Source organism: Grus americana, chromosome 2 (assembly GCF_028858705.1).
Source record: "Grus americana isolate bGruAme1 chromosome 2, bGruAme1.mat, whole genome shotgun sequence".
Classification (NCBI taxonomy): domain Eukaryota; kingdom Metazoa; phylum Chordata; class Aves; order Gruiformes; family Gruidae; genus Grus; species Grus americana.
The window spans coordinates 152,023,638-152,094,820 of record NC_072853.1 but is presented as its reverse complement, the minus strand read 5'-3'; the positions used below and the strand labels follow the sequence as shown (position 1 = coordinate 152,094,820).

At 44.0% G+C, this 71,183-nt stretch overlaps 2 protein-coding genes across 4 annotated transcripts; one reads left to right on the top strand and one right to left on the bottom strand.

Moving 5' to 3' along the window:
- Positions 1–13,076: 13,076 nt before the first annotated feature.
- MTPAP (mitochondrial poly(A) polymerase) lies at positions 13,077–31,091 on the bottom strand. Its single transcript, XM_054814393.1, has 9 exons — positions 30,863–31,091; positions 28,334–28,506; positions 27,612–27,845; positions 26,610–26,834; positions 19,302–19,513; positions 17,111–17,337; positions 15,890–15,982; positions 15,712–15,785; positions 13,077–13,969 (listed from the first exon to the last, which is right to left on the bottom strand). The coding sequence occupies exons 1-9, from the start codon at positions 31,032–31,034 to the stop codon at positions 13,631–13,633; spliced, it is 1,749 nt and encodes a 582-aa protein (XP_054670368.1). The 5' UTR covers positions 31,035–31,091; the 3' UTR covers positions 13,077–13,630.
- A 57-nt stretch (positions 31,092–31,148) lies between these two features.
- Positions 31,149–51,588, top strand: MAP3K8 (mitogen-activated protein kinase kinase kinase 8). 3 transcript variants are annotated; one of them, XM_054814394.1, is made up of 10 exons: positions 31,149–31,408; positions 31,804–31,913; positions 36,326–36,450; positions 37,355–37,715; positions 40,433–40,597; positions 42,052–42,313; positions 44,637–44,743; positions 48,923–49,075; positions 49,695–49,941; positions 51,365–51,588. In XM_054814394.1, exons 2-10 carry the CDS (start codon positions 31,872–31,874, stop codon positions 51,496–51,498), a joined length of 1,596 nt encoding a protein of 531 aa, XP_054670369.1. In that variant the 5' UTR covers positions 31,149–31,408; positions 31,804–31,871; the 3' UTR covers positions 51,499–51,588. The 3 variants fall into 3 exon arrangements, with proteins under 3 accessions (XP_054670369.1, XP_054670371.1, XP_054670370.1); XM_054814396.1 differs by adding an exon at positions 32,314–32,508 and having other exon boundaries at positions 31,219–31,913; XM_054814395.1 differs by adding an exon at positions 32,314–33,428 and having other exon boundaries at positions 31,219–31,913.
- The last annotated feature ends 19,595 nt before the right edge of the window (positions 51,589–71,183 follow it).

Below are 71,183 nucleotides of genomic sequence, written 5' to 3'. Positions count from 1 at the left end.
AAACACCCTCCAGTAAAGCCCATCAACGCAGTCATTGCTTGGCTGGGAGCACACACCCCGTCGGGGAGATGTGCTTGGCTTCATCAGCCACTTGCACCTCAGCTGGTGCACTGCTGTGTACCCCGACAGCAGGACAACCTGCACCCCATGGCGCCACGTCTAACTTCATGGAGCTGCGATGAGGAGACTCGGCTGTGGTTCAGCTAAGCAGTAAATGTTTTTTGACAGGGAACAGCAGTGTGAAGTTTAGTCCACTGAAGTCATCCAAAATTACGATCTACAGCATCTCCCCACCCACCAAGTTGCTGCTCCTGGGAGCAGACCACCCAATCTGTCTCAGCGTATCGCAGGCTACTGCAAGGCCAAGTCCACATGTCGCCCCTACACACTATGGGACAGAGAGCTTTCCAACCCGTTACCTTTGCCATCACCAAGGACTGGTTATGGTTAAACTCTATGCAGACAAAAGGGGTTTTTTTCTGTTAATGCTGGGGATAAACTGAAAATCAAGACAGGAGGTGGTGTTTTGCTGTCTTCTGACTGTCAGGATCTGCCTTTCTCTCAGCTGTTGAACGTGCAGAAGAGGGACAACATTTGTCCAGGACGTGGACTCAATACCAGACATGTGTAAGTGATGCAGCAATCCCGCAATGAATAAGCTGGCAGGTGAGAGAGAAAGTAGACAGCAGGAATTATTTATCTCAATAAAGAACCCACCCAGGGCGTTTCCTACCTCAAGGAGAGAGGAGAGCAAAGCTCAGAGGTAGGTGTGAGGAGACCAGGCACCACACAGCCCAGACCCTGACTCGTGTGCTTTTTCCATCACGCAAAGCGTGAAGCAAAAGGCAGAGAAGCACAGGGGGTTGCAGGGCAGTGCCTGCCCTGGGCTGCTGCCAGGCACCCGATTTCCAAGGAGGCACCTTCTGCAGACGGCTTGGAGCAGGATGCTCTGCCCCCGACCGCAGAGGAAGCCACGGCTGCACCCGACCATTCGGCAGGTCCCTGCCTCCCTGCTGTACGCGTGCTGCAGTACGGAGTCACTCTCACGTGCTGACAGCTGCCGTCCGCCTGCCTTTGCTCACTAGTTGTGAAATACAAATGAAATTTCTTCAAGCTGTGTAAATGCCTTAAAAGGAAGAAAACAGAATTAGCACACTTTTCACGCTGTCCGTGTAGGAAGGGACTTCTCCATCCAGTGTTACACCAAGAGGAAACGTGCTTTGTGTCATACCCGTGACGGGGCTGAGCAGCACAGAAACACTCTTAAGGACGATGCAGAGGAGACGGGCAAAGGAGGGAATCAGGCCCTTTCCATGTTAACAGATTTATTCATTTCCTTGGGCCAGAATTTCCATTTCCGGCAAGAAATGGAGCACTTTAGCCCAGGGTTTCAGAGTTGGAGCTAAACCCAGGAGCTTCACAGCAGTCAGAGTTTCCTCCCTTATTGGAAAGTTTGGGGTGATTTTCTCTGCAAACAGACAGCAGAGCAGCCAGCTCCTCCATCCCTAGTGATTTGGGATATTTAAGGAATGCTGCTGCCCAGAGGATCCCTCGGGGAGGGGCAGCGGGGGATGACGCTGAGGTCTCTGTGAGACATGGCACATATACCCTAAAACTTCCTGAGAGAGCACAAGACATTTCAAAATTCCCCAACCAGAGCTGCAGCTTATTTGAGCATTGAAGCATAATTGGTCCCAGCTCCAAAGTCACGTTGGATGAGGACAGAGCTTTCCACGTTACCTCTTCTACAGCTAGAAAAGCGAAAGCTGCAAGGTCCACGCTATTGCACAAGAAGGACTCGCTTACGCAGGGGGATTTCCCAACGAGGAGTGCAGCTTGCCGAGCCCAACCCTGCAAGCAGCTCTCTGCGTCACGGGATGCTGTGTGGGCACGAGGCATGGTACAGCAATGGTGGGGGCGGTTGCCTTGGGAATAAAGCCCACGTCAGTCTTTTTTCTGATTAAAGCATAAAGGGAACATAAGTTATTAGAAACTTCTGATATTTACTGCTGACAGGCAGCAAGAGCTCATAAAAGCAAAAGGAAACCAAGCTTGTAGCTTCCTGTGCTCATTAAACAGACAGGAGCAGGGGAACGGCGGGTTTTGGGGTCACTTTTACGGACCTTCTTCCAAGGTTAATCGCTGCATGGACATGCAAATACGTGTGCCCACACAAGAGGGCAATGCAGGAGCAGGAACAAGGGGAGGGCAGCTCCCTCGGTAGCAGCTGCAGCTGAAACGGCGTGCAAAAACTCAGCTACAGGGTGTGTAAAACTCAGCTACGGGGTGTGCAAAACTCAGCGACAGGGTGTGCAAAGCTGCTGCCTTCGAGCCGCTGCAGCCAGAACTCGCTCAGGAAAGCGCTGCACAAGTTTCTTTCCCGATACACAGGAAAATCTAACAGTTCCCAGGATTTTCTTGTCTTAGCCTATGCCGAGCCGCCAGAGCCCGTATGTGTTTTGCTGTTGACAGTTTTCACTAGAGGTTGAAGTGGTGTAGCCACAGTCACTCCCTGGTATCGCTCGAATTGCATGGGGTTATACTACAGCAGAATTTAATCCAAGTATTTTTACTTTTAATGATTTAGGGTAAATTCCCCTACTCCACCTCCATTGATTATCTATGCCAAAAAAGGGAGATTGAATTTGCCTTCTGTCAGCGAGGTAAATACACTAAAAAAAGGCTTTCAGTCAACTTCCAGGACTATTGTGACAGCTGATCCACATTAATAGTTTAACAGCCTTGAGCTTGCTCTTGATTCAACATCTGACCTCACTAGGAAGGAAAACACTACACTCTCCCTGAGTTGTAACAGAGTGAGTTTGCAAATCTCAATACATTTTGCTCATTGTAAACAGGAGCTTGTTTCTGAAGACAGTACCAGTAGGAAAGGCTGTTGGAGCCCAACAAGAAACTTTCAGATAGATGTGCATAAAGTGCCTTAGAACTGTGAGGGAGGAACAAGAAAATTTTCACGAACAACCAGGAAATCCATCCTTGAACTTTGGGGGGGTTTGAGCATCTTGGCAGCTGCATCCTTAGTGCCAATGGAGAAAATCAAGGGGGACCCTTTTTCTCTTAATTTTTATAGGAATCAGACCAAACCCAACATTTTTTAAAAGCAGCTTTATTTAAATTAGTGTATTAAATAGATGCATATAAAAATAGCCTAATATAACAGTAATTATTACACTATCCAAATCTAAATATAGTCTTTAAGCCTGACATTCAAAGCAGGTGTGGTAAAGTCTTATCAAAAGATGTTTTTTCATCCTATCATGCTACTCCTTATTCTGGTGTTACAGATATTTATATGGGAAGATTAAAGAGTATCTCATGATCCGTACTCCTTTTTTTTCTACTTTTTTCAGCAACAAACAGTAGTGGCAGTATTAAACGAGTTATAATGTCTTGTTTAATTAAAAACATCATCGTTATTTGAACATTTGCAATAGTCAGCTATGCTTCTATCACAGCATCAACTGAGCTATTTGTTGGATCGGTTGGATCAAGTTTCCAGACGACTTCCCATTCTTCCAGATATACACTGGCTCATTTACAGAAACAAAGACTGGACTGGAAGGGATGACTGGCTCACCAGACCTACCGGCCATTCATCACAGCGTGATGCTTCAACAGAAGACATGCTCCGTTTCTTCTTCCCAGCATAAACTGCTGTGTAATTGATTTTTCAGTAATTTTTCAAAGATGACAAAGACATTTGGGATTCAACATTGGGGCCCTTTGAAAACTCAAGTTGTGTTTACATACAGATGCTTCTCTGTGTAAGAACGTGGTGTTCTGCTCTGCGTTTGCATGCATTTCACGTTAAGAGTGCAGCAGCGGAAATCAAAATCCCCTTCCTTTATTATTCTTTATGCCTTTATTCATAATCAAGAATAATCAAGATCCTCAGCTAGTGACTTCTGTTGAACGCCATTAAGTTACAGATACATACACAAACACTAGCTAGGACATCAGACCCTACTAAAAGAGAAACCTGACCTTTAGGCAGATAGACAGAATTTCCCTGGCTTTTTTTAAATTAAGCCTCACCAGCAGTAAAAAAATAGATTAAATCAAATTCTCATGATCAGGCTGAAATAAAAAAAAATCAGAATTACCACCCAATTTCCTTCTGAATTGTGTTGCAACTTAAAGTCATATCGATATTTCAAATTTATTATCGCCTGACTTGGTATCTTTCCTGTATGAGACAGATTTTCATAATATAATTAACTGAACTCCAGAGAAAAGTATTGCTATAAATGGTTAAGACTGAAAGAGGGATGAGAACAGTCTCATTAAAGTCCACATTGTGCTAATAAACATGCCAAGTATGATCATTAGACAACATCATGTCCAGCCATCAGGATTTATTTCCTTCTTTCCAGAGGAAAAAAAAGGGTACATGATCTGATCTTGGAACACTGCCTCCAACTGCTTCAAAAATCTATTCAGCTCTCAAGATATGTGACAAAGAGAGTAAATTTTGCCTTGAATGTGCGTGGTGTGGGACCTGAAAAAGTGTGAGTTTAGCTGTAATATTTGCCATAGCATATATTCAATCGATGCTGTAAGGCTTTGCACATTTCTCCCACTGGTCTGAGAAGAAGCTGACAGTTTCAAGGAGATACATCGTTTGGGAAGGAGTTATTCTCCCCAAAACAGGAAGGCACAATATATGCCTCAGCTTCTCCTAGCTATAGAGCAGAATTAACTGTAGTGCTGCTGTTTATGTAGATAATGGTAACGGAGGACCAGAGGGACAAACCTGGAAACTAGAGACCGAGGTGCTTTATGGGCACAGGCAGAGACCGGCCATACTCCAAAGAGTGCATGATGCCATCCAAACCTACCAAATAAAGCAGTCCCGGGTCTCTCCCTTGGAGCACTCACATAGGGAAAGAGATAAAAGCTTGGTTCTTCATCTTCAATAACCAGAGGCTTTCCTGGAAGGAAGAGACATCAGGGGAGAGCTGGTAGACTCCCACAAGAAGACATGTCATCGTGATATGCAATGGGGTGTCCAATAAAATGTTGTAAGGCATTACACAAAATTGTGTCCCCAACAACTTCATCTGCCAATTTGCAAAGTCCGTGTTGACTGAATAAGCAAAACCCAAACTAACAAGTGAACAAGTTCTGCAGCACTATTACAGACACTAAAAGGCACGGGGCTGCGAGAAAAGTCCTGAGCTACCCAAGTTACCTGCCAATTTCCCCAGACTCTTAAGTACATTAAATATCTACATGAACATAAACTGCTGTCAGGAACTCATGCTGGAACAGCATGACTGAGTATTTCTAAGGGCCTTCTCCTTGACACAGACCCAGACATTAATTGCAGAGCTTGGGTAAAGGTAAATGAGCTGTTTAATCTGAAAAATTAAACCTCCTCCTATACAGACAGCGTCCAGCTATGCCAACTAGACAGCAAGTATTTGACAGCAAACTGTTTATAGGCTACCTCTGCCAGGGGAACAATTTAAGTAGTATCAGAATAGGGTTTTTCCTGTCATGCCTCCCATTCCCAGACTTCTTTGTAAAGTCTGCAAACAGAGATGCCAACATACCCCATTCTGACCTACATAGTAAACAATTGGACTTGTGTTCCTGCTGCGTTATCACCGAAATGAATCATTGTCGCGTCTCCTCAACGGCCTGGCAAGAGGAGAGTTTTCTGTTGGGAAGTGTCAGTTGAATCCCGCACCTACTGCTCTCATGACACCAACTGCATATTTTGTGTTTATCGCAGAAAAGAAAAACACCCAGCAGAAAAAGGCTCAGCTTTAAATTTTGCTCTTTGCCAGGACAAACATGGGAGCAAGTAAAGCACAACTCTGAAAGCTCTAGCTTATTAAACTCCAGGGGAAAAAAAAAATTGTTTCATCAATCTTTTTTGAAAAACAGAATAAAGATGCTAGATAAAAATGTCCGTCCCCCCTCAACAACATAAATTGCACAAATCTGAGCAATAGAAATGGCCGTGCTGTAACATCACTGCCCACTCTTTCTGTATCTGAGAAGAATTTTAGGGTTGTGCCCTGTTGTTACTGGAGTCAGGAGGAAAAAAACTTGCCGGGAATGGGACATGGGGATAACAAACCGCTCTTTGCCTTCTCAGGCTTCCCAAGTCCCGGGGTCGGCTTGGCAATGAAAGGTCCCCACTGAATCAGAAAGATTAACTTCAGGGGAAGGCATCCCTACTGGGAGCAAGCAGCTGGCAGTAGTTAATATTTATAGTCTGCTGCTGCAATGGTGGGTGGGGGCCTAAAAAAGTGCAGGAGATTTGGACTAGGTGTCTTTGAATCAAGTCTGCATTAACCTATGTGATCTGAAGCTTCTCTCTTATCAGCATTTGGAGCATAAAATCCTATCACTTATGCCTAACTGCCACATACTTGTAACCCTATACATGTGGAATAAAATTAAAACAAGACAAACTGAGACGCCTGCATTCTCCCTTTATAATTTATACGGATAAAAGGCAAGTTTTTTTCCCAGGGCAGGGTTCAGGAACTTTAGATATCCTGCTAGAAAAAATTTGTTCTCTCCCCATTAAGCGCTATCTTTCAGAGTTTGTCAGACATCCAAAATATTATTTCTGCTCTCTTCATTAGAAACCATGTTTTGTAAGCATCAGAGACGTACTCTTCACAGACCACCATTTACTTAAACAAATTCTTAATCATAAAGTGATGTTGGAATGCAAGAAATGCTACATCTCCAACCATGACTCAACAGCAGTTGGTTTGACCTTTGTTTTGTTTGGAAAAACCCCAATGATAAAAACCTCTGTTGGGTGAACTTAAGCTGGCTGACAATCAGGTTGGCTTTCTCAGGGTTTTGTTTTCTTGCTTTTTTTGGTGAGCTCTATAGATATAGTTCCCTTGGTGCTGAGAGGTTCAGAGATCAACAGTTCAAAACCGTTGCTCTATGAAACGCATCCTCGTTTCAGTCTGTAACAAACCTGTGCCCACATCTGAGGAAGGAAAGTGCCAGGTATTTTATTCTTTATCTCATCAAAGACTTCAGCAGCACAATGGAACAGCAACTTACTGAACAAATACAGAGGAGATCTTTTATTTTATTATTTATCATCTCCTAGAAGAAATTTAAAAACAATTGCTGGAAAACATTCCAAAGATTGAAAATATTGTCTACAGTAAAAAGGTGAACTAAAATCATACAGCCTGTGGGAAAAGTGGGAAAGTCTGTTGCTATCTGTAAGCATTTGCATTTTTAGGATAAGTGAAAATGATAATATTCCACATTCCCAAGCCAACTGCAATGCAAACCCTCTTAAACATGGATTTTAGTGCAGAACTGTAATAGCTAAGTCTTTAGCATCTCAACAAAACAGATCATGGTAATTTCAAATGAGACCTTACTTTGCAAGCTCAGATATCAAGCAATTATAGCAAATCCTCTTTTGATAGGTGTCCAAAGATAATTTTCAAAAGGAAGAAGTATGAATCACCTAAAGATCCACAGGACAATTCTCTATATTGTATTTCTGGAGTCACAAAATCTCTGAATCTTATTTCGTGATGGAGTCAGTAATGCTTCTTTTTTATTTACTGCAGTGGCTAAATACTCACCCTCCCATGTACTGGATATTGTAATTTCCATTCAGTATGCTCTCTGAAATCCCATCCTTTTATAAAAGGTAGTGCGCCACGGGGAGGACTACAGAAAATAAAGGGAGGAAAATTGGTTCAAAGAGACAAGGCAGAGTTCCTTGTTGTTGCTGGATTGTTGCATGTATTACTTTTCACTATATAATTATTTTTCATAATTAATCTAATAGTAGTTACCATTTATCTAGTTACTTGAAATATTAAGCCTTCTATGTATTCCCCCAGTTCTATCTCTCATCCTGAAATCTCCAGCAAGGGCTCCTAGAGAAGGACTTCAGAAAATCAAACTTTACATGTAAAGATTCAGAAAGAAATTAAATAATACTGCTTTTCAACCTAACAATCCAACTTCTACTATACATACCTTTTCTCTGCAGGAAAGCAGAGTTTTGCCTGTGTGCAACATAGGAAAAAGCGATACAGAATTTTGGGAATTGCTCCATCCCGTGGAGTCAGCAACACCAATGGGATGTTATGCCTCAGTAATTCGTGGGCCTTTTACCTCCCCCGTCGGGCCGTGAGGATACCTAAAAGACATATTCTGGGAGTTGTTCCACGCAAGATGCCTGTACAGGGCTGCACTGTTTACATTGACTACAAATCTGTATGCACAAGGGAGCTCAGCATGGGAACAAAAACCTATCTCTGAAGTCTTCCTGTGAAACAAATTGAACATAGTTTCCCCATAACAACAGGGGAAAACAGAAATAATTTTGAAGGGTAAAGCATCTCTGAAAAAAATTGCAGGGAACTACTGCTTTCTAACACTGCCGAACGTCTTAAGTCTCTTAAATGAACAGACTTCTTAAAAATACATGCTCAATATAGGCGAGGCCCATCAAGTCCAGCTAATTGATCCCTTTACAAGCTATGGAAAAGGTGGTATGGAGACTCAATCTACACATGAAATTAAGCAGCTGAAAAAAGTTGCATTGCAATGGGAGAGTCATGTTTTAAAAACCACCCATTTCTTGAATGCTGCTGTATTCACTATTGCTCCACAAAATACTACAGGCCAAATGAAATACTATTTTTTACAGATCAGATGAGATATGATGAAAAGACGATGGGGAGGGGGAAAAGAAGCAGGAAGGTCCTGCAAAAGAAAGTAAAACAATGGTCTACTTAAAGAAAGGACGAGAAACAGGTCTGCAAAAGCAGCAGATCAAGACTTTGAACTAAGAGGATTTATGGAGGAAGAGATTTTATCTCCAGGCACAGGTTGGCCTTGTATAAATCCTAACCCTTGTTTTAAACAAACTGACCCCAAATTACCCAGGACATTTAGAAGAATTTTGTACTAGAAGAGAACCTTGCGATAAGTAAGACAAAGCATTTGTAAGAGAGAGCTTTCCAGTGAACAGGATGATTTCATTTTGAAAAACTTCCTAATTGTTGATTCATCAGATCTCCAAAGCACCCCAGGCTGGAAATTCTAAACTTGCCTCAGCTGAACTTGGCATGGACCTTTAACTAGTTTGTTGGCAAAATTATTTAAATAAAGGTTCTTTGTCTATCTTTCCTTTTTCCAAAGGTACAAAATTGTGTCAAGTAAAAACACAGCCCATACCCCCCCGAGAGTATAAACTAAATTGAACTTAGAAATAAATTTGCAAGAACGAAGACGTGCTGTTGCAAGAACACGTTTCCTCAATGACCACAGACCCAGCACGAGCACGAAGTACAGCTACGTCGCTGCTGAGAGCCAGGCTGCTCTGGACCCAGAAGTAACAGAGGATCAGCCAAATGCAAGCTGACAAGGTCTGCTGGGCAGCAAAGTCCTCTTCCACACCTACACAAGTGTCTCTGCATGGTTTTATGTTATGGGACCTCAAGAACAATAAAATAGGATGTGCAGATACCCACCTCAAATGTAGAGATAGAAACTTGTGGGGAACAAGCAGGAGGAACTAGAACTTCTCATGCTGTTACTACAGCCCTGTTGGAATAACAGATATGGTGGGAAAGCTCACATGTGGTGGGAGCACTGTGATGGATGGATACAAGCTCCTCAGGAAAGACAGGGAAGGAAGAAGGGAAAGATTGGGAGGGGGCCCTTTACATGAAGGAGCAGCCTAAACATTTGTGATGGATGTCAGTCTGATTGAGTCTGGGTCAGGATCAGAAAAGAAGCCAGTAAGAGTGACAAGGACGTGGCAGTGTAATACAGACCAGCTAGCCCATCAGGGTGATAAGGACAGTCAGACACTGGAACAGGCTGTCCAGAGAGGCTGTGCAGTCTCCATCCTTGGAGATTTTCAAGGCCTGACTAGATAAAGCCCCGAGGAACCTGGTCTAATCTCACAGCTGATCTTCCTTGAGCAGAAGGTGTGACTAGGTCCAGAGGTCTCTCCCAACCTGAATTATACTGTGAACTGGAGTCCAAGGGACAGAATCCCAGGCTGGAACTGTAGTTTTGAAATTGAGGCAGAGGAATACAGTATCTGCTACCAGTGAAGAAGTTTCAATTTTGTGACTGTGTCTTAGCCACAAGTATCACACAATAGGTGCTCACCCAGCAGCCAACTGGAGACCAAGGCCACAGATTCCCAGGAAGCTACAGAGAAATGATGGAACCGTGGCAGTTGCAGCAGAACCAATTCCTGCAACTCTTCTGAGCATCAAAGATCTAGGGGAAAAACAAACAAAACCAAAAGCAAACAAAAAACCAACCAGCCAAAAAAAATGAACAAAAAACAAACCCCCAAAACAAACCCAAACCTGGCAACAAAAGTTAACTTGAAGTTAATGTCCCAAAGAGCATTTTCTCAGGGCAAGGAACTTTTAAATGTTTTCAGTTTCCCTAACGAGTTAAGAGACAGGGAATGTGAGACTGCACTAAAAAGTATTCCCAACGAGGGGAAGGGGCAGGGGGGCAAAAATGTGTTTAATTCACTGATGTTCCTTACATGGGTCCTCCCCAACAATCCTACCCTACAATATAGCATATCAGTGCCAAGTTTGAGAAGTAACTAAAACTTGCTGCCTCACTCTTGCCAAGACATTGCTTACATGTTTTTGGATGATATGAACAAGCTCTTGAGTCCAGACTGTCACCACAGTCCTTTCTTGACAAATATCCAACCCTTGTTTTTACTGACAGAACCATGGTTCTAACCATCTTGTTTCTAACCATCTTCAATGTGATAAGGCTGCTGCACTCAGGAAATTATAATCACACCATCTCTTTTGATTTGCTAAATACACCCCCTCAAATCTTGGTCCTCCTCTTCTCTGTCTGGTTCTCTTCCCGCAGGTGGCTTCAGTACCACCAGTGTCACGCAGCTCTTCTCCCAGACACAGCTAGCTCATGCTCCAGGGAAGCTTACGGTCGGTTCTGCACCCACAATGAGCAGCCTCCTCTATGAAAGCTGCCAGTCAGGCTTATTTATGTCATCAACGATAGCTGCTCCTCCAAGTCTCCAGGCTCTGCTCAGCAGCTAGCCTCCAGCTCCCTGGACTTGCAGACACCTGAAACAGTCACCTGTGCATTTCCATTGCTACAACACTGCTTTGGGCTTTTCTTTTTTTCTTTTCTCTTTTCTTTTCCTTTTCTTTTTTCTTTTCCTTTTCTGAAATTGGCCTGCAGCCATGACAAGGGTTCAGAACTACTCCCAAAAGGGACAGGCAGTCTAAACAGAAAAGTGATGCTGAAAGGCACTGCGTGTACAGTAGCCATGCTCTGCCCTGCCTTTTAAGGAACACTAGGTGGCTTGAACGCCTATACACATTTACAAACAAAGCATGTGCTTCAGTGTGGCTCAACTCTATACCCAAATTACAAAGTTTATTGGTATTTGACTGCAAGTGTCCTGTGTCTGTGTGTCAAAATTCTTTTAAAATCTTTCCTAGCTATGTCAGAGAGAACCGCTGTGACTATAATGCAAGTAGGTATACACTGTCACAGTTCTGTTGTATGCTTCTGTCCCTGATAAGCCATTTTCTTATTACTGCACTGCAGTATTATCCATTCTGTTTAGCTGGAAAAAAGAAAACTCACAAGTACTTGAGTACCTCCCTAATCTTCAAAAAGCTTCGAAGTCTATTGCTGGGGAAACAGCAGAAAATGTACCTCTAGGTTCTGTAATGGTTAAGGTAGCAAGAGACTCCTTCCAGCATCCATGCCAAGCTTGCTGTCCAAGGCTTTGGGTTAGCACCAATAACAAGTTACAATAAACTTCACAACAGCCTCTAAAAAAGTTGACACACTAGCACCAGGATTTAAGTATAAACTAAGTTTGAAATTCAAGGCTCAATCTTGAAGACATTAATTTAATAATTTATTCCTATGACCAAGATAACGACTATGTGAGTAATGATTTGAGAAAACATTTATGAATCAGAAATGGAAATACATGAATATTGTTTTAAATGCTAAATAAACTAATATGGAATTGATCTGTAAGAGGATCTTTCTGCCACTCAAGGTCTAACCCTTTAGTCTGCCAACCGCCGGAAAATATTTTTCCTTGCCCAGTTTTTACAAGTACTTTGGAAGTATGCATTACTGCTCACAGTATTTCCAACAAATAATTCCTCAGGGGAAAGAGAAAACACACTCTTTAACTGTTCATTAACTGTTTAGACTCCACCATTAGAAGGAAAGTCTACATACAATCATATAGCACTGCAACATTAAAGAATCTGAAAATACTGAAAATGAAACAGTAATCATCATCACTGTTGCATCTGTATGATAATCTCTGAGTTACAGTAATTTCTTGTATGGCATTTCTGTTAAGAATAAAGACAACAGTCCGTAGAGTTGTAATCACCATCGTCCTTTAGTTGTAATGCACGAGTGGCTTTCAAACTGGACAGGTAGAATACTCACAAATGTACCTGGAAAATCTATCTGACATTTGCCTGCTCTCCATTTCCCTTTCTGACTTCCTTCCCTCCTCTCTTCCTCTGAAAACACTCTCTTATGTGGCAGGTGGACAGAGATCAATGCTTTAAGTCAACAAGAACCATTGACTTGCTGGCCCAACTGATCTGGAAGGGGGACAGTCACTGTTCTGCTGAATATCTGAAAAGCAGGGCAAGACTGAGAACAGGACTCCAGCACGACATATGATTCCCTATGCATCTCTGCAAGGAACAGATCCCTCTGCGAGGGATAGTGAGAGGAAGGCTTTGGTGTTGCCTAGTAGGCAGCAACTTTGAGGAGAGTGATGAGGCAAGAAGGGCATGCAAAAGCCCCTGCCTGAACCTGAAATACAGGTTTGAAGTTAAGTTGAAGGCAAAATGAGAAACATGAGTGTATGTATATACAAGTGTGGGTGGGAACCAGTCCTATGGGTACAGAAAACAAAGAGTTGACTGAAGAAATTTGAGATCAGGTAGTAAACACAAGAGCAAAACCACTTCTCCAACACAAAACAGCTGCGCTACCCTTGGAGAGCATGCTTTATGAAACTACGAACCTTAGTATCTAATTCCATTCTCTTTATTTTGTCTTGGCACTATCTACATGAATGGAAAACATTTGCAAAAATAGATACATGCACTTTGGTTTTACTGGCTTCCACAACATAACTGGAATTGGAAGCAATGGTTCTAACATTCATCTGCTTTTAAACTGTGGTTTCACTGAAAGGTTGTTGTTTCTTGAGCTTTTACTTAGCATATCATTGGTATGTTAGCCAACAGAATTCCCAAAGGCTTTTTCCCATGCCGCTCCTGTCAGTTTGTTTTGGGGTTTTTTGGGGGTTTTTTTGTTGTTTTTTTTTAAGAGTGCCCAACTGAAGGCTACTTCCAAAATGTATTGGTAAAACTTGTATTTGAATGCTCTTCATTCAAAAAACAGATGGAAAAGTGAAGAGTAAGGAGGAGAAAAATGTACAGAAAGAAAAGCATCACGATGGAAAACAGAGGTCATTTAACTCTCCGTTTCACCATAAGTATTAAAAGTAATGTTCTTCGGACTGTGTGTCCCATTCAATTCCTAAAACAGAATATCAGCTACTATGTTTCTGTGCTGAAAGTCACTTTCCTGCTGCTTTTTGTAGACTGGTTGCATTATTCAACTTTAAAGAGTCCAAGAGGCTTCTGATTGTTTCACTTCCTAGTCCTTTCATCCTATTCTTCATCTTGCTGGGATTACTTTTTCCAAATGGTATCAGTAGTGCTGCCAGTCCCCAAGGCTCTTTATTGATCACTTGCTGAGTTTTATCTTCCTTCTGTAAAATCCAGGCACTTTCTCTGGCCATAGCTACAAATTTCTCCAGCTGTGGCTGATTAACATTCTTGCTGATATTAAGGTCTTGTTCAAAAGGATTCCAGATATAAAGAGGAGACGACTCAGGTTTATTTATTTCCCTTCCCTGCAGTGTAAAGAAGAAAACAAAGTTACACATATGCATTATAGGCTGAGCAAATGACAAATCACTTGAGTTATTACATTAGCATCAAGAGTAAAAGTATTTTGACCTAGTAGAGAACTTTTTGGGGAAAAAAAAAAGTCATTATTAATCAAGTTAATTTTCCTGTTGACTGTATGACTCCTGTTCTCTGAGTCCTCTTAGTGGTGGTTTTCCTTGCCACATTCAGCTCAGATTTCCTTCAAGGCAAAGACGACACAACTACAGCCTAGCCTGTCTTTTCGGCCATTCTCCCATTTGCTTTTCCACAAATCTCACTCATTGCAACCTCCTACTCCTATCTCCATTTGTGTATGGGCAGCATGAGTGTGTCATATTAACCTGCACAGCCCGGTCTGATAAACTACTACAAGCACTTACGCTGTTCAAACCACTCCTCTCACAGTGCTCATTAAAAGCTAGTATAACAAAACAAGATTACTTACTTGGCTGAAATTCCTCCCAGTTCAGTCTTTTAAATACAAACTATTCAGGTCATGGTCCACTTTTGGGCACTTGGTATAGCACAATGCAAGTTGTTGACAACTATGTAGTTTGCTATTTAAATGCACTTCCATCTCAGTGCTTATCAGTGCTCCTTAGATGACCTGCTCTGTATTACAGAACCTCTGCAAGCCTTCCACCACAAGCTCTAGCAGGAACCAGATAATGCTAGTCCAGGAAGCATCCGCGTACATGCTACATACATACTCTTGCTAGCTTCTGAGTAGCTAAACAGAAAAACATCAGCAGCACAGACATTTCCCCTAACTAGCTCAGGCTCCAACATGTGTATGTTTTTGCTTGCCTTTTTTAAGGTTTAATGGCAAACAAAAGTTCTCCAGCTTAATGAATCAGTTTCTAGGATCAACCTGCAGCAGCAAAAAGAGCTCTCATGCCAGTAATCCATAGTCCCCAAGCAGGAAAAAGAACACAGACAAGTGTCCACACAGCAACATGGCACTGAAACCCCCATTCTGTAAGCAGCCCAGCAGGAACAAGTGTGAGTGAAGGTAGTTACATTTATATATATATTTCTATTATACTTGCATGCACACACACACGTATCAATAAATAGCATGACTTAAACATACGAAGTAAACCAAAGTGGTAGTGCAGACCTCTTGGCAAGCACAGAAATGATGTTATCCGTCATGCTTACTGAGTTGTAAGTATGCTTACTGTAGGCTGATGCAAACTGCAGTAGGAAAGTCAAATGCCAAAAGCAAATTTCAGAACTCAGTTATAAGTTTTAATGCAGACGTTCTTTGGGTCTGGGCTCCCAGCTGTAAATGCAGAGCCTGTTGGCGTACAGCATTTGTCATAGACTTTTGCTATGACATACATCATGACATTTTAAAAGTTTTCTTCTCACAGAAGCAAAATATCTTCTACTTTTTCAAACCACCACTTTTATTACAGGGTTGTCAGGAAAAATCACACAGGCTTAAGCATCAGAGATTGTGCCTTCCACCATCTCCAGGTAATGACACTGTAATGTTCTTAATGGTGCTGTAAGTGATTATGATCTGAGAGGAAAACTCCTTTCCTTCACAAAAAGGACTCAGTTTCTGGATACAACCAATTTAAATGTACTTTGTATACACAATTAAAAATGACAAAAAATGTTGCTTAGCATATGTAGTTTGTCAAAAGGCAGACAGAGAAATTCAACTGATAATGATGAGACATTAAAATACATTTACCTTTCGAAGATTTATGGAATTCTTTCTGAAATCAAAGTTTCCAAAATATTCAAAGAAGTCACCCAACAATACATCTAAGGGAAAGAAAACAATAGCCATCAGTAACATTAAGGAAAAGCTTATTTTCAGTAGGATCATAAAAATAAATAAATAAATAAGCCGATGAAGATTTACCTACCAAGTGTTTCTGTATTTTTCGTAGGTTTAATCTTGCTTAAATCACTAACAAATGAACAATCATATCCTCCAATTACATGCTTGTCTTTTTCATCTGTAACAAAAATCACAGGCATTATTTTGAAGTAATAAACAATAAAACGCCATTGTATTTAATAAAATTCAGGTAACAGACATGACTGAATTCAATGAATGCCATCATATTAAGTAAATCAAATCAGGAGTTCCAAAATGAACTTTCAGGTTAATATTCAACTTCAGTGGTTAAAGATGTAAAAGAAAAAAGTCTATGGATAGGCAAAGGAAAAGAAGCACGAGTATATTGCATCTTTTCAAAAGCCTACAGGAAAAACATATATGACGTCTTTCTATCTCTGAAGTTACTTCTTTTAAGTAACAAACCTGGTATCTCTGCATGCAGAGCTTTATTATATCCTAGACAGCACAAATCTCTGAGGTTAATACCTATAAGAGCATTTCAAAAAAATCAGACCCAAAGCATCTACCGTCTTTTTCTGAAAAACTTAAGAGCATTAGGAATATTCTTGTAAAAATTCAGGACAGGTGTTGTGGTTTATGTTTAAAAATTCCATAGAATTCTGATGGAAATGCTTAAATTGATTTTAAAGCAACTGAACACAGACCTTTTTCTCCACTCAAAGCTTCCAAGGAAGCATGTCGATAAGCAGAAGGCATGAGTGAGGAATCAAGAACTTGGGGTGTCATTCTCTGTGCTTTCATTAGATTTACTGAAGATAACACACCCTAAAAGCTATGTATAAAACAGCCAGAACAGCTTGTTTGAGAAGATATAAGAATTATTTGCAGATGGCCTGAACAGTCTCAAGGATATTACAAATTGTGAGGGAAAATATAGCCTTTCTTTTAAACATTTGGTTTCTATAAAACAATATGCATCATATCAATCTGCACAAAATCCTTAAGAACTGCAGAGACATTTGAGACCTTACAAGTCTTCTAAAAAGACTTTTAATTATCTCTAAGTAGAATTTAGTATTGTATTGAAAATGTATTTATTTTGCCTTTAAAAATGCATTATTTTCATACACAAAAATACAAACTTGCATATTCCCACAAACCTAGTCATACATAATATGCATTAGGATTGGAGAGCATAAAGAAATTGCTTGGGTTTACTTATCACTTTAGAGAAAACAAATGTGAAAGTCACTTCAATAAACACCCAAAGAGCTGTCCTCACCTGCCAGTTCTTTAAGTTGGTCTAGTGTTGGAATGATAGGTGGTGACCTCTTTTGCAGAAAAAACATGACCATCATGGTCAGAGAGAAGTTTGTAATCCAGGTACCAGGAACACTATTTGTAAGTCCATGAATGCGGGCCCAACATCGTACACTGAACACTAGTGCTCTTACACGGGAATCAAGACAGCCATAGATATACAAGAGTTCTGAACTTTTTATAGCAATGCTGAAGGAGAAATGAAAAGTAAAAGACATGTAAATAATGACAGAATTGTGAAACATCAGATGCAGCGTTGGTTGTTCAGCCCTAGAGCATTAGTTATAAGGGAAGAGGGTATCCATAAAAAGAAACATTTAACTTTTATGCATCTAAAAAAATAGAAGAGAATGCCTGAAATTGTCCAGGATTAAATACCTGGTAGTTTTCAATAGTAAGAAGGATACAGTTATGGGTAAATAATAATACTGCATTTGCTCTGTTTCCTGTTTCCTCCTTCCACATCACAGTGGGAGGAAAAAAACAACAAAAAACCCAAACGAAAACCCCACCATCATTCAGGAGTGAAACTATGCAGAATCAAGGCAAAAAATACAATTTAGCCACAATTGCCTTTGAGGCACATTAGATAATATCTCTATCCTAATATATAATAAAATACAACTAGAACTTCTTTCACAACTTTAAACTAAAAAGTAATAAAATAATGGACTGAAAAATATATGCAGTGCAGAGACACGATGAAATCTGCAAAACAAGGTAATTTAGTAATTTTCAAATGACTTACGTGTGGGCCTGCTGAAAAAAACTAACCTGGAAGGATAAAGGTTTTCAGATGGATCATTTTTTGATCTGATTCATCACATGCTCATACAAACATTCTTGTGGCGTACAAATAAGAGGGCAAGAAAAAGCAAGGGAAAAAAAAAAATGGAAGCATGGTGTGAGAACAAAACCTACTTTGGGGTCAGTTTTAGTCTGAAGTGCTTGTTAAACTACAGTTGCAGGAGTTTTTACTCCCAATCTTGCACTATATTCTTCTAAAAATCCACCATGGTGTTTTGGGGAAGTTTACCACATCAAGGTTTTGTAACACCTGGACTTCTGAACTTTCAACTGTGAAGTGCTTCCTTGTGTTTGTTATTACTCCAAATCATAACAAGGCAACACACACAGTCCCAACCAGCCCAACCATCAGCAGAGAATTACAAGGAAGTTTGCACAGAGCTGCATGCTGACTTTCACTGTGGCTGCATATACAAAAGTAATTTTATTGTAAGACATTTGCTCAGTACTGCCTTAAGAGCTCCTGCATATTCCAAACCAGAACTTTGAGTAATTCAGAAAATTCAGTTGAGGATCTGATTGTATCTGATGCTGACAAATCACAAAATTTGCATTGAAAGTCATATCAAAAGTATTCTGAAAGATTATCACTCATATTTTACTATTCCCTAACAACAATGAAAAGGGGTAGTAACTCATTTTCAATTACGTACTGTTATGCCAGGGCTATGGATGCATACTGGATTGAGGTGAGTGTTTCCTAATAAAATTAGTGACAGCAAAACAAATTACATGCTTTACTATCAACCAAATGAGAGCAAGTTGGAAGAGGAAAAATAAATGCGAAGAGAGGTATTTCTAAGAAGCCTGCTCCCTCTATCGGGCACTGCTGTGAAAGGTCCTAAATGACAACAACATTTTAGACTCAGTTTTCGGATGCAGTGAGTTAATTTAGCATTCAAGATACCTTGCCAGCAAACAGGTGTATGCAGGCCCTTAAGGATTAAAAAAGGACACCAAAATAACTAGAAGCCAAATCACTGAAAATTAACACAAAGGAGCTGCTTAATCTGAAAAGCAATCAAAAGAAGGCTGTTCATATACCCATATACATGAAGGGAAGCAATGACTAACGAACACTGCCTTCTTTCAATTCCTTATAAGCCAACCTTATTGTATAGAGTGGTTTTCAAGTCTTCAGTTTCAGCTAGCAAGTATTTCCTATGCTGGAGAAAGAGATTTTAAGCACATTAAAACCTAAGCTCTAGAAGTCAAAAATATCCTTTTTACTTTCAGAGCCAACATTCACATTTGTTAAGAACACAGAAAGGAGTAGACTAAACATAAGGTTTTCAGAACATAAGTACATTAGTATTCTTCCTAAACGTTTTAAAACCGGGTCTCACCTGTTGCTCACTGACAGATCACACTGGAATCCTGTCGGTTGATGGGAAAATTTCACCAGTGGGCAGCGAGCATTGAGTATCTTTTGTATGCCCACACATCCAGGACCAAAATTATCAAGGCAATCACCAATCACAGAAAGAATTTTCTGAGTTGCTAGTCTTTCAGATGGTAATCTTTTCATTTGATACTCCATTTCAAAGGGACCTTTTTTCTAACACAAAATTTTAAAAGTAAACTGTTAGTTCTGGAACCAAGGATACATTTAATACTACTTCTGAAAGACTACACCAATTTGCAAAGGAGTCTGTACAATGAGATACTGAAAGACAAGAATTATTCAAAGCAGCCCACAGAATTTTAAAAAGGTAAAAACATATTTCTTTCTCTTCTATATTCTTTTTCAGTGATTCAGTTTTTCCAGGTTAATAGCGATCAACTTACTGTAAAGTTACTTGTTCAGATGAGGGTATAATACTACTACATCTCACTGTTGCCTAAAACAAGTAATTCTGGAAATCCCAAGAGAGCATATATGCTCTGACTGAAAAGAGGAACATACAATTAAATTAAAAAGAGGTGCAAAACACAACTAAATCACCGTTAATTTCAAACTACAATAATTCCATTTCGAATCCTCAAAGAACAATGCATTATTAGTGAATCAAGCAGCAATGTAAAGGAAATTGTCATATTTGTAGTTTATACCTCAATAAATTAACTTCATACCTATGAAATCTCTGCTCTTTTTATAGTCTCTGTTTTTAAGCCTCAGCTAATTTTGCTTGTTAATCCAATACTTGATACTGACTTATCCTTCCCCTTGGAACTTGTCATGGGTGAATGCATACTATACAAACAGCATTATGCAGTGAACTAACCAGTCCTCCAAGACACAGAGGCGGTTACTTTTGTTGTCACCAGGTTAGTGCCAATAAAACATGCACTCACAGACAGACAAACTAATTCAGAAGTTACAGACCTTGCAACCTTTCCCACAAACTCAATTTAGGTGCTGAATTTCTGAGTCACTCTGGCAATCACCGAGGTGACGGTTCCTGCTCTCCTCTTGCCAATAGTTCTCTAGCCAGCACATGTGTTTGAACATACCAAGACAGAGGTCCCTAATCCCATTTGGCTGCATAGCTGCATGCTACAGCAGGGCTGGTTCAAAGTGAAAGAAGCCTGGAACTACCAACACTGAGGCAGGTAAGAGAAAAAGATGGGGACTCGGCCAACATGTAGGTGTGCTTGTGTTCAGACCTTTATGTTTGTGACAAAAATCACAATGTGCCTTCCAAGACAGCGGCTCAATATCTTTCAAAAGATGGATGCAGACTTTTTGTAGTAATAAAACAGACACTCTTAATAATTGATAAGACCTTCATATATACCTTTGGTGCCATCTGGGGGGGATGAAGTACTGATACACTTGCCCTAACTTGTAGTTGTCCCCTGTTCTCGCTATGTTGCTCAAAACAGCAAATGTAGATAAACTAAACTATTGCTCTAGGGAAAACTGATAAAGTATGCTCAGCAGGAAGCATAACTCTTTTAACACAAAAACTGTTACTCTAAAAATATCACAGAACTCTGTTTTAAGTCATTCACTAATGTCCCAAACTACCCACCTGTTAAAAAACGCCAATTCTGTGTTCAAACACTATATTGATAACCCACTCTTGGTAAAGAATGCTCTCACTTTTGGTGCTTTTTTAATTCACAATCAGTAATCAGTTTGCCATAAGACTCAAAAAATGGTATTTAATGTAAATAGGTGCTGAAATGCCTGGTCCTCCTCCATGGTTGGTACCTCCTGAAACGCTGCAATAGTGCAGAGATCAGAAGATACCCTTTCCACTGCTGCTATATCATCTTACAACTAAAGCTAACATATTTTTGTACATATTTTCACATTGATGCAGCAGATATGCCCACATTTTAGCACTCCAAAATTTCAACAAAACCAACAAGATCATAATCTTTAGTGCATAAAGACTGTGCTTGCACACAAGGCAAAAGCCTCACTGCACCACACAGAGTATAAGTGACGAGTGGTGTCCCTCAGGGGTCCGTACTGGGACCAGTACTGTTTAATATCTTCATCAAAGACATAGACAGTGGGATCGAGTGCACCCTCAGCAAATTTGCAGATGACCCCATGCTGAGTGGTGCGGTTGACACGTCTGAGGGACGGCATGCCATTCAGAAGGACCTGGACAAGCTCGAGAATTGGGCCCATGTGAACCTCATGAGGTTCAACAAGGCCAAATGTAAGGACCTGCACATGGGTTGGGGTAACCCCTGGTATCAATACAGACTGGGGGATGAAGGAATTGAGAGCAGCCCTGCGGAGAAGGACTTAGGGGTGGTGGTGAATGAAAAGCTCGAAATGACCTGGCAATGTGTGCTTGTGGCCCAGGAAGCCAACCACATCCTGGGCTGCATCAAAAGAGGTGTGACCAGCAGGTCAAGGGAGGTGATTCTGCCCCTCTACTCTGCTCTGTTGAGACCCCACCTGGAGTACTGTGTCCAGCTCTGGGGGCCCCAGTACAGGAGAGACATGGAGCTGTTGCAGTGGGTCCAGAGGAGGGCCACAAAAATGATCAGAGGGATGGGACACCTCTCCTATGAGGAAAGGCTGAGAGAGTTGGGCTTGTTCAGCCCAGAGAAGAGAAGGCTCTGGGGAGACCTTATTGTGGCCTTTCAATACTTAAAAGGGGCTTATAAGAAAGACGGGGACAAACTTTTTAGCAGGGCTTGTAGGGATAGGACGAGGTGTAATGGTTTTAAACTAAAAGAGGGTAGATTCAGACTAGATATAAGGAAGAATTTTTTTACAATGAGATGCTGGAACAGGTGGCCCAGAGAGGTGGTAGATGCCCCATCCCTGGAAACATTCAAGGTCAGGTTGGACAGGGCTCTGAGCAACCTGATCTAGTTGAAGATATCCCTGCTTATTGCAGGGGGGTTGGACTACATGATCTTTAAAGGTCTCTTGCAACCCAAATTATTCTATGGTTCTGTGATTCTGTCAGTGTGCCACACAGCCTAGTAACCTGTCATGTAACTTAAGACACAGGCTCAGATAGTATGGCTGCTGGCTTTTGCTGCAGCATCCCGATAGTACTAAGTTGGTCAACCATCCACAAGTAATCACAACTGCTAGTAACCCCGTCCATCATTAAATAACTCTAAAGTTCACAACAGAACTTCTATTTCTACAGGATGAAGATGAGAGGATTTAGGTGAATACTAAAGGAAACAGCTAGTTACAAAACATGCTTTGAAAATAGACATTTATACTTGAAAGATTTTTCCCTCAAAATTTAAGAGGCAACTTTACTGTTTAAATGTAAAGGGTTCCTAGATTTTAACACTTCGCACACACAAACAATGATTCTACTCTTCACCTGACATATTTGCTTTCATTGTTTGATCACTGCAATAATAATGTATGTATGTTTGAAGGGATATTTATTTAAAAGTAAAGTACATGTCAATATACAAATTGCACAGAAAAGCTGACCGAATTTTCAATCCTCAAAAGCTTAAGCCCACTGTAAATTTTTTTAATTTTTTTTTTTAAGGAAAACAAAGCTATTTTCCCCAAATTATCAGTCACCATACAAATAAAAAGTTTTCAAAATGCCAGAATCACTTAATTACCCATTCAGAATCCATGAAGAATTCCAACTTCTCCACAGGGCATTTCTGATCTAACTTTCATAGAATCATGGAATTGTTTAGGTTGGAAAAGACCTTTAAGATACACAAGTCCAACCATTAACCCAATGCTGCCAAGTCCACCACTAAACCATGTCCCTAAGCACCACATCTACACGTCTTTTCAATACCTCCAAGGATGGTCACTCAACCACTTCCCTGGGCAGCCTGTTCCAGTGCTTGACAACCCTTCCAGTGAAGAAATTTTTCCTAATATCCAATCTAAACCTCCACTGGTGCAACTTGAGGCTGTTTCCTCCTGTCCTATCACTTGTCACTTGGGAGAAAAGACCAACACCCACCTGGCTACAACCTCCTTTCAGGTAGGTGTAGAGAGTGATAAGGTCTCCCCTCAGCCTCCTCTTCTCCAGACTAAACAACCCCAGTTCCCTCAGCCACTCCTCATCAGACTTGTGCTCCAGACCCTTCACCAGTTTCGTTGCCCTTCTCTGGACATGCTCCAGCACCTCAATGTCCTTCTTGTAGTGAGGGGCCCAAAACTGAACACAGTACTCGAGGTGCAGCCTCACCAGTGCCAAGTACAGGGGGATGATCACTTCCCTAGTCCTGCTGGCCACACCATTTCTGATACAAGCCAGGATGCTGGTGCTCTTCTTGGCCACCTGGGCACACTGCTGGCTCACATTCAGCTGGCTGTCAACCAACACCGCCAGGTCCTTTTCCACCAGGCAGCTTTCCAGCCACCCTTCCCCAAGCCTGTAGTATTGCCTGGGGTTGTTGTGACCCAAGTGCAGGACCCGGCACTGACCCTTGTTGAACCTCATACAGTTGCCTCGGCCCATCGATCCAGCCTGCACAGATCCCTCTGTAGAGCCTTCCTGCCCTCAATCAGATCAACACTCCTGCACAACTTGGTGTCATCCGCAAATTTACTGAGGGTGCACTCGATCCCCTCATCCAGATCGTTGATGAGGATACTACACAGAACTGGCCCCAGCACTGAGCCCTGGGGAACACCACTTGTGACCAGCCACCAAATGGATTTAACTCCATTCACCACATCTCTTTGGGCCCGGCCATCTAGCCAGGTTTTTACCCAGTGAAGCGTTCGCCCGTCCAAGCCATGGGCAGCCAGTTTCTCCAGGACAATGCTGTGGGAAATGGTGTCAAAGGCTTTACTAAAGTCCAGGAAACAACATCCACAGCCTTTCCCTCATCCACTAAGCAGGTCACCTTGTCATAGAAGGAGATTAGGTTAGCCAAGCAGGACCTGCCTTTCATAAACCCATGTTGACTGGGCCTGATCACCTGGTTGACCTGTACGTGCTGTGTAATGGCACTCAAGATGATCTGCTCCATAACCTTCCCCGGCACCGAGGTCAGACTGACAGGCCTGTAGTTCCCTGGATCCTCCTTCCGACCCTTCTTATGGATGGGAGTCACATTTGCTAACCTCCAGTCAACCAGGACCTCCCCGGTTAGCCAGCACTGCTGATAAATGATGGAAAGTAGCTTGGTGAGCACTTCCACCAGCTCCCTCAGTACCCTTGGGTAGATCTCATCCCGCCCCATAGACTTGTGTGTGTCTAAGTGGTGTAGCAGGTTGCTAACCATTTCCCCTTGGATTATGGGGGCTTCATGCTGCTCCCTGTCCCTGTCTTCCAGCTCAGGGGGCTGGGTACCCAGAGAACAACTGGTCTTACTATTAAAGACTTAGGCACAGAAGGCCTCAGCCTTTTCCTCATCCTTTGTCACTATGCTTCCCCCCGCATCCAATAAAGGATGGAGATTCTCCTTAGCTTTCCTTTTGTTGCTGATGTATTTATATAAACATTTTTTATCGTCTTTTACAGCAGTAGCCAGATTAAGTTCTAGTTGGGCTTTGGCCCTTCTAATTTTCTCCCTTCATAACCTTATGACATCTTTGTAGTCCTCTTGAGTTGCCTGCCTCTTCTTCCAAAGGTCATAAACTCTCCTTTTTTTCCTGAGTTCCAGCCAAAGGTCTCTGCTCAGCTAGGCGACTCTTCTTCCCTGCCAGCTTGCCTTTCAGCACATGGGGATGGCCTCCTCCTGCGCCTTTCAGATTTCCGTCTTGAAGAATGCCCAGTCTTCCTGGACTCCTTTGCCCCTCAGGACTGCCCCCCAAGGGACTCTGTCAACCAGTCTCCTAATCAGGCCAAAGTCTGCCCTCCAGAAGTCCAAGGCAGCAGTTTTGCTGACTTCCCTTCTTACTTCTCTGAGAAGAAGCTCCTCACACCAGCTGTGTCAGGAAGTTCTCCTCCACACACTGCAGGAACCTTCCCTTCTTCCTATCCTGATTCTCAACTCTCTCTTTAATATTTCATTCTGCAATCCAAAAGGATATTTACACTGTCCACAGTCAAAAGACAGCACCAAGGGGAAAGAGCCTAGCTTTGTCTAGTCCTTTCTGTGCCTACACACACAAGGACTGACACAACGCATTCTAAATAACCATTACGATTTGATGCTGCCCAAATCCCAATGCTAAACATGTGAACTTGGTTATATAATGCAGATTTCCAAATTGCAGTATGGGTTGAGACATGATTAGGATGAAATTTAAATGAGCATTGAAAAAGGCAATGCTGCTGACTGAATATTGCTTACTGGAAGTCTTGTAACCCTCCAACTTCTCAAGGTATTGATGCAAATTCTGTACTTTGGTCAGCAAATTCAAGTGAGTGTATTTCAATTTCAAGCCTCTACACTTGCTTAGTAATCACCACTTGTCCTGGTGCTTACTGTATTATCAATGAGGCATTCAAATAATTATGAAGTATCTTAAGGAAAGTCTGACAAGTGAAATATCTGCATTATTGATCTGGCTCAGTTTCTGTTTTGCTCCTGGGACCTGGTCCCCAAAACAACTACAGTTCATATATACCAGCTTATTCTCAGGTTCCTTTCAGGAGTAAGCCAACTAATTCCCCTCACAATGAAAAATCAGGTGCTGTTAACATGGTAATTTTCCCTGGACAGACAACATAAACATTAACATGTGTGCCACCTGCAATTATTCACCAATACTATCCCAGGTCTTATACTTTCACACCTCCACACACTCTTATTTGTGTATATATATGCACCCCAGTACATAATTCAGTAACGTTTCTGTGGCATGAAATAAACTGTTTAAGGAAAAGAACTTGACAAGTCTCCCAAAATGCACATGCACACCCATGCACAAAATTATTATGCTTTAGAACATGGAGGGCCCTAAAAATCAAAGCCAAGCTTTAAAACAGCATGGATGAAGGCCAGCAGCTCCAGAGAAAAAAACACAACAGTAGAATGGGAAGGTCTGACTGATATTCCGGAATCAATTTCAGAGGATGAGGGGGTTTTTCACAGTGAAATTCTCCCTAAGAGTACAAAGCCTAAGTAAATACTGAATAATTTTCTTCCTGTTGCAAGGAAGATCTCTTTCACATCACATCCAGCTTTTGAAAGTCTTCAAAGCCAAACATTCAAATAAACTTGTTCACAGTCTATAGTACGAACTCATGTAAAACCTAAATAAACTGATTCCTGTGTGTGAAATAGCAAATAAGCTGATCTGTTGAAGAAATCCAACAGACTGAAGATGCACAGCATAATCTTACCATTTTTGTTCCATGCTTTCGTATATCATGGAAGTCCAGAAACATGTCGACATCACATCCCAATTTGCCAAAGGTGTTGACTGAAGAGCCAAATGGCTTTACCGTGCTGTCTGGAAAATACGCACGTGCGAAATCCCGAACTAGAGAACAGGCCAGAAATCGGAGCTTGATATTTTCTTCTGTAAGCTGATATTCATTCAGTAGGAGGTACATCTGACTGCTTATCTAGTTAAGAAAATAAACACTGTAAAAATACAATGACCCATCTTCAGAGAATCATAGAATGGTTTGGGTTGGAAGGGACTTCAAAGATCATCTAGTTCCAACCCCCCTGCCATGGGCAGGGACACCCTCCACTAGACCAGGTTGCCCAAAGCCCCATCCAACCTGGCCTTGAACACTGCCAGGGAGGGGGCATCCACAGCCTCTCTAGGCAACCTGTTCCAGTGCCTCACCACCCTCACAGTAAAGAATTTCTTCCTAATATCTAATCTAAATCTACCCTCCTTCATTTTACACCCATTACCCCTTGTCCTATCACTACACTCCCTGATAAACAGTCCCTCTCCAGCTTTCCTGTAGGCCCCTTCAGGTACTGGAAGGCTGCTGTAAGGTGTCCCTGGAGCCTTCTCTTCTCCAGGCTGAACAACCCCAACTCTCTCAGCCTGTCTTCATAGGAGAGGTGCTCCAGCCCTCTGATCATCTTCGTGGCCCTTCTATCTATTAACATATATTTTCATCTACTTAATCTCATTGCAATTAGAAGATTTTTTTTTTATCTCAAACAGGTTTATTTCATACAGAAAAAGTGATTTTGACAATTAAGATGACTAATTTCACCTATTTGTTTCAATACAGGAGAACCATTCACACAAAATTCTAACAGGCTTTTTTTTTTGTTTAACCAAAAAAGTATTGCTTTACAAGTTGCACATGACCACTTGCAAATCTGAAATGGACACGGTTCATTTTTAATTGAGAGATCTAGAAACCTGTACTTACACTGTCTGCATCACAAAGCTTTTGAATAAGCTCTTTCACTGGAATGTGAGACTGAGGAGAGAGGTGAACTGGTGTCTCTTCAGCAGCTTGACTCACTGGGTTTTTCAGCGTGAAAGTAAAAAGTCTAGATTTAAACGGGACAACATGATGCTCTGCAGAACTTGGGATTCCAATAGCATCCTGCAGTGAGGCTATACTGTTCTTTTCTGAAAATTCTATTACAGCATGGATACCCTAAAACATTAAAAAGGGAAACAGACAGGGTTAGATAAGTGCATGCAAGCCTTGAAATGATTGTACTGATATTATTCAGATGTTCCTGAGAGTATTGAAACAGTTTAATATGACAGTCCTGAAGCTGAACGCTAGGTTCTCTACTTCAACACTTTTTAGACATTTTTTCACAAGAGGTCAAAAATATTTAAGACATGCCATTCTTGGCAGTAAGCACTAAACATAGAAGTTGTAAAATCTATTTATCGTCACAACTGTAATGCTCAAGAAACACATAAAAAAAGAGTTAGCTCTATTGTTAGAACAATGAACAGTGCTATGTAAAAGTTTCAAAGATTTAGTGCAAAACAGGTTGCTAGCTATCAAAAACTAATTTAATATACTAATTATATATAAATTGCTTAACTTGCATGTATGAGGCCTTGACCAAATGCTACTATTTCTTTTTGTCTAAGTCTAGATTTTAGTTTACATTGTTAATTACTTACACGATTTTCAAAAAAGAAATGACTCTCAATGTTTCCATGACTGGATAAATACTGCAATAATTTTTTTTCATTAAGTTTTGGTGGGCACTTAATTAAAACAGTCCGTTCTGCTTGCTCTGATCGTTCTGTTTGAACCTCAGTGAATGTCTTCTTTCTGGTATTGACTTCAGCATCTGTAAAAAGAAATGAGCATCAAGGCTTTTCTATATAAACAGAAAGATTTAAAACTGATTTTAGTACACTTAATCTCTTCCTCTAGATTGAGCAACTTAACAAAGGTTTCTCCTGGCTCTCTAAGAGGGTTACAGCAAAAGAGAAAACAATCAAGAATGAATGAAAGACAGAAACATAGTGTATTTCTCTCACAAATGCATACATCTGTAAGAACAAGGAAGAGGAAATGCAGGAAGAAAACCATACTGACTTCCCTTGATGCCACAGGAAACTCAATGATACAAAGCATCTTTGCTCTTCTTTGATTTGCTTTTCACCATCAAAAAGCTCAGAGTTGGACTCTACATACAAGTCTGGAAATACCAAGCTGCACTGAAAAGATAATCTCTCTCAGCTACCACAAAACCAGCACTTTCACCTTCGGAACAATTCAAGACTTGCTTACTTTTACAACTCATCACCTTCTTTTACAGTAAACTCCTACTCAAAATTTTTGTTCAATACCATACTTTCATCTACTCTACTACAATAAACCCACAGATCAGTCATATCTCGCCACGCTGCTGGCAATCTCTATTGCTGCTGACAGCCTACAGAACTAACATGGAAATGAGACATGCTGAACATCCAGAAACACAGAAACTTTTTTCTTGATTGCATACAGGCAAAGGGGCATGCCCCAAATTTGTAATCATAGTCACTTCCCTGCAGAACTCAAACTAATCCAATAACCACATCACATTACCAGAGCCGGTGAAGCTGCTCCCTATTAATAATGCCATTTGTATTTCAGACTGGGAAGCTGGAGAACATGCAGTTATTTCCCTGCAGCGACTATCTGCTACAGAAAGATTCAACAGAGTGCTCTTTAGTCTATGTTTTTGATTTTGAGGAACCCACTGGATAATGTGGCCTCAAGAAAATCTACCATCTAATGACACTTCTAAAAAATCTTTTATTTTACAAGTTTATTGTGCTCTCACACAGGCTTGCAAATAATAAATACCCAAAGCAGTTGTTTCAATAGTTTAGTTTTATATAGCATTTTTCATCAGAACACCAAAGCAGCACTTTATGAAGATGACAAATATCCTACTTTCTGTGGGGGCAGAGAAGCGTGAAGTGACTGAGATGCAGAAAGGACAAGTCCCATGGATGAGTGACACAATCAGATGAACCCAGATCTTCTCACTCCCACAGCTCTCTGCATTAGGCCAGCGTGGCTATGTGATTCTTGCCTGATTTACTACTCGAACGTGCTTAGTTACTACAGCAGAAGATGTGTTCTGACATCTCTTCCCTGCTCTGCTGACGTTTGCACAGTTCGAGCATAGCACAGATGCAGATGATCACATCCAAATGGTCGTTGTAAGAATTTTAAATGCAAGAAGGGCAGTCCACTTGGCTTTCTTCCCCTGTTCCATAACATTTCCAGTTAGTGCCAGAGTTTCACAATTATTTTAAGCAGGTATACACCAACACTGCTGGTGGAAGAAACAACCCCATCCTCCACATGGTGCTCGTACATATTCTAATACAGGCCTCTGTGCATGCTGATGCTAATGTAAGCATTCACATAGTCATGCAGCAAACCAGGCTAATGATCACATTTATACACCAAAACAAGAATGATTAACTGAAATCTAGAATTGTTCCTTAATCCAATTTGCTGCATATTTGTTAGCACAATGATATAAACAGCAAAAGACTGTTAGTTTTGTGAAACTGTGATCATACAGCCTGATGTCATCTCTCTCTCTAAAAAAGTTGCTACCTAATGTTTTTCAAGCTTTGAAACATGAACATAAGTAGAAGCCCAGGCCTCACGCTCACAAATGCATTAACTGTAATTTACACGGTAGACCCAGGTTACAGCACACCAACGATGGTCAGCGCTCACTAGTTACTGGCTTGCACTAAAGACACGGTGAACAGCCACACGTTTCCTGTGTCTTTTTACAGGGGTTTCTGGGGAATAACCACTGTCACTTCATTTACTTCTAGCTGGCATCTACGTTTGCTAAGCCAAGTCCTAGACAATGACAGCGGATTCGGGTCTCCTGGACTGCACCCTGGCGCTACGGCCGGGAAAGCGCGGACCAACCTCGCTGCCGTCGGGGTCCCCCCCGGCAAGGGCTGCCCGGGCCCCCAGGGGCACATCACGCTCGGGACGCCGCTAGTGCCCAGGAGCCTCTCCCGGAGCCGAACCGCCCGCCGCATACACGACAGGCGACCACTCCACTCCCCACGCCCTGGCCTGACCTCATCCCCGCCTGGGAGAAACAGCCGCGCCGCCCCGGTCCCACACGGCTGCCGGGCCCTGAGGCGAACGCGGCGCGGCCCGGCGACCCCTACCTTCACCCGCCTCCTCGGCGCCGGCTGCCCGCGGCGCCTTCCGCACCGCGGCACCGGAGGAGCCGAGGCGGGCCTGCCCTCGGACCGCGCAGCCGCCGGCCGCCGCCGGGCCGTGGAGGGGCAGGCGGCCCCGCAGCAGGGACAGCGCCCGCCCGCCCGCGCGGTGCGCCATTACCGGGCAGCCTCGCGCCGGCAGCTGCCTCTGCGCAGGCGCCCGTCTCCCCGTCTGACGGCGGCCGGCGGGGCTCAGCCTTCCTCCGTCTGGCGCGGAGCGGCTCACGGTGTACCGGGCCGCCGCTGGGTTAGGGACGCGGCGTTTCCCGCGCCGGGAGAGGCTGTTGGTGCCGCCGAGGCGCGTGAGAGCAGGCAGCTGCCTACTCTGGCATGAGAGAGCAAACCAGGCCCGGCCCGAGGCGTGTGGGTGGGGGCAGCTGCCTGCCCGAGGCCAGGGAGCACGCAGCGGCCTGGGCCCACTGCGCGCCCGACTGCCAGGGCCTGCGGTGACCACCGGCATGAGCCCCGCCAGCCGGGGGCAGGAGGATGGAGGTGGGCACGGAGGTCAACCTGAAGGGGAAATAAAACCTTTGTCTAGTCCCATACCGGGGGTGCAAAAGCGGGGTGACGTTAGAGACGGCAGGACGCACGTTCTGCGGGAGCAGAAATGCAGTGGTGGGGGCACGGAGCCGCAGGGCGCCCAGGAAGTTGTCGTTGGCCTGCTGTGCGGTTCCCTGGATGGGGAATGGAGAAGACGTTGTTTTTGTTAGTATCTTAAAACAGTGATTTGTGTAAAATTCGTGGGTACGTCTGTAGTGTTAGGGGCCACGTGACTGCTTCGTGTGTTAGCAGGTCTTTGCTGCTGAGCTACGCTCTTGGTCGCCTCTGGGTAAGTCAGGGTCTGTAGGTAATTGCTATAACTTTATTATCTTTGTTTTGTATCCCAGGATGATCCAGAAGACAGAGAGTAGGTTGCTTTTAAAATACTACATTTCAAGTTGTATCCTATGAATACATGCCATGGAACAGAAACTCGTGTTTCCTCCATCTCTCCAAGGTAAGTACACAAGTTTCCTCTGGAATTCTATGACTTGTTCTTCCTAAATTCATTGATGTGGAGAGAGAGAAACTCCTCCTCTTTTTCCCTTTGAAGCTGGTCTAAAAAGGAAAATGGTTTCATTAAAATTAATTGTGGGTTTAGGAAAACTAATAACCCTAGCAAGTTCCTGAAACACTAGGATACCTTAGGTGAGCTCTCCTAGCGTGAGAGCTACGCGTCAAGGATGTGTTACTCAGCCTTAACCTCCCACTTTCAAGGTGCTGCCAATTCTACCCTCTCCCAGGCCTGGCCTCTCTCCTTTTTAACTCTCCTGTTCCTTATTCCTAAATCCCCTTCATTTCCTTCCTCTGTTTTTCCCTCCTTGAATAATCTCCAACTGTCTTGCATTTTTTCACAGATGTTTCTTAGCAAATGCACTGAATAGTGTAATTGAACAAGGTCAGACTCAAAGAAGATACATACTCCTTTATGGAGGTTTGCCGATGTATGTATCATCTGTATATTTTGGAGAAGAAAGCATACGTGAGCAGAGGTTAACCCTTCTAGCAGTGTTCCACATACTAAATTGTGATGCCGAGGAAAACAAAATCAGGTAGTGAGTCTGTCTGAATCCCTGCACAATTCAGAATGTCATTTGTGCCATACTTTGACAATTTTGAACAACATAGGAGAAGTAGCAAAAGTGTAATCTTTAAACAAAGGAGTCAGTAGGTCTGGATAATATAAACAGAAAAAGAGTTGTATGTATTGATAATAAACACCAAATCCTAAGGTGAGTGTTTGTCCTGAAACTTTATAATGAAGGTTTTGCCATTGACTTCAGTAAGCAAATAGTCATTATAGTGCAGATAATAAACAGAAAATACAGCTCTTGTCTCATGAGATCTGGAGTCAGGTTCAACTCATCAGCTCCTAGTGCTGCAGCAACTGGTTTTGGTGATCAAGAGGTGCCACTTCTCTCCTTAAAAACTAAGGCACTGAAGAGGAGGTATGGGGCAGCACAGTCCTGCAAGAGTTACTGCCTCTCGAGTGGGAAATGAAATGTACTCCTGCCCGATTTTAGCAATTACCAGACTCACGCTACTGTCTCCCAGAGTAATCCTACTGCAGCTAACAGATCATTCACATTATTGTCCTAAATTCCACCGGAGTTTCAGCTGAAGTTTTATTCAGATGTTTAAGCTAAGTGTGTGCAGGAAGCTGGTGGGATTCCCTCTGGGTGCACCGGGGGCCGTGGGAAGGGGCTCACCGATGCCACCAGCCGGGGCACGACGAGAGCTCTCGCCGGGATTACGGCAGAGTGGCCCCGCCGCTCCGCGCCCGGGGCAGGGCGGCGCATCACTCCCGCCTTCCAGGAAACCGAAATAGAAACCTTGGCCGGAGCCGCCCCGGTCCGGGCGGCGCTACCTGCGCCCTCCCCGCCCCGGGGAGTTTCCCGCGGGACCCGGCCTGAGCGGCCCCGGCGCTGGCTGCGTGCGGACGGGCGGCGCGGCCTCTCCCGGCGCCCCGCGGGTAAGCGGGGCTGGGGAACGGGGCTGGGGGCAGCGCGGCCTCCCGGCGGGGCGGGAGGGGGCCAGCGCCGGGGAGAAGCGCCGGCAGAGCCCCGACGCGGCGGGACGGGGCTGCGGAGGCGGCTCGGGTGCCTCTCCGCTCGCCCTCCAACCCGGCCGGCTGGCAGCAGGGGATGGAGGTGCGGGGGGTTACAGCTGGGCAGGTCCCTGGCTGCCCTCAGCCTCCGGACCAGCGTCGTGTTTGCCGCCGGAGGCGTGTGATCTCCGGCACCGGTGCTGCCCCCGGGGGGGCTGCAGGGAGGAGGGGGGGTACTGAAACACCTCCGTGCTGGAGGTGAGCTTTTTGCCACTGTCAGCGCTAGGAGATTTTTTCTTTTTCCCAAGTGGAAATTTGGAATTATGCAGAAATTGAAATAGTTTATATTTCTTGTCCCTTAACAGCAGAACTTTTTATCAAAGCGAGTGTGTTTTTCAGGGTCTGTCGATAACTTCTCTTAAAAGCAAATAAGGACTTTTTTTTTTTTTTCATCACTGGTGGACAGTTACTTGCCACTGAGACCAGAAAATTATTCCCTAAAAGCAGCACAAGAAATCTTTATGGGTGTATGATTGTGTTGAGCCAGTCTGCAGTTTTTGGTTAGGGTTTGGGTTTGTTTGGTTGGTTTTTTTGGGGGGTGATAATTTTTATTGTAGGTTTTATTTGGTTTTGTTTGTTTGTTTGCTTTGTTGCTCCTTGACACAAAAAAATCCCACAGGGGCTCAGAAGTCTGGTGTTCAGTTACTCTTATTTTAATATGGTGGATATAAGGATGCTTTCAAGTAGCATGCTTCTCAGAAAAAGAGTTTAAGGAAAAACCACTCGTGATAAATAGAGAAATAAACTCTTGGCTTGCAAATTACTCATGTGGTGATGTTGAAATAATGGCAGAACTGGAGAAAGAGTGCTTTAGCAACTGACTTAAGTGCTTACATTTAGGTTTTTTCTTCCACTGTAGGTAAAAAAAAGCTTTTTAACTGAGAACCTAAATAAAGCATACTTAGTGATGTACCTGGATTGTATGGAATAATTTAGAATGTTACTTAACAGCCCACAACAGATATTAGTACAGGATTTTAGGGATAAAAAGGAAGAATGAATTCCCTGTTGGCAAATGGGCACCTTTTTTTGCCACTGGTGGAAATATCATACATAAATTGCTGCATAATTTAAAAAATAAATCTTACATAGTCAAGGTACTGCTCTCATTATGTAAACATTAGTGTTTACAATTTGCTAGATATAGGGAAAAATGAAGGGTCTGCAGCTTTTCTCAAGCACTAAAAGCACAGAACAGAACTGGGAACACACAGGTTATAGTCACTTGTTATTCAGGGCTTTTTGGGTAGTAGTGAAACTGTCACGAATATTATTACTATTGTGCTGTAGTTTGGGAACATTTTGAGGAACAGAGCAGAGCTGGCACTTACGGAAAGCTGCATTTGGTCTAAACTGTACAGATGCCTTATGCATGAAAACATTATCAGAGTTTATTAGTTTAATCGTGATATGTACTTGTCTTTATCCACAAAAGACTAGAGCATCTAGAGGCTCATGTTTTTCTTCAGAAAGTCCCTCAGGACTAGTTTTTGACTTTACCTGGCTTTACACATGCAGTCTCTCAGTTCCTTTTATGACTGGACTGTTTCTTTTCTCTCCACCCGCACTAATTCAGCACCAAAAAAACCCCAATGAATAAAAGTCCTGCTGTGGGGAGAAATAGAAATCTCCTTTATAATAAAGAGTAAACACTTTCAGGCTTTGTTAACAGCCTTTAGCTTGAGTATAGAGCAGGAAGATGGGATGCTAGGGGTTAGAAAACACCCCTAGCATCTTTTTTTGCTCGTGTAGGCTGGAAAAACCTGACCTCTCTTAGCACCCCGGATATGAAGCCTGGGTGCTCCCCGCTCGAGCAGTGCTAGTGACTGCAAGGTTTCCTACCTGGCTGCTCTAATGCTCTGGGTGCCATCAGGTTGATTTGAGGCTGGGTGAACTAGTGTAGAGTGCTGCTGAAAGTCACTTTGTCAGTCTTGGGAGTACGGGGGGGCACGGCGCTGCTCTGCCACCCCAGGGGTTTGAAAAGGAGCGCCTTGCATCACAGGCGCTCCCCTTGCCTTTTCCTGTGCTGCCTCTGCTGAGCTGTCCTGTCCTGCCTTTCGGACTCGCAACACATGGTCTGAGTTTCTTTGCCAAGTCAGCCGCGTCATTTTACTCGGTTTTCTTCAACGTTAGAGCTGACGTAAATACTCTAACCCATGAGAAATATGTGCCACAAAGCTTCCACGTCCTTGCGGGGAGGGTAAGAAAGATAATGATCATAACCAGAAACTGTACCTGGGTAAACGGCATTGCTCCATGGCCTCCGGGGACCCAGTCTGCTGCTTGTCCTTGACATAAATAGGTTGTATTTGCTGCTTTTCTTTATTTTTTCTTTTTTTCTTTAAGAGTCTTTTTGTCTGGTTATTAGATTTTGCCAAAAATAGATGGTTGCAGTAGATTATGAAAAAGGGAAATGAAAGCTTTCTAAATAGGGCATGCTCTACTCAGTTCTGCTAGAGGAAAAGGAGATCCTTCGCTGCTTTGCTATTAGCAAGCATGAGGCAGGGAGAATAAAACTCAGGACCTAACCATGGAAAAACTATTTTTCACTACTACTTGGAAATCTGGATGATCGTACAGTAGCTTGATTTTTTTTTGAGCTGTCATCTTTTTCTGCAGAAAAATCCCCTGTTATCTCAGCCTTGTGATTACTAGTTTTTCTTTCCGTGGAGCCTGTGAAGCAAATGATCATATGAGTATAAACCAGTCTTTCTGCTTGAGCTGGTACACCATGACTTTATTTGTTTTGCTTTTTTTAATAGACTGCTACAGAACGCTGTGAAATTATCATTGGTGGTAAATACGGGTTCAAGAAACATGACCACTTTAGGGATTATATTGAGAAGTTTTTGATGGTTTTGTGTGATGTAACCAGGATAAATACAAGGTAAGTGCTCTACACATTTATGTCTTGAAAACTATTTGTGTAAGTATTTTAATGACCGACCATGCATAAGTTTTTAACTTGAATAGAGTAACTATCTCTGGCTTGAAGTAGGAACCTGGGATGGGAAGGGACTTCTTGGGATGTTGAACACAGTTTCTTGTAGTGAAAGTTCACTTCAGCAAAATGGTCAAGACTTATTTTTAAAAAAGTTATCGTTAGGACTAGTGAGGGCAGAACAAACTGCTAGAAACTACTTCAAAAGCTCATTTTTTTTACGATAATTCAATTTTTTACTTTCTTCTGAAACTGGTGAAAATTTCAGTTCAAGTCTAGTTCTGATCAGTTATTTGCAAGAAAGATGAGTTGTGTATCTCAGGTAGTGACTGACTTGTGCTTTATGCAATGTTATTAACAGATATTTATTACTAGTGGAATGATCTTGCTCCATGACCACCTTCTCTTTCTGGACACATCACATAAATTGCTTATAAAAACTTGAGGATAAACTAATTGAGTACGTTTATATCTCTGTCATTCATTTCCAAATAATGTATTCCTTCATTTGTGTTGAGGGTGCTCCTTCATTTTTGCATATCCAGCAAAACATGCTTCCTTACTGTGCGAGTTCCTCTAACAAAAAGCTTTATCAAAGTAAATTCCAAGAATAAGTGACAGGAGAGGTTCACTAATAACTTCTAAATAAAATTTCACTAGAAGGACTTTTTCTCCATTTCTTCTTCACCCAGTCTACTAATTATGATTTTCTTCATAATGCAAGTTAATAATTTTAAATCTAACTGTATACTAATGAGCTATCACCCTGATGACTTCTTTTCATTCTTAGTTTGCTAAAACAAGTTTAGGTGAAAAGTGTTTTCAGGTTTGTTTGTTTCTTTTTTTTCAGGAGTGGTTTTGCAAAGTGGACAGTAATGGAGTATATGAGCACGGGTAGTGATAGCAAAGAGGAGATTGACTTGTTGCTAACTAATTTAAATATGTCTGAGGTGATAGACATCATGGAAAACCTTTATCCAGGTGGAGACCTTGCCGTCTATGAAGACAGCTTAATTACAATGTGTGAAGAGGCAAATCAAAATGAAGAACGTGCGGAATCTTTACTGTTTTGTGAAAGGGAGGTTTCTTTGATGTCCTCCGTCAAATACGGGACTGTGGAAGACCTGCTTGCTTTTGCAAATCAGGTGTCTAACACTGCAAAACAATTTAAAGGATGCAGACAGCAAGAATCTGGAATCCTCTTGAATATGGTATGTCTCTCTTTTTTTTTTTTTAACTTGAAAATTAGTAGGGCTTAGGAGTTAGAAGTTTTTAATGAATCTAAATAAAGATCGCCCCCAGTCCCAGGAGTAACAGTCAGGCTGTTGTTCTACGTGCAAATGTGGGACTGGAGGGGATCTCTGAGGTCATCAAGCCTAGCCCCTGTGGCAGCTATGGAGAATGGTCTGTTGTTCAGAAAGATCCACTCTATGTTGCCTCTTGGTATCCCTGGATATTACAAAATATTTCCCAACTTGGAATACAAACTTGAGACATGCAGTAAAAAAGCAAAAGCTACAACTATGATGGCTTACAGGTTTGGAAGATGGTAAAGGTTTTCCAATCCTTTGTGTTCATGCAATAAAAAGAGTTCATTATGCAAAACTCACAAATAAAGATCTAGGTTCTATTTTGGTATAGTTACTGAATTTACTCTCTCTGCACAAAATGTAAAAAGTAGTAATGTAAGGAGAAAAAATGTACAATCAACTGTGACTTTCAGAATTACAATATTAGGTGATAACACACACTGCTAAATTCAAGTATAGATGAGTTGTTTTGAGATATGTTAATTTTTTCCCTGAAATTATTTGTGTTCTACAAGCATCTGTAGATATTAGTGTCATTGGACTTCTATTTAAAATCAGTTGCTCTGATGTTTGTGCTGCTGCCTTATTTTCTTAAGATGTTCTACATCTATCATCTTAAATATCTTGCATGTGATATGTTTTATATGTGAACATTGGTTGCTTGAGGCTTACTGGTTACTCAGGTGTGAAATAGCATGGGGTATTGCTTTATTGTGAGTTGGAGGGAGTGTTGCAGTATTGCAAAACAGTCACTTTTAAACTCTGTAACTTTGAGATGACACTTAGTGTTTCCTTTACTTAGGATAGACACTGTTCTACATACTCGTGGTTGTTTTGCTTGCATATTGTTTCTACAGATGCATACAGTTGGTATGAACCAAGTACTATTAAGTGCACGTGATCCCACTAAGCGCCTGAGGATTGGAGGCAGGGCATTGCCTGTACATGCATTTCAGCAGGTGCATCTACATTGTAAATATCTGCAGCATTTTAGTTACGATCAGGAGTGTTTCTGATTGCCTGGTGACCCTCACTGACTGCACCATGGCTCGTGTCACAAAGGGTCCTGGAGGGCACAAGCTGGATTTCATTCAGCTGAAACTAAACTGGAGGATGTGTTACAGCCACAAAGGAGCATTCACTCCACAGGACCAGGCTAGGAACGTCCTGAAAGCCTCCTGAAAACATGAATAGTGTGGTGGTCGTTGTCCTCTTGCCCTGCCGTTCTGTGTTACTTTCCAGGATAGGTGTAACCCATGTGGATTAACTAATCTCAAGCCCTTGAAATGCAGAAGCGAGCAGGTGAGATGTACAGATAGCTAGAGTCTTTACCTTGGTTCTGATGAGTGGAGGGGAGGCTAAGCAAAATACTTTTTATTGAAAGACGTCCCCCCAACAGTTAAGAACTTATCCTCCACAAAATTAAGAACTTTGAAGAATTTACTTATTTCATGCAGATACTAGTCACAAATTAGTTTTAGCAGTCAAGAAGGTACTTTCCTAATTGAAAAATATTAAGGTAGTTAAAGCATAGATGGATTATGTGTGTTACATCTTAAAAAGAAATCTAAACCAAATAATCTTCCTAATGTGCTGTTATCTTCAAAAGGGTGGCTGAAGAGCTGAGTACGTGAGGCCATGTGACAGACGTGAAGTGATAAATATCCTTGATCTGCTTTTACATATTTTCAAGAATCTTGATAAAGTAGCAGTAAACAGTTTAATGCTATTCCAGATACTGACCATGCTGTGTATCCCTGAATTTAATTAGAAGCACATTCACAGGAAACATTACTAATTCTTTAGCTGAGAGAATATTAAGAGACTGAAGAAATGACATCAAACCTCAAGCTGTACTCACATGGCTGTAGTTAGGAGTTTGGTCTCTCTGTCATGTGCAGAGGGAGGGAGCTGTTTCAGAGAAAGATTTAGAGCAAGATACTGACTTAGATGCTCTGAATCGCTTCCTGAAGGAGCCCCCCTCGCCTTGTTGATGCTATAGAGAGCCACAGTTCCCACCATTACCCACCTAAAGCAGACAGAGTGAATCCTGCTCTTTCTTTATTGAACTACAATATAAAACTAGAAGGTGGTGGCTGGTAAAATCACAGCAGACTTCTTTGACCTTTTACTAAGCAGCAGAAACTCTTATACAAGATGGAAAATTAAAATGTGAACCCCTAGCAGTACATGTGATATTAGGAAATGCTGAAACTCTTGCTCACGTCTATATAAGATAGCCTGTGAATAACAGGTATGTGGCATAACAAGTTAGCAGATTACAGGAAGGACAAACATGTGCAGGTAAATCTAATAACAAGAGGTGGGTAATTTCATTAACCCAGCTGCTGTTGTTGTTGTTTCAAGACAATTAATTGCAACTTACACTTTGTAAGTTAGTCACTGGAGAGAAACGTGGATGCCTGAGCTGTGAATGAATGCCACACCTCACATGCTGTTCCCATTTGGTGTTTCTAAATAAAGACTGCTGAACAGATCACATGCATCATGCACATACATAAGTGATGTATTTTTTTTCCCACTACATGTATGAAATAATTAAATTTGAAGTAGTTTTCACTTCATTGTGATTTTTTTTTTTTTATTTAACTCCACAGATCACACCCAAGAATGGGCGCTATCAAATTGACTCAGATGTGCTCCTGTTTCCATGGAAGCTGACTTACAGGAACATTGGCTCTGATTTTATTCCTCGGGGAGCTTTTGGGAAGGTGTACTTAGCCCAAGATAGAGAAACCAAGAAACGAATGGCGTGCAAACTGGTATGTTTGTTCAGCAGATTTATCTCTGAGCAAATATTGTATGACATAGTACATACAGTATATTTTCAAATACGTCAGCATCAAATTCCACTGTTAGGCTGATGATCATCTTGGTTTTGTTGGCCTACAGAAGGTAGAAAAATGCACTTTTTTAACTGCTAACTTGTTTTAATTTTTTGACTCTGAGACTGCAGAAGTTTCTGTGTTTTGAAAGTATCAGGGTGTATGTGTAACTGCCATGTGGGCAGGCCTGCTGTGCTGCGGGCATAGAGGAATTTCTACTTGTCCTGTTGTACTCACAGTTGTAAAATATCAGCATGAGATCACTTCCCCGCTGAAGATAATAGCAAAACCCTGTTGCTGCAGATGGTTTTAGAATCTCGTCCTTTAACTGGGATCCTCAGACTTAAGTTTTCTTTACTCCAGTGCTGTTAACGTCCCTGAGAGCTCAGCTTACGTACATCTCTCATTGTGTTTTGGGCACTGACTGAGCTTAAGGTTGTGAGATGTCTCAAGAAAACTGCTTGGCACCCCCCTATTTTTAGGACCAGTAAAAGCTCAGCTGGGACATTGCTGTATATCCCCCGGCTCATGAATAAGTACCTGTATTACTTCTGTGTGTGAAAAAGTTGAGGAGGCAGTTGTATGTCCTTCCCTTGCAGCCGGTGTATCCACATGGGGACAGATTTAGTTTGCCACTCTGGCATAACCCACTGCAGAATTAAACCATCCTAATGTTCCTGAAAATACAAACAGTATTTCTTATTGCAGTTAAAATATTAATCTCTTATTTAGTTCACAGCCACAAATCTGAGGGAAGGAGAATAAAAGGAGTGGTAGTAGCCTTTCCGTGTGTAAGCACACAGTGCTTTTATTGTCTTAGCAATCTGCCATCAGTACTTTTTAAAGAAATATAGTGCTGCCAGGTGCTCACTTTAAAGCAGGTTTTGTTTCTTGCAAGCCATAAAACAGTGCTGATAAGGATTGAATCGAGGTCAGTAATGGTCCTGAGCGTGGTTAGTCTGTAGACTGCGCTGAGTGCTGCAAGCACTGATCCGCGTGTCAGACGGGTGTATAGTTCTGGTAGAGCAGATGAGCCTGCACAAAGCTAATGGAAAAAGCAGTGGGATTTTTATCTCCTTCACCAGGAAGTTTGCATACAGCTTTTGCGTAACTACCAGATTTTGACGGGAATAACTCTTGCTACATTGCTTTTTCTGGAAGATTGCACTTTTTATTTGGGCACGATTCCAAAAACTGTCAACTTTAAACAGGATGTATGTCAACTGGAAAGGAAGAACAAGTCACAGGATCAAAATAAAGCTCCGTATTTTAACAAGTGGATAGGAGTGCTTTGCTTCCTTCTTCCATTTTAATCTGTAGGATAATTAGTGTTAGTACAGATAATCTGTTTTTTGAGCTGCTTTTCTGTCATTTTGTTTCAATGTCTTTAGGTTCCAGTGGAACAGTTCAAACCATCAGATGTTGAAATACAGGCATGTTTCCGTCATGAAAACATTGCTGAATTATATGGTGCTATTCTGTGGGATGAGACGATCCATCTCTTTATGGAAGCTGGAGAGGGAGGATCTGTCATGGAAAAGCTGGAGAGTTGTGGTCCTATGAGAGAATTTGAAATCATTTGGGTGACAAAGCATATTCTGAAAGGACTTGACTTTCTCCACTCCAAGAGGATTATTCACCACGATATCAAACGTACGTGTGTGTGATTCCTTGGGGTGCTCTCTGGTCCAGGCTGGGCTGGGGCTCCGATGGAGAGTCTGTGACTGAGCTGGGGCGCATAACCTCACATCTCTAGGAGGGAGGGATGGAAAATGCTCAACATTGACAAGGTCAGGTTCTGGAGATAGTCGTTATTTACACTATTTATTAATTCACTTCAGTGGAGAGGATGATTTGAAGGTCATAGTTCCTTTGCCTGTCTTCAGAAACTCAATTTGAAATAAAAACCTGAAGAAAATGGGCAAAATTATCAGTCTGTGTTAAGCCAGAAGTTTCCCTCTTTCCATGTAAATTCATCCTGAGTACTTCCATGCTCACCTTCCAGTTGTACCTTCTTTTAGGTTTTATGTTTCTGCATGGTTGTTCCTCAGTTTGAGACACTTTGGAACTAAATACATATTTTGTAGTTTTTTCCTTTCAACAATTACTTCAAATTTTAGTATATGTTTGCTTTTAAAAAGCTCTGGGTATTAACATGTATAAATAATCAAAATGTATTGATATTAAACCTAAATTAAATATATTAATATTAAATTGCTTTAAATTTTAATTTTAATGCACTGCATTTAATATTAAATACTGTTTCTCCCATCACCACCTCCACTCGCAGACAGATAAATCCTGCCTTTCTAGTAACAGTGCTTCCAATGAAGGCATATCTCTTCTGCAGGTTAATTTTTGCTAAACTTGAGGGTTTAAAATAGAAATATTCAAGCTGAAGTGTTACAATAAATAGGTGACAGAAGACAATTATCAGGAATTGCTAAATTTTTATCTCGGTTTTGCATTTTTTTTTAGTTAATATGAGTCAGTACTTTAGCTGTAAGCCTTTGAGATTCTGACAACTATACAACTGTTTCATTTTTTCCTTAGTTGTGCTTTCTCGCTTGTAGTAAGAGTCTTTCCTATGGGTTTGTTGTAATTGGCAGTAGCAATGACATTAATTGAAAGGTTTAAAAACTAAACCAGCCAAAACCCAACCTGCTACATCTAGATAGTGGATAGGATAACCAGCCCGTTGTGAATGTGGTGGATGTGAGTACGTTTCGCTTTTTCCAGCCTTTTTCTGCATTACTGGATGCAGGGCAGGAGCTGAGGTGGAGGCCACCCAGGGCCATGGAGGCTGCTCGGGGCTGATGGCCTGGAGGCACCAGGGTGCAAATCTCGGGTTATTTGGTGGGGGGAGCTTTAGTCTAAAACCACCTGAAGCTGGGGCTGGGTGCAGTCCCAAGCAGGCAGCAGAGCTTGCTGCGCTGTGGCAGTGTCGCCCTCTACACAGTCCTTCATGTGGTGTTTAAAATACATATCTTCAAAAGTATCCCTGAAATTACAGATTTATTTATGTAGTTTTGTAGCACTGGTAAAGAGGCTGGTAGGTGAAGGATGGCTGCAGGAACCAGTACCGCTGAAATCAAGCCTGCGTCTTCCCACTGGATGGTCATGGTGGGCTCTGTCAAGATGGAGAAAGACCCACATTTTCCTCTGGGAGAAAATGTTTCTGTTGTGTAACTTGGCGACTTCATTTGTCCACGTCTTCTGAAACAGCAAAGAACTTCTTATGGCTTACACAGAGCACTATGTTCATAAATATGGGATCAGAAATACAACTGCAAAGAAAGCCTCTCAGTACAAAGTTGTGCCTTAGGCAGAGTTTTATGAAGGAAAGTGAGTTAAGCTCCTAGATATTGCTGCAATTTGGTGGGAGTTTGGAACTTTGTCTTTTATTACTTTTGCAGCCATAGTCAGTTCTCTGTCATCACGCTGAGCCACTCTCACTGACCGGTGCAGGAGACCAGTGTGGCTTCAGTTCCTCTCTACTTCTGTCTTCATTTAAATTGTTAGTGTAGAGAAACCTCTTGGTGACCAACAGATACGTTGTTTATAGCCAGACCTGCACAGCCTGCTCACCACCTGGGCCACCATTAAACATCTCCAGAGCAAGCCTCGCTGCACTAATGTGCCTGCCAGTCTTCCACTTTCCTCCCTTACCCTCAGCCATTTCTTCATCTCTATCTCTTTTTTTTCTTTTTTCTTTTTAAGCTAGGAAAATGACCAAACATTGATTCTTCTTTTACATAAACCAGTCCAGTTTGATTTTTAAGATATGATTTAAAATTGAGCCCAATCACTAACAGACCTGTTTTGGCTAGGAGGAGGACTCTGTCAGCTGTAGAGACTCGTTGTGCTTATCTCCCTTTTCAGGCTAACATCCAATTTTTTTTACAACAGGCATGTTGTAAAATAAATGCCCAATGTGCTAGAAACTTAAATGGTGTAATTTTTGTTTTTCTTTTAGCAAGCAACATTGTCTTTATGTCAACTAAGGCTGTTTTGGTGGATTTTGGCCTAAGCGTGCAAATGACTGAAGACATTTACTATCCCAAAGACCTTAGAGGAACAGAGGTAAGAAGCTAGAGGGACAAAAGCCCTTATGTTGTATTACTCCCATGGTTGTGATGCTTAGGCTCAAATTTGGAGCTTGAGGGTAGAAGCTTGGGTAAAAGAGTTTTATAATAACTTATAAAAAATTACAAACAAACATTAATATAATCTCAATTATATTTTTATTTTCAACTTAGTGAATGGAGAATCAGGTGTCACACTTTGAAAGCCATGTCACCTTCTCTGCAGTCCCATTTGTTAATGTTTTTTAAATCCGAAGTCAAAGAGAAATCAGGATTCACTGAAGTCAAACAAAGGAACAGTGCTCTGAGGAGGGTTGTTTGCAGTGAATCAGCTGCTGGTCAGAGATGCTTCAGACTGGAATTCGGTTCTTTGCTCTAGCAAAGATTTCTTCTGAGATACCAGCTATGGACTGGGGTGACTTGCTCAACACAGTAGTTTGACTCCTTCTTTGAAACTGCAGAAATTAGACCTCTGGGTTTCGTCCCTTAGCATTTCTAAAATATGTTCACCATCTACATGTAACCCTCTCGTTCTTTGGGGGTTACATATGGCGCGATTCATGATTATCTGGTAAACTGCTTAGGCATTACAGTGATGGAGGTGAGAACCTTTTAAATGTTCTCAGCGACTTTGACTCTGAACATGCACAGAGGTCCTGTACGCCCCTTGGGCTACCCTCATGCTCAAGTGTTTCCAGGGCTGGAACTTTAGCAAAAAACCAAGCAGCAACAGTTAGCTTGGATAGCTGCTGTAAATGTGGCTTTGCACGCTCTCTGATGCCGGAGGAGGTTTTTTACAGGCAACACTTCAGCTGAAATGTTGGTGCTTACCATTTTGATAGTCTTCCACAGCATAGGCATGTGTTTAGAGGAGATAGTTGTATAACTCACAAAGAGCACTTCACTCCTTGGAAGGGTAGGATAAACTAAGATTTCACAGAATGTCAGGCTTGTTTGTTTATTTGTTTTCAAGATATTTGGGAAAATATTTGAACATTTGTTTTCACTGTCTTTCTAGTCAGGGGACTTAAGAGCTTAAAATGCTTTCTGGCATTTAATGTATGTGCTTTGTTGGCTTTTTATTTTGAGTTAGGTTTTATGTGTTTGTTTGGGGGGTTTTTTTGTGCTATTAATGAGAATAAGAAAATGGTGGGAATGAGTTGGAAGCCCTGGTGTAAGGTATTTCCCAAGGATGGAGATGGATATAAACAGGAAATTTCCAGGTTTGTGGAGTGGACTGGTGATGATCCACTCCTGGCTGTTGGAAGACAGGCCAAGTTCATGTTGGGAAGAGCAACTGCAAAAACACTTAGTTCTTCATGTAGTAGGAAGAAAATTACTCTGCACTGTTGAGCACCTGCTGTCATGTCCTCAGAAAGAGGATAATCCCCACAACCCTGAAACATGACAGTGCTGGTGTTTGCTGTCTCAGGGGAGAGAGGGGCAACCAGTCCTGGGAACTGGCAATCCTGCTGTTCTGCCACAGCATCGCAGGCCAGAAGTAAGGTTGCAGAGAGAGCACCAGGAAAGGAGATTTTCAGATACCAGTCAAAGACTTACAGGAACGTCGTGAATGCTCGTCTATAGGTTTTTCTGCTCACAGTCTTCCTCCTAGGCATCTTCCTCTCCACAGTGCCTGTGTTCAGCCTTGTGGGCTGCCTAATCCAGTCACCCACAAGTGCTCTCTGTAGTCTTTGGTAGGCTTTCTTGATTTTTTTTTTCAAGAACGGAAAAGTCCTCTTGAGTTTTGCACCCTCTATTGTGCAGCGTTAAGAAGTGGTGCAGTTGTCCAGGAGTGCTGTTTCTGCATGTCATTGTGCAACCCCTTGTTAGGACTCTGTCACTGCCATGCAACATCGTGCCTGTGAAACGGCTGGTTTCTTTTACGTCTGGTATTGGCAGGGACTCGTGTCCACGAAGGAAGTGGCAGTTGGAGTTACCTTTCTCCTGTGCGTGTTCTCCAGGGATTTAGGATTTTTATTTGCTTCTATAGCACAGAAAGTCTGAATATAATGAATCTTCTTTATGTGAATGAATAGTTTGCAATTCTGGACAGAACGGTTGAAAGATAGTTAAATTTTGTTTGGTTGGTGTAGCATGACAAACCTGGGTTTTCTGAACAGTGTGTATACAATGCACACAGCACAATATACCATGGTTGTCATGAAACTGCTCTGCAGGAATACTTTTTCTAGGCATTTGCTACGCTTTCTGTTATGCTTCTGTCACTTTATTAAAGTATGTAAACTCCAGTTACAGCCATTAGAGGGGAGGAAAAAGTTGTCTGCTAAGGTTTATTGAAGGTGGAACGTGTGATTCATTTGCAGGAATGCTAAATTAAAACTAGCACAGCATGAAGAAAAGAACTGGTTTTTAGCTGGGTTGTGTCTCTGGTCTGACTGGCAGACAAGTGCCAGCCCAGCAGGAGGAAGGAGTGGGAATGGGAAGGTAGCTGGGGCTTGGGCTGCCTGCTTTGGTGGCAACAGAGTCGTAGGCCGGTCTAAATCAGTCTGAAATCACAGCTTGGATGCACATCTCATTTTTGCGTGTTGGCCCTGTGCAATCAAGGTGCATCTTGACTGGTTTTACACTTTGACTCTAACTGCAGACAGGTTCTTGTTCCAGCATCCTTTTTTCCTCAGGAAGGCAGCTGCTTTTTGCTTGTATAGATTACACTCAAGTTGCACTCTATTTACTAATGACTTTTGTAAAAAAGTAGAAATTCTGTTCTTTGCTCCTTGTGAGACTCAAAGGTGGTAGGTGCAGATGTACCTTCTCTATCTTAGACCTGAGGAAAGCAATGGATAGGAGTAAGTGGCAGCTGTAGGCACCTGCTGAACCTTTGCACATGCTTCCGATCTGAAGCTCTGTTTGCAGATATGGTATGTGATTTACTGGGAAATATTCCTTGGAATTTGAGTGAGCTGTAGTTCCTTGGAATTACAGCTGTTCTCAATCTGTGGTAATAGGTAGTCAGGCCACGGGGTGATGACTTAACTTCCTGCTCTTGTGTCAGTTAATGGCTTTTAATGTGATTCTTTGTGGCAGGATGACTTGAACTAATTAAAGTTCTGTTTGACTCCTTTAGAGGGAAATTGGGTGAGGGAAAAGTAGAAACCAAAGCAAATAGGGCGGCTTGCTAACCTAGTGTGTTGTGGGCTGTGCCCGCATTGTGTTGACACCTACTCCCTCAGCCGGTGTTGGTGGCAGAGCTGTGCGTGCACCGCGGGGTGTGCCTCCTGCATCCTGCCCTGCTGGTTCTCCTCCTGCTGCGCTCCCAATCTGCCTGGAGCTGGCAGGAGCTTCCCACCGCATCCTTCTTCAGAGTCTTGACAAATCCAAACGTTTCAGTGAAATGTTTGGATGGAAATTCTATTTTGGTTTAGATTAGATTAGAATTTTTCATTTTTTAAAAAAAAAAAAAGATGGTAGAGTGATGCTTGCCTTAATAGCTGCTCTGGCACAACCTGGTGGAAGGGGCACGCAGCAGGACTTAAGAGACCTGGCTTCTAATTTATGCCTTGCCTTAGACCTGGCTTGTTCCTCACTGTCCTGTTTATTAGGATAATGCCCCAACATGCAGATTATTGGATAAGGGGGGCAGAGGAGAAGAGTAAGGAAGACAGGAAGGTGTTTATCTGTCAGTTCTGTCCAGATTGTGCAGTATCCAATGTAACAGGGATTTGAGGAGTGGACTCCTACCCCTAGCTGGGTGGCTAGCAGTGAGGTCACCCTCTCTCTTCAGCCTAGTGCATGCCCATGTTGTTCAGGCAGAATGCAGCGGTCCCAGCAGTGCCCCACAACATAAACTGGTTATTCAGGCACCTCTTTTTGCTGTGGAGGAATGAGATTCCTACTACTGGGCTGAAGGAAGCAGAGCCATGGCTTGAACCTCAGCCTCTCACAGCTCAGCTGAGTCCCATAGCCACTGAGCTGTGGTCTGCTGGGGAGGGCCTGTCTGTCTGTCCAGGTGCCAAACCAGAAAATCTCTGTGATTGTGGTCATGTGCACAGCAGAACAATCTTATTCCCTGGATGGTGCTTGGTCTTCAGGCTGCAGGGGCTAGTGGGATGCATTCCCTTCAGAGGGGGATTTCCCAGATCACAAAATGTTAACGATTCGTCTATGCTTGTTGTTTTCCCCTGTTGGTGAATCTTTTTTTGACTATTCTTCACAGATTTACATGAGCCCTGAAGTTATCCTCTGCAGAGGCCACACAACTAAAGCAGACATCTACAGCATGGGAGCTACTATTATTCATATGCAAACCGGCATCCCACCCTGGGTGAACAGATATCCTCGCTCTGCATACCCATCCTACCTCTATATTGTAAGTGTCCTTGGCAAAGCTCTAGCTCAACGTCAGCTGAACGGTTTCCTGTACTCTGGTTGGGAAAGCTCCAGTCATATAAAAACTATCAAAATATTTGTCAGAGAGATGATATCATCCTTTTTGCTTGAGGGGAGGGAAGAACTGGGTTTTGATCATTTAGGGGAAGACAGAGGCTGAGCTGGAGTCATCTCTGTGGTTTGTTGTACAATTTACAGGCCTTGAGTTTACTGCAAGGACAGGGTTAGAACAGCATGGAACTTGATCAAAACAAGCCCATCTATGTTCTACCTGTCTGTTTTGCTTACAAGTTGCAGATAAAACTGGAGCCTGGCAAATTTGATTCTCTGGTTCTTCCAATGTGGTACAGAAATCTGGTGAATTTGCATTGCACCAGATTTTAGGCTTGATTGGAGTTGCTTTGAGTTTTTAAATTTATGATAAAATCTGATTTAAAAAAGGTGACTTTTGTGCAGTTACATATTCTGTTCTAATTGATCAGCCCACCTCAGGGAGATGATGAGCGGGGAATTCCCAGACCACTCATGCGGTTATCTGTGACTTCCTCTTCCATTGTTTTTGGAATAACTGTTTCAATGGTCTTTTTTTATTCCAACAGATACACAAGCAAGCTCCCCCTTTAGAGGACATTGCTAAAGACTGCAGTGCTTCCATGAGACTGTTGCTAGAAGCAGCTCTAGAAAGGAATCCTAATCATAGGCTGTCTGCAGCAGACTTACTCAAACACGAAGCCTTACACCCACCCCCAGAAGAGCAACCGCGGTGCCAGAGTCTGGACTCAGCATTGTTTGAAAGGAAAAGACTACTCGCAAGGAAGGAGCTGCAGTTGCCAGAAAACATTACAGGTAATGATATCAGGCTTACCTACCTTGCACTTTGTAGATTTTACTTTGTGTCAGAACTTGATGTGAGTGACTGTTTAGAAACCAATGAAACTCAAAAAGCTTCTGGAAAGAGACCGGTAAAAATCCCAATCAGATGAGATCAGACCCAGAGCTCATTATTAAGTGTTATGTAAAATGCCTATTGACTTCAGCAGGGGAAGAACTTTGAATTCTGCAGTTCCGGAAGGGCCGGCTTATGGAAAAGCCTTGGCAGTCATTCAGGGCACTTCTTCATGAAGTTTAGGCTGCTTTCCCAAATTGCCTTAATTTGCCACAGTAGTAGAGATGTTTTATTGATACTAGTGATTTTGTTGTTTAAAAAAAAAAAAGTCCCAACAAACACCACCAAAACCAACACTTCTGTAAAGGCGCACACAAAAACGTAACTGTAATGTTGCTGAGTGTCAACACTACAAGCCCTTTGTTTTAAAAACAAAAATGACTGTAGGATAGAACACAGTTCCCTTGTGCATTAATAAGTGCTTTATGAAGGATAATACATGAACCAGTTAGAAAACTCTATGTGTCCTCAGATAATATCAAGACCAAGAGAGACTTGGTGCCAGCAACCTGCTAACAGGCTTCAAAATGCTTTTCTTCTACTTCTACAATATGTTTGGAGGGTCCTGACAAAAAGCGTTTAAAAACTGACTCCAGACAAGTGGTTTATTTGGTTGTGATAAGTATTTGAAAAGATATCTATGCTAAGTTTTGGGTGCTGTAATACATAATTGTTGCAATGAATCCACTTAGCATTTAAATCAGTCGCAGCCTTTGCAACTAGAACGGCATTGCTCCTTCTGCATTTTGCTTTGTGAGTGTGTAATCCTTCGATCAGCTCAGGCCATCTGAACCGATTCTTTTGGATGAAAAAATATTTGACCATTAAACTGGAACTTTAGTTTAGGTGCTTGAGATTGCAGGACACTCATTGTACAAGTGTTCGGGGGAGTTCTGCCATTGCAAAGTTTTCTTCAGACCTTGATTTAAAAGAAAAAAAATTAAGACCAGTGGTCTCACATTTGTTCTGTATTGTCTCACCCAGCGACATAAAGAGGATGTCATCTGTTTAGATGAAAATTCCCCTGTAATGAAGGGGAATTTTCAACTGGCAGAAAGCTAGCAGAGTTTTTTTCTTGCACCAAGCTCTCCTTTAGCACTATGGCTGAAAGGATGAGGAAGGTCTGCCTAGCTGTCCCAGCTGATGGAGGTTTTTTTGAAATAGTTGAACACACTCTCTCTTTTCAGTAGCAAACTGCTTACCTTTCTTTGCCCTAGAGTTGTGGGTTGAATTGGTGTCTTTTAATTTGTTTTGTATGAGGTTTATGTTATGTTGTCCTTAAAATAACAATAAGGACATGCTTTGTCTCTTTTTCCTTTTTAGATTCTTCATTGTGTACCGGGAGCATGGAAGAGTCGGACCTGCTAAAGAGGCAAAGATCACTCTACATAGATCTTGGAGCTCTAGCTGGTTACTTCAATATTGTTAGGGGACCACCAGCCTTAGAATACGACTGAGTAACGTTGTATGTTGGCAGGTCAGAACTGGACCTCTACCTCTTAAAACTTGATTTTAAGACTTGATTTTTTTGAATTTGTACATAAAAATATTGCCATTGTAGGCTGCAAAATGTGAATAGTGTTTAATTGCACAGATGATTAAGCTAAACCCTTAGGGGCTCTGATAAGCTGATCCCAAGCAACGATATTGTGCGTCTGCTGGTTGACCAACAAGAAGATGGCAAAAAGAACACTGCTGGGAATGTCTTAATCCAGGATATCTTCTTGCGCTGGACCTTGCACTTTTATAAAACTTGTAATACGTGCTTGCAAATACTGCCGTCAAAAAAAAAATTGAGTATGTGGGCTGTAAGATTCAGTCTATCTGAGCTGTCCTTAGAGGAAAACCTTCCAAAAAAAAAAAAAAAAAAAGTCCTTTATTTAACCAGTCAAAGACTGGTTCAGTCTTGTTCTGTCTTTGAGACTTGGCCAGTCTCTGGTCATTCTTAATGGAAATCAGGACCTCCCTTAAGCTGAGCTAATTTCTATCAGCTATCTCTGGAGCCAAAGCATCACTTGGTTACGGATGTGTTTTAACTTTGCATCTTCCCTGGGCAGTCAGAGTGAAGCAGAGTGCTGTTCCACTTCTCTGTGGGTGTAGGGAATCCTTCACTGGCTCTATTGGTTAGCTTTCGGAATAGCACAGCAAGCTGACCCTGACAAAGCACGGCAGTGACTCTACCTGATTCCTATGTTACTGCTACTGCAAGGGTATCTTCAGTAGTTTTCAAGGGTAGAGCAAATGTTATCCCCTACTGGTAACAGTGGGCAAGCTCCAGACTCTTGCTTTTTAATACTTTAAAATTGTACATGTGTATAATTGCCGTGAATGCTATGGTTTGGAAAGCGTGTCATTAGTGACAAGCTGTGTTTATGTTCCTATGGAAATGGAATTATATTGTTCTTGCTGTGCCTCGTACATTTGAAACGTGATGTTTTGGATGATAATAAAACTATGTAAACTGCATAGTTCTGTACATCCCATGGGATGAGAACGTAAACTTTTATAAAACTTTTCTTTGATGCTTAAGGTGATTCTTTATGAGCATTTTTGTTAAAATGGCATACTATGTATGTTGTACACTGAATCTTTTCTGAAGCACAGTCTCTTTTTCATATGTCTGTTATTTAATACTGCTCCTATCTAACACATGATCTTTAAACAGATGATTTCTAGTTTGATACTGATATTGTCAAATGAATAAATCCAGCTCAGTGCCTTAAGACGTGGTCACTCTGTTCTTTCATCTTTGAAAACAGTGTGGGGCTATGACTGTATTTGGGCCAGCCTCCCCTACTGTGGCCCGGGTACACTATATGCATTGTTCCACTTACTGGGGAGTTGGTTTGAAGTTATTGTTGATGGATTTTGGTAACAGACAATGAGTGTTTCTGACAAAATCTCATTCTCAGACCCCAACACTCCTCAACTGCATGGTTGTTGCACAGCAGTTGTGTACAACGTGCAGTGCTTCAGTCCTGATGTTAATTGCTGCAAAAAATCCTGCTGGGAATAACCCACCTGCTCCACTACTTTGTGCAAAATCTCTAGATGACTAGCTGCTTTGAGGAGAGCTATATAGGGGAACCCTCTTCATATTTATCCTGGCTGTAGTGATCAGGATATTCAGGGATCAGACTTTCAGTGTAGCTGACTTAAAGAAAACATGACCAAATGGTTTGGATGCTCACCTTTGCCTTGAGACACCTGGATTCGATTTTCTGGTCTTCAGCTGATGGCTTTTGGTCTTTAATGAGATTCACAGAATTAGTAGGAAGCAGCTTTTCAGGTAACTAGAGGTGGGCTCAAAATCTCTTCCCCAGTTTCCCTTCTATAAAGTTAAGGTGTTTATCCCCACCAAATAGTGGCTAGATGTTATGCAAATGCTTATGCAGTGGCTAGGTACTTCAACAATGAGATCGGGGTGAGGTGGGGTGTGCTTTTACCATTGTTTGAAAAATGTTACACTGATTTTTCTTCTTTTTTTTTTTTTCTTTGATGCCACCCTCCTCTCCTCCACCCAATTAAATAATTTAGCGTGGAAATCTGCACATGGGGACTGGCTCATTTGTTCTTAGTATACGGCTGTTATGTATCTTCACACTATACAAGAAATAAGTGACCAGATTATCCAAAGTAATTACAGTTTATGTATTGCCAGACATAGGTGATAAGGTTTGGCTGAGTGAACCAATAGCTCTGTATAGGCACGCCCACAGGTCTAAACAGTATGAGGCTTCATGACAAATATTGTCTCAGAGGACTGGTACACAGTCAGTAACTAGCTGTTCAGGCACACTGAACACCAAGCATTGCTACCAGCTCTGTGAGCTTTCTAATAGCTGAGGACTATTTTTCAGGTGAGCCCCAGGCTGCAGCTAAGCAGGGATTTCTCTCTGGAGCAATACATCATGTCCCAAGCATATCATATCCCTCCAGTATATCCCACAGTGGGTGATCCCTGCATTGTGGTTCACCTGTTTGTGCCACCACCTGGGGAACAAGATCAGGGAAATGAAGTGGGTTAGAAATAACCTGGGAGGGGGAAGATTGTTTCTCTATTCGGTTGCCTGAGCAGCTGTGCACTTGGAGCGATCAAAGCTGGAGGTGAGGGGGAGGGAATGAAAAGGGATGGGGGAAAACCCTGCCAGCACAAGCCCCAGAGGGGTGGCTGGTCTGCACTGAGCTGTGGGATTTTGCAAATGATTTGTCTCTGTTTGTGTTAATTTCTGGTGTGTAGTTTTGTTTTCTCCTGGGGGGACACTGAAACTCATGCTAGCTGCAAAGGAAAACACAAGTGTGTGCAGAAACCCACTGCTTGCAGAACTGGTGAAATTAGGGAGCCAGACATGCCTTTTCTCCTCCTGGGCTTAGCAGGTTTCGTGCCCTCAGATCAGCTTGTGACCCTGAGACCGAGCCTGCCACCATGCTCCTCTGCAGGGCTTCCTGATGTGAGCAGCCCACAGCAGCTCTGGAGATCGTGTGAAGAAGTGCTGAACTCTTCACTCTGTTCATGAAGGAAGATCGGGTTTAGGTCATGCCTTTGAAACAACATAGGAGAGAGAGAAGTCAAAGTCCCTTTTTTCCCATTTTCTTGTAGCAGCTGCATCTTTGTACCCCCTGCCCCCTCCTCCTGTCTCCCACGCCTCCTGCAAGCGAGAGAGTTTTGCTCGCTGCCTTGTTTCTGCAGGTTTCTTATCTCCTAAACTCGGGCCCCTGATTTTCTAATCCTGCAAAGAGAAGAGGCTGGGAGGAGCAATTGGAAGAAGTAGAAATAAGGGTTTTCTTGCCTGGGGGCTAAATGAGCTTCCCTGTTAACCCAAATGCAAGTTGGAGAGATGCTACAGTACCACAGGGCAGTTTGCCAGACCTGCCCATGTGTGGTGGTGGTGAGGATGGGGACGGAGGCCCTTGGCCAAGCGCTAATCCCTTTGGTGGGACCTTGGGGAAAACAGTGTATTGCTTTTCTGGCTAAATGGCAGAGGCAAAGAGGCAGCTGGGGAAGGGACACTGGAGGTGTAACCCCTGCAGCAGCTGGGAAGACCAAGTTGGGAAGGACTGCGGTGTAGGGAGCCGCACAGTGCTGCACATGGATGGCTGGAAACAGCTTCCCTTGGGGCTCTACCAGCTGCTTCGAAGGCAGGCTCAGACACCGGGGGTGAGGACTTGGCTTCCTGCACTTTGCTTTGCATCCCATGCCCAAGGAAGGACTTTGCAAATTCCTGGTGAACAAGCACCAAAGCACTAATTGGAGCTCGAGCATCCTTTTCCTTACAGGAAAGGCCCAGCAAGGTCCATTTCTAAAACTGCCACCACCCAAAGCTAATAATTTGGGCAAAAGGAAAACAAGTCATTTATAAATAGCATGTGCTGGCCAAACTCAGCAACGCCCAAAAAAATTCAGCTGGACCTTGGGAGTGGCTCACTACAGTCCCATGGATGCACTCGTGCTGCTTTGGGCTGGCCACCAGAAATAGCCCTGCCGACTGATACTGGGGCATGGTGACTCACCGGGGAGGAGGTGAGCTGCCGTGACAGCCGCCAGCCTTTGCTCAACTGCACCCCACACCTCCCGCGCGAGGCAGCACCACGTGCCACTGGAGCGGTGGGGTGGCACGGCCACGGGGTCGGTCTGAGCTGTGCCCAGGAGAAGGTGGGTTTGTCCGCAGAGAGGCTGTCAGAGGGAAGAGAGCTGGGGATGAGCCAGGGATGCTCCAGAGTGAGATGTGCAAGAGAAAACAGCTGTGCATAGCTGATCCTCGTCAAAGCTACATGCAACAGCAGCATCACAGTCACCCACAAATTTGATCTCAGGTGTGGGTCTTGCTCTAGTAGGAGCCCATTTCAGAGGAAGGATGCTGTCATGGTGTCCATGCACAGCAGGGCAATGGCCCACTTTCAGGCTACAACACTAGGCATAGCTTTGCCAAAACGAAAAATTCAAAAAAATGGCGATGTTTGAAAAGTTTAAAATCCCTCCTGGTGCTGATGGCAAGACACCCACTGAAGTGGCATGCAGCCGAAGAAGGGTGAGGGATGGAAATGAGAGACAGGCTGGGAGGGACTTGGCGAGATGTACGCAGAGCCCAAGAGGAGGGGGCGGCAGGAAGGCGTGCATCAAACCTCCGGCAGAGTTGGAGCTCCATGGAGCCAGCAAGCAGCCTGGGGCCTGTTGAGGCTGCTGGCAGTGCGAAGGCTTGCCTTCTCCTGTAACTCTCACTTACAGTAAGCCAAGGTCAACTTTTCTTCTTCCCCTGCCCCCCAAAAAGAGGAGAGGAGAGGGGAGGGGAGAGGAAAAAAACGTTTTATCCAAAGAGGAAGTCTTCAAAACCAGTGTGTGAATTCCCAGTGTAAGTCTTCTCCCTTTGTCAGCTCCTCTCTCACCTGTCTAAACCGCAAGTGAGCAGGAGCTGCTGCATGTGGTCCTGGTACACGTAAGCTCATGGCAGAGCTGACCCTGAGCAGACCCTGTGCCACACCGTCACTGCAGATGCTGCTTTGCGAGCCTTTATCCACCAGCAGTATAAAGATCCCCTCCAGCCACTGAGCTGTTGTGTCTTATTTTTGTGCATAATAATAGTAGTTTCCAAGCTGAACTTGGTGTCCTCATCACCCATGCCAGCCCATCCCACAGTGTCCCTCTGCAACGCCGTCTGGTCCCCGTGAGTCACGGCACCGCACATCCCGCAGTGCCAGCCAGCCTGGTGGCCCTCTGCCACAGGCGCAGAGGGATGCTGGGGGAGGCTGGCACCATGGCTCTGCCTCTGCACTTGATCACCAGCCACTTGGAGATGACTTGACTGTCCCTAGTGGCACAGGTGGAGATGTTTGGGGACCCTTGGCTCCATTGCCCGCTGAGCTCCTGCTACAGTGCCTGGAGATGGTGGGTTTCAGCTGCTGCCCTGGGCATGGCTGCGAGCGTAGCTGTGTCCCAGGGATGACAGCAGCCCAGCAGCACCGTGCTCCCATCCCGCAGATGCTGGTGGCCCAGGGACAAGTGGGATCCCCAGGAGCATCTGCCGGGCAAGACCCTGCCAGGACACCGGGGCCAGGCACTGTGGGGACCATGGCTGTGCTTTCTGGCATACAGAGGTGGCAACACCAGAGTTCCAGGGATGCCAGCGAAGGCTCCTACTGAGGGATGTGTTTGAAAAATGATCCAGAAACCCCGTGTAATGACGTATGGTCTAAGCGGCTCCCTGCTCGCCCTGCAAACCCCCTGTGGAGGGACACGTACGCTGCATCCATGTGGGTTTGAGTGTAGGTAATTTCGAAAGAACAGAAAACCAGGTTTCACTGTCTCAGGCAGACTTAGCCAAATGCCATTTTCATGTATGCACTGGGTTACTGTCAGGGAAAACTGAACCAGTTTCTGTGTAAGAAAAGATCTTTTCAAGCAAGGAAGGAAGTACCCTTTGAAGTCAAGTTGGCTCTTCCACAGACATATGAAAACGTCTTTGGCTGCAACACATCAACAACTCGTCTTGCCAAAAGAGCAACATTTCAGGGAAGGGAAATGACCCAAATAATGTTAAAAATGTTCAGGAAGGTCTGGCTCCCTTTCTACACTGTTTTATGCAACTGCTAGCCCAGTTAGGTTTTATTTTCCAGCCTTGCAGGAAGACTCCAGTATTAACTGTGGCATCTTCTCTTAGCCTTCCCTGTAGTGCACGTGAATAAGGGCAGGTTTGATAAGAAGTCAGAAATGAGCTGGAAGGAGGAGGCCTCGAGGTGTGTCTCCGAGCATGCATATCTTAAAGAGAGGCATGGTATTTCCTCCTGTGCCTCATGAAATTTGTAGATGGAGCCAGAAGGATTTCTTTTTTCCATGATGAAGGGGGGTGTGTGTGTCTTCCAGCGCTGATTTACCAGGTGGGCGCTTGGGCAGTGTTGCACATTCAAACACCTGAAGTCAGAGTTAACGCGCGTGCCCGGCATCCCTGTACGCCTCATGTTCTGGCACACCAGAGGACTGGAGCGACCACTCAGCAATTCCCTCCATGGGTCCATGAGCAAGAGCCCACTTGCACGCACACCTCCAGGCCACTTGTTAGGACACGGGAGAGATGAAACCAGCACGGTAGGAAGGCCTGCTGGAGATGGTCAGCAATAGAGTCCTTTCATCCCTCAGCTGCCTGGGGAAAGGAGGAAAATTCTGGATTTAGGCAAGGAAATGTGGTGTTCCTTGGAAACTTCAGCTAACTCCAGCTGTTGTAAGCTGGAATTTGCCTTCTCTTAGACTTTAACATTTTGCATGCCCAGCCTTCATATTTCAGTAGATACTATTCTTCAAGATTTTGCAATAGTGATGATTACAGTACTTCATTGTGCCTTTTTAATCAGAAAAGATCTTATTTATGTTTAGGAAATGGTTTTAATGAACTGGATAGTGCTGCTATGTGAAAAGTCGTCACAGCACAGTCAAGCTTCTTGCAGAAGCAATTTGTACCAGAAGCCATAAAGACAGATCATCTTCTCCAAAATTATATTGTTGGTATTGTATTTGCAAATGTTGTCTCAGGCAACATCACCTCTGCCCCTGAAAGATTATGAAATGAGGCACCAGGGAAACATGTGCAGCTATTAAATATTGGCCTGTTGAGGATGACTCATCTTCATAACACTCCCAGCTGGGTGCTCATCTCCCAAGGCTCGTGAGGCTGTGAATACTAAGCTGAAGTGATGCACACACAGCAACATAACAGTTTCAGACCAGAGTTTTGAAAAGACGAGCAACCAACTGAGTGCATAAGATTGCATGCACAATTTCAAGTCTAATTTATAAGGTCAGTTGCCTTAAGTTTGTAAATTGGTATTTTTACAGATACAGGGACACATTTTCAAAGCTTGAATGGGACAACCCAAATAACCAAGTGTAACTTTGTAATCCACCCTGTGTGGAGCAGGGGTTGGACTAGAGATACGTCCTGCTCCACGTGGACGTGAAGCTTGAGGGGGGCAGGAGGCAGGAGAAAGCTGAGCCACCCTGTATCCCATTGCCTGCTGACCCACGTTTTGGATGGAGAGCAGAGTCTGATGCACAAAAAGGCAGTCACAAAAAGGCAAACCTTGTCTCCCTTCAGCATCTGCCTGCACCCTCACATCCAGCTGGTGTCCCAGAGCCATGGGACCCTTCCTCCTCCTTTGCTTGCTTACCTCACCTCTGTTCCCAATCTTGCAAGGTCTTGGGAATGGCTTTTATAATTTCCACCTCGCCATGACACAGTGTCTTTTACTCCCTGTCCCTGCAGCTCTCCCAGTCTATCTCTTGTGCCTGGAAGAAACGACAGAAGGAAGCCTTGTTTCCCCCATCCAGGCAACTTTTGACATGCTGCAGGGCAGGGACATGCCTGCTGTCTGCGGGGCACTGTCCCCCCATGCTTCCCCCCGCTTGACTCAGTCATCTTCTGTCCCCTCTCCTCTGAGGTGTCTGGGAGAGAGACTACCAGGACCTCAGTGCCTTTCTGAGCAGAAAAGTCCACCTAAAAGTGCTAGCGCCGTGATATGAGGGTTACTCTCCTCTCTCCTGCCAGCCCCTGCGAGGGAACATTTTGCTGGGAGAGGAGCCAAACAGAAGGCCTGGAAGGGTACAAGGCTTTAGCGGAGGATGAGACTTGGCATAGCTGCACTGTCACCAAAACGTGAAGAGCAGAGGTGGCCTGTACACTGTGCTTGCTCTGAGTCAGCGTGCTGGCAGTGCTGGGCTGGCTCAGATGGCAGGTACTGTGGGAAGCTGACCGCGGTGGGAATGGGTCCTGCGCTACCCCTCAGCCGGTGCTGAGCAGCCATGGTACCCAGCACATCTCCTGTGGGAGCACTGGCATACTGCTGTAATACAGAGCGGACAGATTAAGGATTATTTCCACTTTCCCAGTGATGTCAGTGCCTCCAGCTCATCTCCTCTCGGGACACGAGACAGTAAATCTGAAGCCATTCCACTGTCAACTCGTGAGTCAAGGCCATAGGGTGATGCATGCACCTAAAGGGCGTCGGGGAAGCAGAAGCTGACCAGAGACATGCGCTGTAGTCTGACCCTATTAATTTGCCTAATGCATTTATCCATAGCATGCACACAGGTTTCTCTTTTCGTTGAAGTAAGTCTCTTCCCTGCCTTCACCTTGCACACGCCTGCCTGTTTTGCAGGACATTAGCAGCTCGCTCTCTGCACCTCGCTGAGCAGGCTGGTGTTTCTGAGTTTAAATCCCTCCTCTCCTCCAAGTAAAGGAACAGACTGGTTTGTGCCACCCTGCCCTCAGGTACCCTAAGAGACTTGCAGCTTTGCTAGGCTGATGCTTTCATGCCCCTTGTCTGCCCAGGTCCTGTGCAGTCTCTGTGGAGCTACCTAGCTAGCAAAACAGGAACGCTGCCTGCATTCGGCGAGCCCACTCCTGCCCCAGCCACGGCAGCTGACACTTGAGCTCTGAGCTACTCATTTATGGCAGGGTCCTTCTAATTATCTCCACCTCCTCCTCGGCAGCCGGTAGTGTAGTCCCAGGCGTGCACTTCAGAAACCCCATATGGAGCACGTCTGTCCTGCGTCTGCTGGGACAACAGGCAATCACACATATTTAAGGAGCTATGTTACTGCTAGTGATGAGCTTCACGTAGCTTTCCATCCCAGGGCGGTGCATGCAGGATTATTCACAACCTCCACAGCTCCCACGGACTCACTCCTGGCGGGTAGCTGACTCCCAGTGTCACGCTTGTGACTGTACGGGCGTGCTGCCAGGGACAGAATATCTTCCTGCATTTGTCCCGGTTAGTAAATAGTTCCTCAGCCATGTGCGCTGGAGTCCTCAGCTCATTTCCTTGCTGTTGAAAGCCAAGCACAGTATAATATTTATTTGTGCCTGAAGCTTGTCTCGCCTTTCACAGGGTGCGGGAGGGAAAGGCTCGTGCCCAGAGAGCAGCGTGTCCGCGTGCCCTGTACAAGGCAGAGCTCGCAGCCTGCCTCGCTCCCCGAGAGGAAAGCAGTGGCCCCTGGGACCACGGGACGGAAAGTGGCTCCCCCTGGTTTGGGCTGGGCATTTCAGCAACAGCATGCTCCCTGTCTTGTGTCTTCCTTCGCTGTGGTTCCCCAACCTTCGAGGTGCTTTCCACAGCAAGGTTTTGTGGAGTCCCTGTGGGGTGGTGGAGATGCCCCAGGGATCAGACCTTGCTGTGGACCGGCTCAGGCAGAGGGGCAAAATAAACGGAGCAAATGTGTGAGAGAGAGAGAGAGGAAATGGTTCAGAAACCTTAAAACCGAAAGGGGTAATTATCATCTTGTCTAACTTTTTGCATAACAGCAGCTAAGGGACTCCTCACAGAAACTCTCCCAGCTCCTGTGCCCTGCCCTGCTCCCTGGAGCAGGAGGGATGGAGAGCGGTGGATGAAGTACTTCAGAAATATGAGAAGACCCGAATGCCATGGCTGAGTGATACCAGCTGCCACAAATGGCCTCAGGGACGTGAGCTGCGTGGATTTCTGCTGCAAGCAGAGGAGCACAGCAGGACTGCTGAGCAGGTCTGTGCAGTGTGGGTGCTGTGACCACCCCTGGGCAGAGGATCCTCTCCCATCTCTGCTGCTGGTAGTGGGAAGTGCACGTCGGAAGGACACAGGAGCTGGCTACTGTCTCTGATCCATCCCATGCCCCCAGCACGGTGGTAGCCACGCTAGGTGCCACATCCCTGCCAGTTCCTTCATCTGCCTCATGCAGTGTCTTCACGTCTTTGCAATCCCAGACCCACTCTGCTCTCATCCTTCACCTGCACAGACCAACGAGCCCCAGGCTTTGCCTCCTTCCCTCCCAGGCTGCCGCTTTGTGCCCCAATGGTTTTTGGTGCCCTCCCAGCAGCCGGAGGGTGCTGCGTGTGCTTGCTGCCAGGTGAGGCACCCCGGGAGCACCCATGGGCACCGAGGCGTTGGTATTGCCCTGCCCAGCTTCCCCACGACTCACCGCCTCCGACCCTCCTCAGGCACCTTGAGCTCATGTGAAGGCAGGGAAAGGGAGGTGACCCCCCCTCAGTGGAGGCTGCTTCCATTTTGCACCCCTTTGACAACTTTCTTGGCAAAGTCTGTCTCAGGCCTTATGCACGAGATCAGTGCAGAAATGAGCTGGCAGTGGGGAAAGTTTACTTTAAAAACCACTTTCAGACTTCACCTGAATGCAGAGAAAAGCTCCTTTTCTGTTATATTTTCAGGCACCTTTCTGTACTCCAGTAAGTCTAGGCTAGTTTTATTTTCAGCCCTTCTAGCCTGGGGATTTCCTGAGAGCTTAAAGGAGGAACGTGTCTGGAGCCAGATCCTAAAAAGGACATAGGAACCGAAGTCTGGCACCTGATCAGCTAATGCCAATCCTTGATTATGTCTAAAGCCTCTCTATTTTTTCTTTATGCCCAGACTTCCCTAGGAACTGGAGGAAAACTAGAACTAAGGAGAAACTAAGAGGATGTAGTAAAAATACTGTCAGGGAAAATGTCTGTACAATCATGCTGGTCAACACCCCCCCGGGGCACTGCCGCATCATGCAGCAGACCTTGCACAAAAGAGAAAGAGTTCTGCGGTGAGTTCTTTCTCCACATCATTTAACCCATACTTTGCTGTTTGTTTTGATGTCCTTTGACAGATTCGGCTTGCCTCATGACAGCTCTCACTTTCCCCTTGCACTCTGAGACGTCCAAGGCATGACCTCGGCTGCTCAGTCCTTTTTCCCAGCCTCTGTAGGCGCCTGCTTACACCCGAAACCCCTACTTAGCTACTAACTCATCCCATTAGGGACAGAGCCTTTCCACACCTTCTCCTTTCTCTTGAGGGGTGATTCTCCAAACAGCTTCTGCATCTTCTGCTTGGAGGAGGTTTGGATGACATATAGCTCATAAGCTTGTCAACACTTATACCTGGGCAGGGAATTGCCCTGCCAGCCCACAGCCCGTTCCCTGCTGCTCTGGCTACCAAGGGCTCTGTGTTTTTTCTCGCCTATGTGGCCTGTTTACTTTTCTCATGCAACCAACTAGAGACCTCTTGGGCATACAACAGCTGCCCATCCATACAGCTGAAAGATGTGGGCAGGTTTTCCACAGTTGGGTGGCAGGTACATGTTGGTTCGACAAATTGATTTTTTTCACAGATCAAAATTCTTTTCTTTCCCATTCTTGAAGCGAGGAAAACTTTCCATCCCCTCCCCTGGTGCTATTCTCTTTCCTGCTTGCTATCAACCCTATGACCCCGGGTGACATTCCTGCTGCTGTTATCTCTGTACCAGCTGATTTCATGTCTTTCACTGGTGTATCAAGATACTCCTCCATTTTATTACCTGGGGTGCCTGCATTTGCATACAATCCTCTTGACTTCCTGGGGCTTTTTGTTTATTCTTTCTGTCTGACATCATCATATGTTTTAGCGGAAACAGGCACAGTTCTCTCATTTACTGTAATATTTCCTTAATAACTGTCCTTATCAGCACGACTACTTCCTTTCTCCTTGATGCACATTCTCCTGCCCTCTGGACTTCTTGTATCTCCTACTCTATCTTACTTTTCTCTTCCTGTCTGGTAACACTAGGCACAGCTAGCAAAGTTTTTTCAACTGTTGAAACTTGGAGCCGAATGGGAAGTTGCTCTGGCAAAAGGTTGTAGGCTGCAAGAACAATTCCCTGTCTAGATCTAAGTTTCAAAAGTAAAAGGGTTTTTGTTTGGTTGGGTTTTTTTGTTTTTTTAACTTGAAGTATCGACTAGGATCAGCTGGGCCAGATCCAGCCCCAAAAGGCCAGTCTTTCAGCTACATAGATTTCATGCTGCGAATGTCTCCCTAAGGTCTCACATCCTCGAGTTGTCCTCATAGCACAAAGTCTCGAAACATCTGTTTGTTTTCATTGTGCAGCCAGGACTTTGCACTCCTTTTCTGTGGCCAGGAAACTCCACTGGACATTACCTAAAACTTTTTCACTTTAAGCATCTTCCATCGCCTGCTGTACCTGTGCTGACCTATTCCAGTATGAAATGCTCACAGTCATTTGGTCAAACAAAGAAAAACCCACAGGCTTTCACTGCTCCCAGATCATCTTTGCAGTTTCAAATCTTCACTTGGTGTCATTGCTCTTGGCAAACATGTTTGCTCTGCAGAGAAACTTGTCAACTTCCCTCCTAAGAAGTGTACAGGTAGATAAACTGATCTGAATCTCATCTCTCCATCCTGACCTCTTTGTTCTTCTATGGTTTCTGGGTCCAGGCCATCTCCATTACACGGCAGCATTGTACACAGTCAGTGCTGATTAAAAGCAACAACAAAAATCAGAGCCTTTCTCTTGGCTTTTATTCCAACACTTCTCACGATATCTGAATGACTGAAGAAATCAGTGGCCGTAGCATGACCTGGTCCTCCCCATGCATCCTTGGTCCATGGCAGGACAGCTGGGAAAGGCAGGCGAACTGCTGTGCCTTGGGTTAAGGGACTCCAGCATCGTTCTCAGCTCTGCTGCTGCCTTCCTGGGTGACTAACACCAAATCTGTACAAAAAAGTGACTACAAAAAAAGAGACAGTTACTACCTATATCAAAATATGGCAACTTGCTGAAGAAAAATGTGAAGAAATATTACCTACTTAAGGAAATAGAATAGCTGGACTCTATCGCAGAAACAGCATAAGCTTGGGCAAGTAAGGTAAGGTCTCATGTTCAGAAAATCTGTTTTTTCTCAGCTTTTACTTTGGCAAAATTAAAATTTTGCAGTTATTTTGAGACCTTCAGACAGGAATTCTGACTGAACAGCACAACATTATTACTCATAAACATTTTCTGCTAGGCAAAACTGCAACTGAGCTGTGGATGCTGATGCCAAGTGGGTATTTCAGAGGGAGGAGAAAGTATGTGGCTGGTTCACAAGGATAGGCAAGTGTCAAAATTTGGTTTTCCTTTAGCTAAGCACAAACCAAATTACCTCATAATGCCCCTGTTTTGTTTCCAAAACCTCCTGACTTTGCTTGAGCCTAAAATACCCTGAGAACAGCTTTTCACGCCGCTTTTCACTTCTGCTTTTGGTGGTAACTGGAAACCAGAAGCTCCAGCATACACGAAAACGGTGATGACAGGAGAAAGAGAATTACATTTACTCCTTTGAACTGCCAATGGAAAAAAAAAGCTAAAACTTCTCAGATCAGTCTGAGCTTTCGGTGGAGCCTGAAGGGAGAAGGCTGGTGCAACTGCAGTTATTTCTGCCAGGGCATGGGGTGAGGGCCAGGCTATCTGCCTCCAGCCTGGCTGGGGGCTGCTTATCCAGACGCAGAGATTAAATACGAATTGGTGACATTGACTACGAATGGCCAAAACACAGCTTTGGAGCTTGCGGGAATTTCCTTTTCCCTATTTTCCAGGTACAAATGTCCTTCAGGGAGGAATTCCCAGGGAAATCCCGCCACCCGGACCTTGCCTTGGTTGCGGAGAGGAGAGCGTTTCATCCCACCCCCCTTGTTTTGGCAGAAAACTGCTTGCTAGCTCAGCCTGAGGCCTCTCAGAGTAAGCAGGGGTTTGTGAGAGGTTTCCACTGGTAGGAGAAGCAGGTCCCGACCTTCCCTCAGACAACCCTCTAGAACCACAGGGAGTGCCCAGCAGCACTCCTGGCCATGGCAGCAACCCAGCCCAGCGAGTGGGTGAATTTTTGGTGCGCCAGCCCCTGCCTTTTGAGGTAGCCCTCTGCCCTTGCAGCCACACCAGATGTGCCCCAAGGGTTTTGCCCTCCATCTCGTCAATGCTCCCCCCACCAATGGCTCCTATCCCTCACCCAGCCTTCGTGCTGCCCAGCCCTGTCTCTTTCTGCTCCCCTCCCAGCTTGCTCCTGCCTTTCTGCTCATGTTACCAGTCTCAGTGGTGTGTCGGGAAGGACACAACGTGGTTTCATCCTCTCTCCATAATACCACCTTAGAAACACATAGATGTGTTTTAAATGGCTTCTGTGATGTTCCAGGATTTCCAACACTTAACCACGTCACAGTTAGATGCTTGGTGGGTGCTAACACACTTGAATTGCTGAGAGAAACGAGAAAAACCCATAAAATTCTCTCAGTCTGACAGCATGTTTTCTGAAAGACATCTGGCTTATGAACAGTGACGGAGGGCGGGGCGGGGGGGATATGTGGTTTGGGTTTCCACTTCTGGGGAAAACCAGAGCAACTATTGGGGCTGTCACCTGTGAGCACCAGCCTTACCCAAAGCTGGCTGTACCAAGCTGTTAATAGCGACACATGCCAGGTTGTCTGCCCCAGCACGGCAAATGTTTGCCGATGCCCTTCCCCAGGGTGCTGCGGGGCAGTGTCCCCGCTCCTGAGCCTTGCAGTGGTTGAGCAGTGCTTGCAGGGGGCATGAATCTTCTCTGCCCTCAGCTTCACAGACTCTTTTTCCTGAAAATGACCCAACTGTGACTGAAAGGGTGACTTGGAGGCTGGGGTGGGGGTGCATCCCTGGTGCAAATCCCTCTGCTGCAGGCTCCCAGGACACTGGTGGGTCGCTCCTGTTCCTGATGCCTCAGTGCCCATCTACACGTTCCTGCTCACAAAGCCATTGAGAAGAAGAAAACTTGTAAGGCTATGCAGACAGACCCTCTGCCCTCTGGCTGAAAGTTAGTAGTTAGAAAAGACTGCCTTCTAGGCAATGACCTCTTCTTTCTATCTATCTCACAGGGTCCGATTTCATCCAGACCCTCACTGTGTGATGTGGGGCTGCAGGGTATATAAAAACGACGTGTCATTTAGATAGTGGTATGAGCATGTGAAGCCCATGGCAAAGTGCTTTTGCCCTTGGTTTCACCCTGGCACTGGGACGACTCAATTTCACGCTGCAGAGAGGCCACCAGACCCTGCCAGTGCCTATATTTGCCCTTGACTCCCAGGAGGAGACAACGTGCTTATAGCAAGGTGTGTTGTTTCCTGAGTCATTGGGGAAATCTGGGGCATGGGACATGTAAAGGCCATCAAAATATGTCCCTGCAAGCCCATGAAGACGATGTTGAAGATGATGTGCTATGTGGACTGGAGGAGCAGGGGACAAATTTCAATGTCCCAACAGGCCCTGCTGTCCCTGCTACAAGGCAGAAGGATGTCATCACTTTTGGGATACCATCTCTCCTCCCCCAGCAGAGCACAGCAAGCAGCAGCAGAGCAGAGGTCAAATAGAAACATGTGAGAAACTGACATTCTTGGCCTTGGAAACTTCAGTAATACTCCAAAGTAGATTCAATAGTTAACCCTTTTGTGACTTTACAATTTTGCATCATGGGCCAGAAAACACCAACAATTTGCTCAACCCCTGTTTTAAATTCAATTGGAACTGAAACTCTGTGCAAGTTGCCTGACAACAATGAATCATAGGGGTCATTTATACAGAAAAACAAGTTAATCACGTTTGCAGCATATAATAAGGAGATATGCCTCCTACAGCTTCCCTGGGGAGTAGCTTAACACCCAGAATGGCAAGCAAGTGACTTCCTTGCAGAAGATTTTTATTCTACATAAAGTTAATTTTTTTTTTCTTGGCCTCTCCACTTTTCACCTCTTCCCCCCCCCTTTTATTTGCACAAAATTAATTTAAACCCAAGCCTGAGTGGAGGATGGAGATATGCCAGGGCAGTGCTGTGGGGATGGCTGACTGGTAGGAAGGCAGCGTGCTGCAGCCTGGGAGTGAGCCCAAACGCTTTTGTTCCTGAATGACGTGGCAAACACCGCTCTGGGCACGTCAATGTTATTATTCTGGTCGGTTGACCAAGCTCAGGTTGCTCAGCCATGCTCAGGAACTGCAGCGGGTGCAATGGGACGTGATGATTTGCATTGCCCCGTTGGCAGACAGAGGCCTTTCAACTGCACAACCTGCCTCTATATCTCCAGTCCAGCATGCTGGATTCTTGCCTTGAAACAAGTGTAAGTATAGTATAATGTGTCTTATTACCTCTCCAGGAGGGAAAGGGGGTGATGGCTGGAGCTGAAGAGGTCCATCAGCAGCCCAAGTTATAGTTTCTGCCCCATAGGGTTATGTATAGGCAGGGGAAGTTAGACTATCACTCTGGCACTGTACAGGACAGTACTAACACAATATTTGAGTTCTTTCCTGCTCTCTCTGACTGATGTTTTTGCAAATCGTGAACTGCAGGAGCAGTGCTACCAAAATCAGCCTCATTCCTCCTGGAGTGGAGAGCAATTTTGGGGAGCTAAAGCCTGAACTACATCCCTTAGCCTTGTGCAAATCCTAAAACGACTCCAGCTCGGTTTGAAAACTTCTATCGCCATCTAGTGATGCCCCTGCCTCGTATGCGGGAGCTCCACGGCTGGGAGCAGCGCGTCTCATGCCCTGGAGCCCAGGAGGGGGTAAGGGAAAAAGCAAGACCAGCTGAAAGAAGAGCTATTGCAACCGCTTTCCCCTCGGTGGGCTGGCAGGTTGGTTTTGCATCGCACCAGCTCCCTGCTTTCCTCCGGGGGTGCCGGCTGTGCAAAATGTGGCTGAGCCTGCACAGATGTCCAGGAGGGCACAGGGGTTGCGTGCTAAAGGTGGGTTCGGTGTCTGCTATGCCAGCTCTTTGCTCTGCTGGCACCCACCAGCTGCCCCATGGACTCGGCAGCCAGCGTTCACCTACCAAGGGACAGGATTTCAGCAATGCTCTGTTTAAATCCCCAAGCACAGCATGATCTCCCTTGTGTTTCACAGGTTAAATTAGGAATATAAATGTCCTAGTAATTTGGTGTTACAAGCATTTTACAGGCAGGTCAGCTTTACTGCCACAAAATATAGGACAAACCTTTAAAGTCACCAGATGCAAGAATTAATTTGAGTCAGAGAAGAAGCATGAACCATAGAGCATGTAAATGTCCTCTATGCAAAAATAAACTCACTAAGCTGTTCATTAGAAAATGGCAAGCACTTGTCAATTCACCAGTGATGTAAACTTAATCCACTGTAGCTGAACTTTCTTAAACAGAAAACTGGAGGTTGCCACCTCACCTGGTGCGCTTTACGTAGGTGGAGTCATGCGAGCGCGTCCCGGCTGCAAAGCTGGAACAAGGAGCTCTTTGCCCTGTCCCTGACAGGCTATGTCTCTCACTCCTGCCTGGGACTAAATCTGACTTAAAAACAATCTCACAATAAAATTGAATAAATTTGGGAGTGAGCAGGTGGGGATGGGGAACTGGAGAGTTTTCTGCTGCACTGCTGCTGAGCCTCCGATCCCAACCCTGCAATCCCAGTGTCCTGTTGAAGGACACCCTGGCAACTGTGGCTTGCTTTCCTTCCATTTTAGAGCCCATTCCACTTTCTTTTAATTCCATTCTTCTTCCATTCCAGTCCTTTCCTCCTTCTGCTTCCCCATGGGGTACCCAAGTGCAGCTGTGGGCACTCACTCATGCTGCTGGTCGAGTGGCACCGAGAGGTTCCCAGGCACACTGGGCACATCCACACCACTGGTTCACCACGCTGCTGTGGAAATGCCACCAGCATTTTCTTCTCTGCGCCTCTGCTGATACGCAACATTTCTACTTCTCCCTTCTGTTCTTGGTCTCACTTTCATCCAAATGACTTTTCCCCTATAGGAACACCACCCAGAATTTCACCAGGCGTGACTCAGTCCCGGTTGGTTCCCTCTCTGGGTGACACAGGAGGAAGCAGGTATTTGCTCTTGCAGGCTGAGATCAGACCAGCTGCAGCACGTTTGTGGCATCTGGGGTCCCTTGGGACTGCACAGGCTTCACATCGGTGGCCTCTGTTACCTGGCTGCAGAGGTCTGGGCTGGCCTTTCTGCTGCACCTTGGACTGCCCTGCTTTTGCCCGCTTGCCAGCTCTCCAGACTGTGTCCAGCCTGTTTGCCTGTGTCCCTGCCCTCTCCCCTGCCCACCTCACCTCACGGCGGGGGAGGGGGGGGGGGGTGTCCCATCTTCTCCAGCCTTACACCATGTTCAGACTCGGGTGGTTTGTCCTTCACAGTGGTGGCCTGGCTTTCTCCTCTGCAGTCCACAGCTCTTGTAATAATACACTTTGCTCTGAGCATCCTTCTCCTATTACCCAAGGATTTTGTGATTTTTACCAAGGTTATTTCCCTGACACCTGACTGCCTCACAGTTTCTGGTGCACAGAGACAGACCTAATCAGCATACATCCATAAAACCTCCCAAGGAAGAGAGGTTTTACATTTGCTAGGTTTTTTTAATGACTTTTTAAAAGAAAAGTATGTGTTTTTCTAAGAGGGGACAAGGTTGGTAAAGCAACGCAATGAGTGATGCATATTAAACTCTTGGAGGGGGAAAATATAACACAATCAGCATTTTGTTTAATGGCTGAGGCTTGGAGGATGTTTACTGGCACTTTACCCCAGAGCTGGAGCTATTTTTCTTTCCTAATGGTATCAGCACTAGAAAGAACATGTATGGAATCACATTTTATAACCAAATGGGAAGTAATGGGGTTTTTTTCTTGCCTTGGGAGAATTTACAAACTTTGTGTTGAGGCTTTCTTGGACTTTCCAGTGAGGTCACTTGTGGTGGAAGGCAAGGGACAAAAACATAAAAGCTGGGATAAAAATAAATAAACTGAAGGAAGTAACTTTTGAAAGAAAGGAGAAATAATTAAAAAAAAAAAAAAGGTTATTTACCATTACCAGAGCTGAACAGGTTTTATTTATTTATGTTTTAATCTTGGTCACAATTTTAAAAAAAGGTCTTTTGGATTGTTCTTAGCTTGTGCATCACTTTTAAATAGTACTTTAGAGAATGAGTCCTTGGCCAAAAAATGCCCAATAGGTGCAGGGGATTTCTAGTGCATTTCAAGCCAGCAGTGCAGAAGGGTTGTAAGAAGGTAGCTTCACTCACAAAACCCACAACCTATTTATCACTGAAATCTCTTTCTGAAATCTCTCAAAACACAAAAGTTGACCATCACTGTTTTGCCCAAAGAGATTAAAAGCTTGGACGTGGTGTATTCATTCTGAAATACACGGGAAAAAACCCTACAGACCCAAATTTATTCAGGATCCCTCCTCCAACAAATAACCTTAAGATATGAGAAAACTTCCTTCCTCTGCCAAGAGGCTGCTTCTGGAGAATTTGTGATCAGAAAAAAAATTTTCCAAGTCCTTCTTGAGTATTGATTCAGTTCCTGTTGAAGAAGACCACTGGGCTGTCCCTGGCTCTTCCCTCC

Excerpts from the sequence above, each read along its gene's own strand:
- MTPAP (XM_054814393.1), bottom strand. The coding sequence starts at position 31,034 with ATGGCGCACCGCGCGGGCGGGCGGGCGCTGTCCCTGCTGCGGGGCCGC. Across the intron at positions 19,514-26,609 it reads GAAAGCATGGAACAAAAATG|AAAAAAGGTCCCTTTGAAAT; the intron begins GTAAGATTATGC and ends ATTTTGTGTTAG. Across the intron at positions 17,338-19,301 it reads GATCTGTCAGTGAGCAACAG|CATTGCTATAAAAAGTTCAG; the intron begins GTGAGACCCGGT and ends TTTCTCCTTCAG.
- MAP3K8 (XM_054814394.1), top strand. The coding sequence starts at position 31,872 with ATGCCATGGAACAGAAACTCGTGTTTCCTCCATCTCTCCAAG. Across the intron at positions 42,314-44,636 it reads TATTCACCACGATATCAAAC|CAAGCAACATTGTCTTTATG; the intron begins GTACGTGTGTGT and ends TTTTTCTTTTAG. Across the intron at positions 49,076-49,694 it reads ACCCATCCTACCTCTATATT|ATACACAAGCAAGCTCCCCC; the intron begins GTAAGTGTCCTT and ends TTATTCCAACAG.